The 59,363-nt window shown below is 40.8% G+C and overlaps 7 protein-coding genes, 1 long non-coding RNA gene and 1 other non-coding gene across 16 annotated transcripts in view; 3 read left to right on the forward strand and 6 right to left on the reverse strand.

Moving 5' to 3' along the window:
* Window positions 1–3,553: 3,553 nt before the first annotated feature.
* Window positions 3,554–5,662, forward strand: LOC135642958 (triacylglycerol lipase 2-like). The gene is made up of 9 exons (XM_065159439.1): window positions 3,554–3,733; window positions 3,819–3,929; window positions 4,033–4,173; window positions 4,240–4,350; window positions 4,485–4,628; window positions 4,759–4,799; window positions 4,884–4,963; window positions 5,133–5,228; window positions 5,337–5,662. Exons 1-9 carry the CDS (start codon window positions 3,554–3,556, stop codon window positions 5,660–5,662), a joined length of 1,230 nt encoding a protein of 409 aa, XP_065015511.1.
* A 1,640-nt stretch (window positions 5,663–7,302) lies between these two features.
* TRNAR-ACG (transfer RNA arginine (anticodon ACG)) lies at window positions 7,303–7,375 on the reverse strand. Its single transcript has one exon. It is a non-coding gene; the product is annotated as a tRNA-Arg (tRNA).
* A 3,359-nt stretch (window positions 7,376–10,734) lies between these two features.
* On the forward strand, window positions 10,735–12,940 carry LOC135642959 (triacylglycerol lipase 2-like). The gene is made up of 9 exons (XM_065159440.1): window positions 10,735–10,908; window positions 10,995–11,105; window positions 11,221–11,361; window positions 11,433–11,543; window positions 11,678–11,821; window positions 11,951–11,991; window positions 12,151–12,230; window positions 12,414–12,509; window positions 12,617–12,940. Exons 1-9 carry the CDS (start codon window positions 10,735–10,737, stop codon window positions 12,937–12,939), a joined length of 1,221 nt encoding a protein of 406 aa, XP_065015512.1. The 3' UTR covers window position 12,940.
* A 2,919-nt stretch (window positions 12,941–15,859) lies between these two features.
* On the reverse strand, window positions 15,860–21,415 carry LOC103992588 (uncharacterized). 7 transcript variants are annotated; one of them, XM_065160255.1, is made up of 4 exons: window positions 21,285–21,415; window positions 20,453–20,847; window positions 16,836–17,725; window positions 15,860–16,712 (listed from the first exon to the last, which is right to left on the reverse strand). In XM_065160255.1, the coding sequence occupies exons 2-3, from the start codon at window positions 20,823–20,825 to the stop codon at window positions 17,673–17,675; spliced, it is 426 nt and encodes a 141-aa protein (XP_065016327.1). In that variant the 5' UTR covers window positions 20,826–20,847; window positions 21,285–21,415; the 3' UTR covers window positions 15,860–16,712; window positions 16,836–17,672. The 7 variants fall into 7 exon arrangements, with proteins under 7 accessions (XP_065016327.1, XP_018684920.2, XP_065016325.1 ...); XM_018829375.2 differs by lacking the exon at window positions 21,285–21,415 and adding an exon at window positions 21,107–21,188; XM_065160253.1 differs by lacking the exon at window positions 21,285–21,415 and having other exon boundaries at window positions 16,836–16,883; window positions 17,371–17,725; window positions 20,453–21,089.
* Window positions 21,365–26,616, reverse strand: LOC103992589 (squamosa promoter-binding-like protein 16). The gene is made up of 3 exons (XM_009412364.3): window positions 25,092–26,616; window positions 23,107–23,213; window positions 21,365–22,464 (listed from the first exon to the last, which is right to left on the reverse strand). The coding sequence occupies exons 1-3, from the start codon at window positions 25,517–25,519 to the stop codon at window positions 21,797–21,799; spliced, it is 1,203 nt and encodes a 400-aa protein (XP_009410639.2). The 5' UTR covers window positions 25,520–26,616; the 3' UTR covers window positions 21,365–21,796.
* Window positions 26,617–29,111: 2,495 nt separating this feature from the next.
* Window positions 29,112–34,593, reverse strand: LOC135642706 (uncharacterized). The gene is made up of 6 exons (XR_010498039.1): window positions 34,307–34,593; window positions 33,689–33,860; window positions 33,269–33,393; window positions 33,078–33,173; window positions 29,888–30,027; window positions 29,112–29,800 (listed from the first exon to the last, which is right to left on the reverse strand). It is a non-coding gene; the product is annotated as an uncharacterized LOC135642706 (long non-coding RNA).
* A 5,556-nt stretch (window positions 34,594–40,149) lies between these two features.
* LOC135643714 (uncharacterized) lies at window positions 40,150–40,788 on the reverse strand. Its single transcript, XM_065161038.1, has one exon. It carries the CDS (start codon window positions 40,621–40,623, stop codon window positions 40,414–40,416), a length of 210 nt encoding a protein of 69 aa, XP_065017110.1. The 5' UTR covers window positions 40,624–40,788; the 3' UTR covers window positions 40,150–40,413.
* An 8,574-nt stretch (window positions 40,789–49,362) lies between these two features.
* Window positions 49,363–57,958, forward strand: LOC103992591 (CBS domain-containing protein CBSCBSPB1). 2 transcript variants are annotated; one of them, XM_009412366.3, is made up of 14 exons: window positions 49,363–49,658; window positions 51,534–51,702; window positions 51,797–51,929; window positions 52,013–52,183; window positions 52,376–52,454; window positions 52,593–52,706; window positions 52,793–52,859; window positions 55,440–55,545; window positions 55,615–55,673; window positions 56,762–56,871; window positions 56,960–57,093; window positions 57,173–57,258; window positions 57,367–57,456; window positions 57,598–57,958. In XM_009412366.3, the coding sequence occupies exons 1-14, from the start codon at window positions 49,531–49,533 to the stop codon at window positions 57,781–57,783; spliced, it is 1,632 nt and encodes a 543-aa protein (XP_009410641.2). In that variant the 5' UTR covers window positions 49,363–49,530; the 3' UTR covers window positions 57,784–57,958. The 2 variants fall into 2 exon arrangements, with proteins under 2 accessions (XP_009410641.2, XP_009410642.2); XM_009412367.3 differs by having other exon boundaries at window positions 52,013–52,168.
* A 1,306-nt stretch (window positions 57,959–59,264) lies between these two features.
* Window positions 59,265–59,363, reverse strand: part of LOC135643332 (non-specific lipid transfer protein GPI-anchored 1-like) — a 2,995-nt gene continuing 2,896 nt past the window's right edge. The window contains exon 3 of the mRNA XM_065160148.1: window positions 59,265–59,363. This exon is cut by the window's right edge and continues 244 nt beyond it. The gene's annotated coding sequence lies outside the window, so the exon portion shown is untranslated.

Raw genomic sequence — 59,363 nt, forward strand, 5'->3', positions numbered from 1 at the left:
AGTGAAGAATTTTGCACTGCTGCTGGAGCCAACTTCTTCCGGTCACAAACTTCTTCGTATAACTATTGTGAGAAGTCCACAATGCTGACTACCTACTTCCCAAATTTTACCTGCCTAAAAGTACCGATGTGTTGTCTAAAAACAATCTACATTTTCACGCACCCATGATGAGATATTTATTTTAATATATATAACTATAGTAACAAGGATAGGGTGATGCTTGAACGACTTATGTTGACCAGACATGTTCGCATGATTGAAATCGTTTTTCCGAACCAATAATGATAAAGATATATCATGGACACGATTCAAAAGACTTATACGAGAATATTTGGTTATTAGACTTGGGACATCAAGGATATCCTGTGCGAGTATTCCACTCTTAGATACCAAACTTATAGGTCTAGATGTTTTAAATATAGCACAACCAGTTATCGAGAGTGGTAGCCAATTTTATGAAGGCTATTGAATGTCAATAGAGGATCATCCACTCTCAGTGTTATAAAAGGAATATCTTATGTGTTCTTGCTCAGACAAATCCCTCACTATGGTCATTCGAATTGTGAGAGAAAGAGTTTTTCAGGAGAATCTGATTAGAGCGAGACTCGAGTAGAAACTGTTTGGGCCGGATAGTACCATGTCTAGTATACAGTCTTTGATATATTAGATGGATGAGGGACTATAGGTATAGGATAACTGATGATAGACAGGTCCAATGGATTGGATTCTCCTACATCGTCTGGGGACTATGACATAGTGGTCTAGTACGTCCGTAGTCGTTGAGTTAAGTAAATTATTATAGAGATAATAATTTACCAAGCAAGAAAGAGTTTTAACCGATATGATTCATGACTAGCTCGATATTGGACCTAAAGGGTCACACGCATATGGTAGGCATTACGACAAATAGAAGTTCATATATGAGATATCCGCTAGAGCCCCTATCTTATTGGATATCCAATAAACTCCTGAATTTTTGGATCCTATAAATGAGATCCGATAAGAGTAAATAATAGATTATTGGATAGAGATCCACTAATCTAAGATGCTTGGATAGTTGGATGGAGATCCAATACCCAATAGGGCAAGAGCCATTAGGGTTAAGTTGACAGGAGGCTCTATAAATAGGATTGAACCAAAGATTTATATGCTAGAGCTTCTCTTAGTTGTCACTTTCTATTCTCCTCTCCCCTTCTCCTCCTCGAATAGTAGGCCTGGAGATTTGAGGAGCATCGTGGCTGCCCTAAAGTGTGGATCACTACTAGAGAGGAGAATGCTTGACCTCCTTCACCCACTCCTACAGATCTGTAGGGATTCAGGGATATACGATCTCCCTATGTGACACAATCTTTCATATACGTAGTTTTCAATTTTGTGAATTTTGTATACCAATCTTCATACGATGACAAACATAATTTATGAAAAATTTGAGGATTTTTGTTTTCGGTTCTTCCGTTGCACATGTGATGTCGCCCCTAGATTTTCCTACACAAAAATCGTAGGAAACTTTAGCATGAGCAAAACCTTGGAGAACTTGTAATTATATGTTTATTAGCCCTAGATGTAGCAGGACTTGGCTCAATTCATATGAGGATGCATCCTTTGTAGCACTTCAAAACCAACTAAACGAAAATCGGGGTTGTATACTCCATTGCCCGTTCCATCATGATCATGGGAGAGCATATCTATGGACTTCTTAAGAGGTCTGCCTATGATGAAATGGGGACACGACTATCTATTTGTGGTGGTCGATAGGTTTTCAAAAATGGTGGGGCTCATGCCTTACAAGAAGACAATAATCAAAGGAATAGCCCGATTATTCTTCTAACACATGTGGACACATTTTGACCTTACAAGTTCAATCGTGTTAGATCATGACGGGCATGTCTCGAGCAGCTTTTGGAGTTCACTTTGAACCACTATAGATACTAAATCGAAGAGGAGCACAGCCTTCCATCCATAAGCTGATGGCCAAAACGAGGTAGTGAACTACACTATGGTTCAACGCCTTTGAGGATACAACTCTGACACCTAAAGAAATGAGATGAAAGCTTACCATACCATCAGTTTGCTTTCAATCGGGTAGTGCATAGTTCTACTAGCAAGTCACCATTAAGAGATATGTTTGGGTTATTTATGTCAAGGACTTTTTGTTTTGCTATTTACGATAGAATTAGAATCAACTACCTCCCATAAAAGCAATGCAATTCAACAAGCCCGAAATTTTTTAAAGAACATTCGCAAGGTGCATGAAGAGGTTGAGAAGCAACTTTAGCGAAGCCAATAGAAATATAAAGAATGACACGATCGACAATGTGTCAAAGGATGATTCTATGAAGGAGACCTTGCATGGCCATATATTAGGAATGAACGATTCAAAGGTGAAGCAAAGAAGTTAAAGCTCATCCAATATGGATCGTTCAAAGTCTTGAAGAGGATCGGAGACAATACATGCCAACTCAAGTTATCGCCCTCCATGGAGATATACTCAATTGTGAATATTGAGAACTTAATGTTGTTCAAGCCTTCAATGCTAGATGATGAGCCAAGCGAGATGCTACCATCCATCAAAGATTTGGTGATCGATTAAGAGAAGCCCCTCGAAGAGGACACTATCATCGAGGAAAAGTCTACTATCACTCGATGAGACATCAAAGTTGTCTTATAAGTTGGAAGCATAGGGCAAAAACCAAGTGCAGCAAGTTGTTTCTATAAAAGATAGGGAAATATAAAGGATCAAGTTCGTTTGAGAAGCTACCAAATGCTTGAGGTGGTTGCAAACTATAAAAAATGAAGGTCGAATGAGATTTTCGATATGATCCCTCCGATTGCTTAGTTAAATTCTCGAGGTGACATGAGTAATAGAGATGGAAAGCAATCAAACCTCGATAAATGTGTTCGAAGCTGACTTATATAGATTTGTTCTTATGGATAGGGAAATATTTATAATGCATAAAAAATATTTGGATTCGACCGACATGGCATATTTTCAGTGGCTTGGCATTGTCATTTTCTACTAACGTGGCTACCACGAGTAGGGCTGGATAGGAATATCACCCTATCATCAATAATAAATTGGAATAAAAGTAAACTAATGGTTCACTGAAAAATATGAAGAGTTTAAATTTACCTCAATTTCTTTTATTTCACACAACCGCAATCTAATTTTCAATATTTGTGGAGTTACATGTAGTTGTGAAAAAAGGTCACAACAACAAACCATTAACAACAACAACAAAAACAACAAAATTAGACCAACGGAATATGAAAATTATATGACTTTTTATGTCTTAAAGTGTTGATAGAATAAGATTTGGGTGGATTAAATGCCAGTTTTTGAGAGCTGTTAACACGTAGCGAGAATCACATATCACCACCCTTCAACTGCCTGCACAGATCATCCTCGCCATCTCCTTCCTCCTCCTCCTCCTCCGCCCTATAAGAAGGCCATGAACGAGGTCTCATCCTTCATCCACTTCCTCCTCATCCTTCTCCCCGTAAGAAGACCAATCCTTGGTGAAGGAGGTGATCTCACCTTTCGCTTACCTCCAACATGGGATTCCGTTGCTTTAACTGGCGTCTCGTCATCTTCTTCGTCCTCTCCACGGGCTTCCAGGGCGAGCTGGCTGGAGCTCACGGAAGACGGCAGCTGGTGCAAAGCCTCGAGGCGGCGGATGATGGGGTGTGCACCGCCGTGGTGAGCCCTCGGGGTTACGAGTGCCGAGAATATGAGGTAGCGGAGTGCAGATAAACGTGGATGGATTGATGATTTATGCGGGCATGGCATGAGTGGTTGAAGCTCGTTGCGTCTCTTGCAGGTGAAGACGCAAGACGGGTACATACTGACCATGCACAGGATCCCACAAGGAAGAGGAGGCGGCAGCGCGGGCAAGAGGCAGCCGGTGCTGCTCCAACATGGAGTCCTCTCGGTACGTTCCCATAAGCAATCTGAATGTGTTGCCATGCATGCAGGGTACGTTGTCTTCTTCGTCATTCTGATGATGATGATTGACGATCGATGAATGATGGCAGGACGGGTTGACATGGCTACTGAATCCACCTCAACAATCGCTGCCTTTCGTACTTGCAGACAACGGATTCGATGTATGGATTACACACGGCAGGGGCACCAGGTGGAGCCGTCGCCATGAGTCTCTCAAAACATCAGACACGGTTGGTCATCTTCTCTACGTTGCTGATTATGAAGTATTGAGCATCATCCTTTTGTTTGTCGGGTAGGCTTATTGGGCGTGGTCATGGGATGAGTTGGCCAGCTATGATTTGCCTGCTACTGTGGGTTTCGTATTCCGGAAAACTGGGCAGAAGCTGCACTATGTTGGTCACTCCATGGTAGGAGACTTTACGTACTTTAATGCCAAACATGTCATTCTTCCTTCCACTTTGAATTACTTCGTATGTATGTTCTGCTACTTACTGCCACCACTACAACTACAACAACTGACAGACGTTGGATGATGCTACAGGGAACTCTGACAGCTCTATCAGCATTCTCCGAGGGGAAGCTGGTGGATAAGATCAAGTCAGCTGCCCTTTTGACTCCGGTGGCCTATCTGACTTCCATGACAACTACGATCGGAAGAGCTGCAGCCAGCGCATTCGCAGGAGAAGTAAGAACGACGAGTTCACGACACTCGATTGATTTTTCTCATCAAGGGAGCTACATCATTCATTATCTTCCTCTTTAATTTTCCGACGTCCAGAGCTGTGTCATAGCTTTCTTGTTTTTTTTTCTTGCAGATGTTGGGAGCGCTTGGAGTGGCAGAATTTGATCCTAAAGGGTACATAAACTAACATATCCCTCTTGTTGTCAAAAGAAAATGTGCTCTTCTAATTCAAGTGTGTTCCCTAATATGGATAAGCAGGGCAGTCGGAACCAAGTTTTTGGAGTCGGTCTGCGCTATGCCGGGGGTGAACTGCTACGACCTTATGGCATCATTAACAGGTACGTACAAATTATTCCGGTGATAATATTCCGCCGGCAACATAAGTTTGGTTTGAATTTAATCATATATGTATTTATTATTGTAGTCTTCAATTAATTTACATATATGTGTATTGGCTTTTCCTTCCTTATTCTGCAACGCACACCCACACACTCACTTTGGATGTAGGGCCAAACTGCTGCCTCAATGACTCCACTGTTGACAAGTACTTGAAGTATGAACTCCAGCCTACATCCGTGAGGACACTCGTCCATTTTTCACAGAGTCAGTCAGTCTGATACAAATCTAAAATATTATGTATACCTTAGCTACTTAGATTTCTTCCTCACAAAGAGAGTGTATGTATACCTACCTGTCTTTGAGTACTCCCAGCATTCAGACGTGGAGTGATAACAAAATACGACCACGGGAGCAGTACGGCCAACATGGCTGCGTATGGGCAGAGCAGCCCACCCGAGTACCATTTGTCCAACATTCCACACCACCTGCCGCTGCTGCTCTGCTACGGCGGCGGGGACATGCTGTCGGACGTGAAGGACGTGCAGCTGCTGTTGAATGATCTCAGCAACCATGACGCCGCCGACAAGCTCGTGGCTCGGCTGGTGAAGGAGTACGCACATCTGGACTTCGTGATGGGGGTGAATGCCAAGCAGGTCGTCTACGACGGCCTCATCGCATTCTTCGACAAACACAGTTGATGGGCTTCTTCCCGCTGCAGTGCTTAATATTATAACTATACGCGATTGCTGCCGACTTGACATTCTTTGTGCACTCACTCCGCGGGAGATTCATGTACGAAGGGAGATGAAAGAGAAATAAATCATATATCTCCGTATAATAAATCATATGTTTAACCAATCGAATCGGCATCCATGCTATATCCCTTTTCCACCGTTTCAGCTTCTACTAAGTGGCATCACATCCGATGAGTCGTCGTCAATCGAAACAGTATCTATCATAACACAAGTAGATTGGTGATAAATTTGGGTTGATCTATAGTGCTACATGTCTTCTTTGGTGCGTGTGGAGGGTGAGGAATGAGTTTGTTTTCCAATAAAAATGCATGTTGGTGTATAGTATTTTTTTTATAAAGCTGTTGCCTCTACCTTGGCAAATAACATGGCCAAATTGCTTGATTGTTGTAGGCAAGGTTTAATTCGAAGATAAGTTTCTTATAATAAGAAACCAAATATGGGTAGCCACGAGGAAAGCTGGTTACCGTAGTCCCAAGCAAGAAACATTGCAAATAATACATTGCTAAGCGAAACATTGCAGCAAGGAGTCGACCCTTTCGTATTGTGTTTCACATCAACATACCCACCTGCGAAGGCTCGATCAGTGCTAATGTGTTAAACTAATTGATAGATTAATTTTGATACTTATTTTAATGTATTTGTTTTGTGTTCACTATATGATTATAGGCCATACACAGGAGAAATATTAGAAGGATCATCCTAAACTCTTTCTGAAGAATGGAAGGAGAACAATCAGAATCGATATAAGGCAACTGCTACCGTAGAAGAAGATCAAACCAAACTAGCACTCGTTTCACACTTGCAATCGAGTCTATCACTTATGGCTAGACCAAATGTTAGATATTTGAATCCAACCCTCGATCCAAAAGTTTGAGAAGAATTATTCACTCTCAAGATCCAAGTGAAACAAGATATCATCAATGCAATCATTAACATTGAAATCCAAAAGAATTTAATCTCGATAAGTTAATCGTAAAGTCTATATTGGTAGGATCGAGAAGTCATCTACTATCGTTGGGGTGGACATCCTTGTTAGGCAAAGGCAAAAGTGCTATCGATGGAGATCCTGTTAGGTCACTCATTCGAAGCGTCTACTGGAAAGTGCTCCATCCTTGTTAGGCAAAGGCAAAAGTGCTATCGATGGAGATCTGAGCATCCTTGTTAGGTCACTCATTCAAAGCGTCTATTGGATAGTGCTCCTGTGATACATCGATCCTCATTATAATGCCAAAACGATAGAAAAAAAAAAGTATCGATAAACAACTTCTAATGATTTGACTAGCATCGAATGGTTGGTTGGTAGCTGCTGTGTGTATACAAGAAGCTCAAGTGATGATGTCCATTATCTCTCATAATTTGCTGCATTGAGATCTTGCAAACCCTATGGCCTATGCTGCATTGAACAGCTGCGAAGTCCTCGAAAGGCCTGCTTGCACATCTCAAATCATGGTGCTGCCACACCATGAATCTATATGGCCAGGTAAGAAGCCAGCTTTTATTTAAATAAAAAAATATATTTAATTTAATCCAAAAATAGATGTATTTTCACTAAAAAAAATTAATAAAATAAAATTGATTTCACACGACTCTGCTGGGGATCGAACCCAGAATCTCTGGTTCCGTAGACCAGCGCCTTATCCATTGGGCAACAGAGTCGACAATATTCACGAGATTTAAACACTTTAGAATACCTTAGTAATTTTAATACGATAATGAAAATTTTAATTTTCTTTCGAAGATGTTAATAAAAAATACTAAACCAAGCAAATCTTTTGCTGTTTTTTGATATATTCTTTATTTATCGACCTTTAGTCTTCTACGATTCTTCCTTTCTCATAGTCAAATAATTCTTATCTTGTATCGATAATGTTTTTACGTGTGATTTAAAGGTTTGAAACCTCATTAAAAATCTAATGGAATAATATAACTTAACTTTGTGAAAAGTATTCTTATGATACTATAATAATATATGATTAAAATAAATAAATTGACATTTTTGTTCTCTGTTGTAAAAAAACAAAGTAGTTGTTTTATTAAAATTCACTTTCAAATATTTTTTTTATTCTTTACAAGAATACATGTATTTATAGGGAACTGACCGTAAGGAAATATGAGGGCGACATCATATATACAGCGGAAGAACAGAAAAATAAAATCCTCAAATTCCCAAATATGTGTTCGTCGTCGTGCGAAGATTGATACGCAAAAACCGAAAACTGCGTATACGAAAGATTATGTTACCTAGAGAGATCGTATATCCCTGAATCTCTATAGATCTTTAGGAAGGGTAAAGAAAGTCAAGCGACCTACTTTTTAGCGATGATCCACAAAGTAGGGCTACGACGATGCTCCTCAAAACTCCAGGCCTGCTCTGATGAGGAGAAGGGGAGGAGAATAGGAGAGGCAACCAAAAAAGCTCTAGCTCATGAACCACTAGTTCCCTCCTATTTATAGAGGTCCTCTGTCAACTTAACCCTAATGGATCATGTCCTATTAGGTAGTCGATCTCCATCCGACTACCCAAGCCTCTTAGATTATTAAATCTCTATTCAATAATCTCTCATAGGCTCTTATTGGATCTCATCTATAGAATCCAATAATTCATGGGCTTATTGGATATCCAATAAGATATGGGCTCCGGTGGATATCTCATATCCGAACCTCTACTCATTGCAACGCCTACCATATGTATGTGACCCTCTAGGCCCAATATCAAGTTGGTCGTGAATCATACATGTCAAAACTCCTTCTGGCTCAGTGAATTATTATCTCCATAATAATTCACTCAATTCATCGATTGTGGATGTACTATGCCACTACGTCGTAGTCCCCAGACGATATAGGGGAATCCAATCCATTGGACCAGTATATCCTCGGTTACCGTATACATATAGTCTATCATCTATCTAATATCCCAGAGATTGTATACCGGGCATGGTGCTATCAGACCCATACGGTTTCTACTCGAGTCTCGCTTTAATCGAATTCCCTCGGAGAACTCTTTCTCTTTCAATTCGAATTATCCTAACTAGAGATTTGTCTAAGCAAGAACATATGAGATATTCTTCTCATAATACCGACAGTGGATGATCCTCTATTAATAGTTAATTATCCTCATAAGGTTGGCTACCACTCCCGATGACCGATTGTGCTAGATCTAGAACCTCCAAACCTATAAGTCTAGTATAAAAGAATAAAATACTTATACAAGACATTCTTGGTGCCTCAAGTCTAAGGACCAGAAACACCACTAGGACTATGGAATCGATGTCAGACAATAAGATATCATCAACCATCTAGCATTCCGTAAGCATATCAATCAATGAACTCATTCTTAAATGAGCACTTGTAATGTATCCCTAGTGTCCCCACACGAGTAGCTATGAGACCAGTTGCATCCATCATATAGATGAGTATACAGCACACCGACCTATTCGATTATCTTGATGTCCGTCTCTAGCAACCTATGACCGGGATTATTTAGGATTTATGTTTAAAGGTGAATCGATCTCATTATCATGATCTCATCACGATCCGATTCCCATTATATAGATCCATGGACATTACAATATATTCAAGCTACAAACAATATAAAGTGATAAAATATCAAATAATAATATTAAGCAAAAAGACTGCGTGTCAAGTTATACGTGTCATCACTAACGTAATTGGCTTCTAGGACACCTATGACTAGCAATCTCGTACTTGACCTAAAGTCGATCACCTATGTGTCTGATCCCCATCAGACCCTTGTGACGCTTAAAGACAATATGTGATAACAGTTTTGTCAATAGACTTGCAATGTTATCTTCGGATGTAACTCTTTCCACTACTACATCTCCTCGGCTCACATTCGCTCTGATCAGGTGGAACCTCCTTAGAACGTGCTTAGACTTCTGATGAGATTTGGTTCCTTCGCTTGACCAATCGCCTCATTGTTGTCACAATATACGGGAATAGGCTCCTTGCTAGTTGGCACGACGCTCAGATCTGTTATAAATGTCTTCATCCAAACTCTCTCCTTTGTTGTCTTTGCCACAACAATGTATTCCGCATCTGTAGTCGAGTCAGCAATAGTATCTTGCTTGAAACTCTTCCAGCATATTACTTCTACATTTATGGTGTACATATACCCCAAATTCGACTTGCTATCAATGATATCGGACTAGAAACTCGAGTCCGTGTAGCCTTCAACCTTGAGGCTATTACCTTCATATACCAGTAAAAGATCCTTAGTTCTTCTCAAGTACTTAAGGATACACTTTACTGTTTTCCAGTGCTCCAAGCTTGGATCCGTCTGATACATGCTTGTGACACTCAGAGCATCTGCTTTATTAGGCCTCGTACATAGCAAGACATACATGATATATTTTATCATTGAGGCATAAGGTTTCCTATCCTATCATCGAGGCATACATGACAGACCATATCATGACACTCAAAGCATGCACTATACAAGTTCACTAGGTAGGAATATCATCACCCTATCACCAATAAAAAGTTTTGAATAAAAAGAAACAAATGGTTCACAGCTAAAATTAGAGTGTCATCATGATCCATTACCAATAGTATCTTTTATTTTCATTCCGAAGACACAATCTCTTGTGACATTTTCCGTGATCTCAATGTTCTTCTATCACGTTTGCATGAATTTGCCTAATAATATGTTATGCGGGCCTTTTTAAACGGCATGTCATTCACATTAGAGGTGAAGAGTTTAAATTTAGTTCGACTTCTTGTATTGCACACAACAACAATCTATTTTTCTACTTTTGTACAGTTACATGTAGTTGTGAAAGGCCATAACATTGTCAGTAACAAGTAGCGAAGATCACGCATCACCACCCTTCAACTGCCTGCACAGATCACCCTCTCCATCTCCTTCCTCCTCCTCCGCCCTATAAGAAGGCCATGAACGAGGTATCATCCTTCACCGACTTCCTCCTCACCCTCCTCACTATAACAAGGCCAATCCTTGGTGAAGTAGGTGATCTCATCCTTGGCTTACCTCCAACATGGGATTCCGTTGCTGGCTTCTCGTCATCACCTTCGTCCTCTCCATGGGCTTCCATTGCGAGCTGGCCGGAGCTCAGGGACGACGGCAGCTGCTGCAGAGCCTCGAGCCTCCGGATGACGGCGTGTGCACCGCCGTGGTGAGCCCTCAGGGTTACGAGTGCCAAGAATATGAGGTAGCCGAGTGCAGATAAATGTGGATGGATGATTGATGCGGGCATGGCATGAGTGGTTGAAGCTTGCTGCGTTGCGTCCCTTGCAGGTGAAGACGCAAGATGGGTACATACTGACAATGCACAGGATCCCACAAGGAAGAGGAGGCGGCAGCGCGGGGAAGAGGCAGCCTGTGCTGCTCCAACATGGAGTCCTCATGGTACGTTTCCTCGAGCAATCTGCATGTGTTGCCATGCATGCATGTACGTACAGTACGTTGTCGTCTTCGTCATTCTTCTTCTGATTATCGACGCATGATGGATGAATGATGGCAGGACGGGATGACATGGCTTCTGAATCCACCTCAACAATCACTGGCTTTCGTACTTGCAGACAACGGATTCGATGTCTGGATCACACACGGCAGGGGCACCAGGTGGAGCCGTCGCCATGAGTCTCTCGATACATCAAACCCGGTTGGTCATCTTCTCTACAATGCTGATTATGAAGTCTTGAGCAGGTTCATCATCCTGTTGTTGTCTCGCAGGCTTATTGGGCGTGGTCATGGGATGAGTTGGCCAGCTTTGATTTGCCTGCCACTGTGGGTTTTGTATTCCGGAAAACTGGGCGGAAGCTGCACTATGTTGGTCACTCCATGGTAGGAGACTTTTCGTACTTTAATGCCAAACATGTCATTCTTCCTTCCACTTTGAATTACTTTGCATGTATGTTCTGCTACTTACTGCCACCACTACAACTACAACAACTGACTGACGTTGGATGATGCTACAGGGAACTCTGACAGCTCTATCAGCATTCTCCGAGGGGAAGCTGGTGGATAAGATCAAGTCAGCTGCCCTTTTGACTCCGGTGGCCTATCTGACTTACATGACAACTCCAATCGGGAGAGCTGCAGGCAGCGCATTCTCAGGAGAAGTAAGAACGAGTTCACAACACTCTTTGAATTTTTCTGTCATCAAGGGAGGGAGGAAGCTACACACAGTATCTTCTTCTAATTTACCTACGTCCAGAGGTGTGTCATAGCTTTCTTGCTTTTTCTTGCAGATGTTGGGAGCACTTGGAGTGGGAGAATTTGATCCTAAAGGGTACGTAAACTAACACATCCCTCTTGTTGTTGTCAAAAGAAAATGTGCTGACAAAAGCATCAGAGGCCTTATCGACATGACCGACCGACCATACATTGAGTGATGTTATCGTTAAAGCTCTTCCTTCTAATTCAACTGTCTTCCCTAATGGATAAGCAGGGCAGTCGGAACCAATTATTTGGAGTTCGTCTGCGCTATGCCGGGCGTGAACTGCTACGACCTTATGGCATCATTCACAGGTACGCACAAATTATTCCGCTGATAATATTCCGCCCGCAACATATGTTTGATTTGACTTTAATCATATATGTATTTATTATTGTAGTCTTTCAATTAATTTACATATGTGTAATGGCTTTTCCTTCCTTATTCTGCACTCACACACACACACACACACACACACACACTCACTTTGGATGTAGGGCCAAACTGCTGCCTCAATTACTCCACTGTTGACATGTACTTGAAGTATGAACTCCAGCCGACATCCGTGAGGACACTCGTCCATTTTTTACAGAGTCAGTCAGTCAGTCTGATACAAATCCAAAATATCATTCATATATTTGAGCTACTTAGATTTCTTTCTCACAAAAGAGTATGTAAAACTTTCTTTGACCACTCACAGCGATCAGAAGTGGAGTGATAACAAAATACGACTACGGGAGCAGTATGGCCAACATGGTTGCGTATGGGCAGAGCAGCCCACCCGAGTACCACATGCCCAACATTCCACACCACCTGCCGCTGCTGCTCAGCTACGGCGGCGGTGACATGCTGTCGGACGTCAAGGACGTGCAGCTGCTGTTGAAAGATCTCCGCAACCATGACGCCGACAAGCTCGTGGCTCAGCTGGTGAAGGAGTACGCACATCTGGACTTCGTGATGGGGGTGAATGCCAAGCAGGTCGTCTACGACGGCCTCATCGCATTCTTCGGCAAACACAGTTGATGGGCTTCTTTCCGATGCAGTGCTTAATTTTATTTATCTTAATCTAATTTTTTTAATCTTTTATTTCATCTAATTCTAACTATTTGAATTAATTTTATCACACCCTCTTAATTCAAAATAGTTACAACTTAAAGTTATTTTTGAAAAAAATAATTTTTTTCGCTAATAGTTTTGTAAAGACATCGACAAGGTAATCTTCCAGTTGTAATAGTCTATATGAATTTCTCCTTTATCAATCAATTCACGAATAAAATGATATGGAACTTTGATGCGTTTAGTGCGCTTTGTGGAAAATAGGATTTATCAATAGATTTTAGTTAATTCATCTTATTTTTCTTTGAGATATGCTAGAATTCTTTAGAGTTAAATTATGTGACATATACTTGTAATCATAACATACTCTTCTTAGAGTTTGAGAGAGCAATACATTTTTGTTTTTTTGTTATATGTGAAATTACACCTAAGCCAAGGCCAAGCACAAAACTTGAAGTGTTTTTTCTATCATTTGCATCACCAGCTCAATCAATATCAATATAAAAATATAACTTAAAATCTTTTATTTGTTTATAATGAATATCATAGTTGAGAGTTCCCTTGATATATCTAAGAATTCTTTTAGCTACCTTTAGGACCTTATTGATTATTTGTTTCATTCATCATGATAAGTGTTTTCCTTCTTTTTTTTTCCTAAATCCTTGTCAGAACCCAACTTAACAAAGATAGCATCATTTTCTTTTTTTTTTATATAGTTGCTTCATAGACTGCAACTCCTTGTTAAATTTTGACCTTTCTCTCCTAAAACTTCATTGCATATAAGGTCTTTCATTTCTCTTTCTTAATCTTTTCATATTCTTCCAAAGTCATCTCCTTATCCTCTTTCTTTTCTTCTAAGTCATTAGTTGCACCTTTCTTGCTATCCTTGTCTCTTCAAATAATGCTAACTTTCTCTGTTCTTGGGAATTCTCAATTGCAACCTTGTTATCATCGGAGTTTAGGGCCTCATCTTTTTTTATGCATGTGTCTCATCAGTTGTAGTTCCCCAATTATCATGATCTATGCTATGGCATTTCATCTTATAATCGCTATGTAAGATAGTTTACATAGATCTATAAAAATTCAAAGGGTTAAGGTTTATTTTAACCCATGTGGTTTTTGACCATAAACCACTTAAACCCTTATGGTTTACTTATATTTAAAATAATCTCTATATTTTTTAAAATATAGCATATAAGCCACTTCCGTCAAGTTTGAGTTAATAAACGTTAGAGTTTACTTACATTACATACTAACTCATAATAAAATATTAATATAATAATAAGTATAATTTAAGTAAAAAAAGATATATTTTAGCCCATATAATTTTGGTCATGGACTACTTAATCTCTTATAATTTTTTATATATCTAAAATAACCCTTATACTTTTAAAAAATAGCATATAAGCCTCTCTCATTAAGTCTAAGTTGACAAACATATAGTCTGCTTACATGACATGCTTACTCATAATAAATTATTAATATAATAATATATAATTTAAATTTAAAAAAGGTCTATCTTATCGAAGAAGAGAAAGCGATGGAGACCATAATGACGAACGAAGGCAAAGAGGCGGAGATAGGAGAGGTCGGAGGTAGAGATAAGGGAGAATTAGACCACCACATCATAAGCACGATGAGTGGGGACACAGAAGAGGATAATAAATTTTAACTCGAAATCAAATAATTCAAATAAATCAAATAATTCGAGAAGGAGGATATCAACCTTTAACAACCATTTGAGTTATGTTTGGGAATACATCAATGTCAAAATAAGATGAGTTGACCCTCTGTATATTATAGGGCCCTCGCAATCTTATTACACCACTAAACAATATAATGTGTCTAACAAAAACGTCTACAGCTCTTCTTTGAATATGTCTATTATTTCAACTATTATTTTTATAATCTTATCCTCTATTAGGATTAAGCCTACTTGTTATGATTGCAAACATTTTTTTCCAATTCAATATTTCCTAATAATTTTGCATATCCATATCAACATCCTTGTCTTAATACCACTATTTTTTTTTTAGCATGTTTTTTATTTATCCATCAGTGTTTATCATGCCACAGTGTAACACTCGGTACGATAATACATATTGATTCAATAAGAGATTGACACGTGAACCATCTTGTATCAAGCGGTCTATGATAAATGACCTCATATTGTTAAATTCAGGTCATGTACTACGTGAAATAGTTAAAATCTAATTTTTATTGATCTATACCGATCAGTAACTATTAGATTTGGATCGATACCGATCAATAGCTAGGATTGATTTGGTTCGAATGATCCATTTGATCATTTGAACCATTTCAAAGGATTTTTAAACCCTTTATACCCCTCATTCACTCCCCTACTCTCTCTAAATTTTCTACTCTCTTAATCTCTTTTTAACAAGAACAAAGCATATCCATCAATCAATCCATTTCCTACTTCATTCATTTAAATCATAAATTTTAACTCGAAATCAAATAATTCAAATTATTTATTTTTAGATAATTTAACACCAACAAAACGACAGTTTAGAACATGTAATAAAGTTACTCCTTAAAGTTCGAAAAAAAGATGTATCACTATTTTATTTCCTAATTTAGAATATTTCTACTTAAATTGTACTAAATTTATAATTATTTTTAACTTAAAAATCTTAATCTAATTTTTTTTTTTATTTTTTAGTATATTTTTTAGGGTTTTCCTATGCCATCGACATTCACCATTGTGTCAACACTCAGCACATTGGTACGATGCGACATGTATAATACCAACAATCTATCGGCACATCGGTTCGAACTAATAAGACGAAACTTGGTTCACATCCATTAATTATATAATACTTAAGCCCATTTCAGTAAAAATAGAGGAAATTAAAGGAGAAAAAAATCAACACAGGAAATTGATCTCTTTATTATTATTATTTTTCCTATTCGCTTAATCTCTTATAAGCAAATAATATTAATTCATGATCATATCTTGCAATTCTAATCTTGCTCTCGAAAATATTCTTATATTCTTGCTAGCCTAACCCATGTTTAATATTCTGCCAACAAAATATGAAGCAAAAGATGGGGAGCAACTGACAAGCTAACCATCTGGATCAGCAATTCTAGACAATCGAAGTGCATCAGAATTTGCCAGATCTGCATTCGCTGGTGAAACTGCTAATATAATGCAAGTCTTACGTTTGATGTATGACGAAATCATCATTCTAATCCTGGCTTCAATGTCATTTGCTTGGTCACCAAGTGGCACCTTTGTTATTCCAGGCAAGTCAACGAGAGTGATGTGATCTCAAGAACACTGGGAAAACAGCCCTTCTGACTCTGCTCCATCTGTTTCGGCCTACAGTTACAAGAGCATCGGAACCCAATGCATCCACTGCGGAATTCGAAGAAGATTAGTGCTCGAGGCCTCGTCGCCCACCGCAAACCCAATGCGGATCGAAGCGAGGGTTTGTGGGTTACCGAGGGAAGAAAGCGAAAGCGGGGGAGGCGTAGCATGGTCACTTCGAGTCCCGCAAACAGACAGACGACTCCGTCTCCAAGTCGATTGCGTCATCCATTAACTTTCACGGTCGATTTTTTAGTCGTATATAAACGGTATGCGGACAACCAGAGCAAGCTAGGCGGGGGCCACCAGGACCGGGGACCCGCACGACGCTCGAAGAAGGCAACCGCTACTCCTTTCTTTCTCCATCTTGAATCGAACGGGTGAAAGCTAGCAAATCATGTAATATCTGAAGCACAGATTTAAATCCAATAAAATAGATGGATGAAATTGAAATCGAAAATTACTATTTTCACACAATAACTCGAAATTTTCCAACCAATTATATATTATTCACAAAAAAAAATATAACCTTTTTCGGAGCATTGGGTGCCAATCGATATTTACTCGTCCAAACGGCCTGTGTCACAACAAAACTCATTATAAGAAGAAATATGATAATTAAGCACTTGTCACACTTTGTTATCCATTTTTCAACATGAAAGCATTTTACAATAAAAAGAATGATATCTATGGTTTTTTTTTTTTTTTTGCCTTTTGACTCAAAAAACTCAGTAGTGTATGAAATCAATGCTACTGTACGTTTACAAGTATTAACTATGGGAACATATCAGCAAGCTTTTGAGTTTCATCAAAATATATCTAAGCAAAAATTAAAATTAGAAGAATGTATATGTGTGTGATTTTGTCTAAAACAAGTATAACATAATACATCACTTAAAGAAACAAATCCATCAGAAACTTTAGCTTACCGGTAACTAATATGATTGTGACAGAACTCATCAAAAACTAAATAATAGACCAATTGCATTGTTCATATAGCTCAGCCCAGTGATGGATGAATTAGTCTCAGTTCTAGTTACTGTGATAAACAACAGCAGGATTACCTCCATGGAAAGCCATGAATTGTGGTCTGATACCACAAAGTGTGTGAAGCCATAAATGGTGACTTCTATCTACCATGTACTTCTGTATCATATAAAGATTAAGCGATGGCTGCCCTTGTTGTAGCCTCTCATATAGAGACACCCAACCCACAGGAGCATCAGCCAATCCAAGATGCTTGTAACTAATTTTATGTGCAAACTCTGCAGCAACAAAGAGGTCCTCGAGCAGCCATGGAACACTAACAGGTACATGGTATGGGAAAAAGAATGAAAACAAGATTCAAGCACCCATCGAACTGACATCAAGGAAGAATCAAGGCGATCCTCGAAGGTTCATAGTTACCGTCTCCATGATCTGCAGTATCAACTATTGCATGTCTGAGCTCCACAATCAAATAATTGGAAGTTTAGAGAACAGTGGGCCTGCCGAAAACAACAAAAAAGGGGAAAAAAATTGATCGACAAGGAAAATTTGTCAATTGAAGGGAAGTGAGTTTTACTTAACAAAAATACTCCAGAAATTTTATGAATTGTATCTTCAAATCGGGCCCTTTCCATCACATTCTTCTCAGCACACAGAAGGACAGACATGTAAACAACACACATGAACACAATTGAACAAAACTCATACAGATCGGAAAAGCATATGGATTATCCAAAATGTTTACCTTTCATTCTCTCCCAAGAAACCAATTCTTCCCCTGGCTTCTACATAAGACCACTTAAAATTACAGCTTACCTAATATAACAGTGGTAATCAGAAACTACCTCCTAAATCGCATAACCTGCCCACTAGATATCTAAATTTCATTCTGGTCCCAGATTGTACTCCCATAAGCAATTGAACAATATGCATGCTTTGGGATCAATTGCTAGCATGACACTGCAAAAGCACTCTAGGAAAACAAATTAAAGCTATATTCTGAACAACTATATCTTAGTCTTCACTAAGCAGCTTACATCATCCAAAAGATAAGAAGAGTTCTCACGAAGAGAAACATTCATTTAAGGTCATATTTTTCCTGACATGCAAGTGAAAAAGAAAAGCACAAGACTCTTGCAATGACATCAATTTCTAAGTATTTGCAAATAGATTGAACATCTTTACTTTGTAGCTATCCAAAAATGTGCAAGCAAAAGCAAATTAAATTGTTAGTGAGACACAAAGACACAGAAGATGTGATTTAAAAAGCGCTAGGCGTCAAAAGGCACCAAGGTTCAAAAACGCCCGAGGTGCTAGGCGCTCGCCTGAGCGAAGTGAGGCGCTAAAATATAAAAATATATAATATAATTAATAAATATAATTATTTAAATTTTTAAATAAAAATATGCTATTAAATTAATCTAATAAATATAAATACTATTATTAGTATACAGTTAACAGTATACAGTATACTGTTAACTGTATACTGTTAACAGTATACTATCGAAAGAGGAGAAGAGTGTAAGGGAAGAGTCGGAAGACCGAGGGTGTTGACTGAGAAGAGCGGGAGCGACGACAGTGGCAACGGCAGCAGCAGCGACAGCGGGAGCGACAAGCGGCGACAGTGGCACCGACAGCAGCGAGCAGCGGGAGCAGGAGCAGGAGTAGAAGCGGTGAGTGGAGACAGTGGCAACAGTAGCAATGAGCAGCGGCAGCAGCAGCGGGAGCGAAAGCGGTGAGCAGAGCCAGTGGCAACGGTAGCAGCGATAGCGGGAGTGATAGCAGCGAGCTGCGACAATGGGAGCGACAGCGAGAGCGACGAGTGGCGACAGCAACAACAAGCAGCGGCGGCAGTAGCGTGAACATATCATCCCTAGTAGTTGCACCATAGTTTGAAATCTACCTATTTGAGGTATCTACAACACTCTATGAATTTGACAATAAGGCTATAAACAACTATGTACATTCGCAAGAGATTTTTTATCCTTGGTTGAAGTAAAAGAGCATAGGTAAACCTTTTTGCTTAAGAAAAATATTCTAAACTTCCTACAAGTTCTATTCAAAGTTTACATAGCTAGAACTTTGATTTAAATGTCAAAATAATGCATCTATATGCCAATTGTAGGCCTAGGAAATTTTCTAATATTAATTTCCTTTGTTAGAATCAGAAAATGATAGATAAAAAAATGTGTTTATGCATAACAAATATATCATATTAAAGTACCTGACTACACTATCTTCAGTAAGAAAATCAGTCGGATTAAAGTAATTACTTACACAGGTCATTAATATAGGCAATTGCTAAAAATTGATTCTCTTAGCATACCATCAAGCACTAATGATAATGCATAGAACTCTAAGTGCTTGTAACTCCAAGATTCATTCTTGTGTAAATTAAGTAAACTACAGCAGAAGCAAACTCCAAGATCCAGGTGAAGAATTCAGAAGACAAAGTCGTGATCGGATAATGCTGACAGCAAAAACATGTTGGCAAAAATATTATGTGTGCACATAACCTGATGGTGTATGTGCACCCACAGGTTGAGAGTTCAAACCATCACAATGACACTACTGTGCACCTGTCGTCTGTCCTCCTCTGTGAGGGTCTACCACCCCTAGATGGGGCCTGATGCGCCCAAGAAATGTCAAATGAAAAAAGAAAAAGAATCATAGTAGCAGTAATTGAACAACAGAATATACTTCTCTAACTATAGAACATTTTTTTAAAGAACCTACAACAATAAATAGTTGTCACAAAAAAAAAAGGCAGATAACTAAAAAAAACAGATCAATTACCAAAACAATTCAATACATAACATGGTCAAAAGATAATGAAAGCTTAGAGATGCAATTACAATTTATAAACTACACCAAACATTCTAACAAGACAAGAAAAACAAAATTCTATTCTGAAGTAGTAAATTGCAGAAACAACAAGTAAATATTATGCATGTAGAGATTTCTATATAATAAGAGAAAAGAACATTAATCATCAATTTTCAAATATAATTCAATACGTAACTGTAGAGATTTCCATATAATAAGAGAAAAGAACATTAATCATCTATTTTCAAATATATTTCAATACGTAACCTGTCGATTGGCAGAAATTTTTTGAGGGAAAAGGAAAAACGCAACGGGTTCATTCGAGACATTGACCTGGCATTTCCTTGGGGCTTGAGGGGCCACTACCGGGGCTAAGGATGGCCCTTCCCAACCCGGGCAGATTCGAGACGATCCCCACGAAGTAGAACAGGATCACGAGCCCAACCACCCAGGGCATCAGTATGAACCCGATCAGGAACGTGACGAACCCGCAGAGCATCAACGCCAGCGACGCCCCGAGGAGGAGAGAGGCGAACCGTGCCGGTGACATCCGTGTCGGCACCCGCCTCCTCGCCGTCGCAGCATCAACCGGTGGCCGCGAGCGTGCGTCGGCAGGCAGGGGCGCGAGGTGAGGGGTGCGGAGGACCTCGAGGAGGAGAGCGCAGAGCTCGTAGAGAAGCCGCGATGGCTGGTCGCCTCCCGTCATGTCCAGATTCTAAGAAGAAACCCTAAACAGAGCACTAAAACGCTGGTGGGAGAAGACGAAGAGGGGAGACGGACGGAATTGATTGATATGGTGGCATTTTGAAATGAAGTTGAACGCGATTCCGTCGTTTTGTTTACTTGTTTCTATAGTTTCTATTTAATTATTGTGATGACAAAAGAGTAAACAAAAGCTTTATTATTGCAAAAAAAAAAGGAAAAAGGAAAAAAGGTCGGTCAAATCGAGGATAAAAAAGAGGATAAGGTTGAGCGATATCGGCTCACTTTTAGGATTTATCTCGACACGTTCCCGGAAATATCTGCTTGGTTTCCGTCCGTTCTCCGTGAAGAGACTTCGTTGCCGATTAGCTTCCACGGAGGAAGGGATAGAAATAAACGAAAGAAAGTTTCGTAAAAATACTAGAAGATATTTAAATGTATTTGATATAAAGAAGAACGTTACCTTATGATTTGACTTTTCATGGCCAATCTGTGAGTGTTCGTTCTAAGAGAAGCTCTCAAGCATTATTTGATTCAATCTCATTTTACAAGCCTCATGATTGATATTTCTGAATAGTTGATCTGGCCATCCACCTTGCAATGACTGCAGGGCGATCAATTACAGGTACAAACCAAATCCAGGACACCAAGCTCGTCAGCTTCCGTGAAAGCCCAAGTCTGGATCAGTGAATCCTCCAAAACGAAACATTAAATATGTGTCTGAAACAAGAATTTCTTGGAGAATGATTTATACTGCAGATGAGTAGAAGCAGATAATACAAAATTCATAGCTCCAGCCACCGTGAGTTGCAGAATGTCAAAGGCCATGATATAGGCTCCTAGATGACTGATTCCAGAAATGGTCAGTAACTAAATGCAGAGAACTCCATCAAACAAGTAGCTTGAGAAATCCTGACAGAGGAAGGATGATGAGACTCTGCTCTGTTCGATGACAGCTCTCGGAGGATACCCTAACTACTGCCAAGAGAAGGGAAGAGCTTGAGAGGTCCCATTGGAGGGGCCTTCATCCCCGATATGAAATATACTCTGACAATGGATATCAGCATCGGTAGCATCATCGGAAGCCAAGACGGTGCTCACATGATTGTCGCCCATGACCGAACACGAGTATTCCACCGGTGAAACATTTCTTGGTGCGGAGTGAGAGTAACGTGTGACATTGCCATACTGCAAACTTGGAACAAGAGGCTCAGCCATGGGGATTTGATCAGATGATGGCATTCCATGGCTTAGTTTGATGCCCGATGTCTGTGTCGGCGATGACAGAAGAGAGAGAGCACAATCGGAGTGGAGTACTTGGGATAGCCCATTGGAGAACATCTTGTTGCTGCTGCTGCCGACTCCAGACATGGTGCTTGTCATAAAATGTGTTTGGCCTACTAAAGATCCAAGTGTGCTTATGCTGCTGAGGCTGGTCTCGCTCTCTTGCAAGAAAGGGAACTGCTTTCTTTCCTTGCTGTAGCGGTGAGAAGAGTCGGAAAGAAAAGGGTTCCTGTTGATGATGAGATCTGCAACTGTGCACTGTGTATATCCTGTGCTGTCCTCTGTTTTGACAATTCCAGCCCAGTTTGATTCTGTTGAGGTGGGTGGAAAGATTTGAGGGTATGCCAAGTATTTGGTTCCTGTACATGCAAGAAACAATTTATATGGACAATAGGAGGTCGATTGATTCTGTCAATGATTAGGAGTAGACTTCCCTAGAGACAAGCCACGAATGCAAAGTTCTGCAAACATCATTTACTACATATCTACTAAGGTGTCATTGGAGTCATTTGGCAACTGCAGCAACTACTGAATAACATCATGAACGATTGAGTCATAAATAGCTAGTGCTTGCAAAATTACTTTGTTGTCAGTTCAATTCAGCTTATTAAGAAGATTCAAGTATTACTGGTTGTTCAATGACAAATGCATGAACGATAATGAGCTTTGTCCATGCTGCATAAGAACATGACCAGCTCCATGGCATGGACAACAATGCACGAGGCACATTCCTTGCCAACCTTAGCTGGCAAGCCGTCATCGTGCCACATCACATATATTGGTCATCCTTATTATAAGGAAATTAATCATAGAGGCATTGACAGTAGAAAGATGCACATGCTTAAAATTGGCAGGTTTTTGAGCTGGGTGCTGGAGAAGATAATATTAAGCCACAAGGGTCTAATCATAAGCAACAAAATTTGAACTGCAGCGAGAGATTAAGAAAAAAAGCAGAAATTTTAAGAATGATGCCACAATCTAAGTGATCCTAAACTAGCTACCTGAATTTACAGAACACGGCTGGGGTTTCCTTCGACGTTTGTTGTGTCCATCAAGACGCTTCCTGCAGCTACGCTTTACCTCATCAAACTCTACAAGCAAATGAAATCTGCAGGAATAGATTATTCAGGATAAGGAAATTGATTCATCAGGAAATTGAAATCTACAAGCAAATGAATTCCGCAGGAATAAATTGAAGGAATAAATCCCCACTGAAATCGGTTTTCTAGAATGTGTTGAAGCAGATAGAAGTCACATTGGGACACCAAAAAGGATCTTAACTGGAGCATGAACAATTTCATAAGCCAAATAACAAGATGGAAATATACACACCAAAACTTCAAAAAAAAAAAATACTATCACACCAGTTTTCAGAGAACAATATCATTTTGCTGCAAAAAGAGAACAAATACACACAAAGGCAACTTCAAGTTATACCAGCAAGAATCCCCTCAAAAAAGTTATAAGAGGCTGAAGTGGAGAAAAATTGAACCTACAAGCAATAAGTAAACAACAGGTGCGGATAGGTACAAGCTTGCAAACATATCACAACAGATAACTGCAACAGAGACTGAAAACCCATACAGAATTCATCATCTTGATGGACAATATCCATTATGAATACATACTTGAATCAAAGATTTAAAGACAGAAAAGGACAAAATAAGTTATGAAACAAAAGTAAAAAAAAAAACACTAAAAAATACTTTCAAATCCATGTTAAATTGATATAGCCAACAATATGTTTGCATACACCAGTGATAAGCCAAAAGGTAACCTGATTATCATCCAACTTCAGACGAAGCTGTTCTTCAACATTCAAAACAAAATACTAAAGTGAGATTAAAGTAAGGTACCTAATAAATATTGTTAGATCCATTAAGAGACTTCTAAATAATTATGTCATAATTGTTAGATTAAATAATGCTTCAAATCAATCAAACTACAGAAATGTCAGATGAATTTATGATATCAAATATCACAAACAAGAACACGAGAAAGGTTATGCCAGGATAAACTTGTTATCCTTTATTAAGATACTCTTATATAATAGTGCCAGGATAGGTACAAAGTAACAAGTTGCAGTGTTATTCACTAAAATAATTGGATCCTTCATATCTAATTGATAGTGGCCTCAAGAATGCTGGAAAACAAGTTTTATGCATTTTATCTAAGTCTCATTCATCCAATTGCTTCAGCTGTGCAATCAGCTTTGGGTTTGCTATTCAAGGGTCTACCATTATCTTATGGTTCATGCAACCAGACGAACCATCTCAATCAGAATGTGTTGCTTGTTGGTCCTTCATGAACATTTAATGAGATCTGTACTGCAAACTTCCATCAGATTAATAATCCAGTGACACCTATTAACTAATATGAAGTTTGCATAAACATTCACATTATCATGCAATTTAAAAATCTCCCTCCAAGTAATTTCATATTATAGACAAAAGGAGGCCTTACTGCTTGTTAAAACCAGTGGCCGTGGCTCTTCAAGTGTTCCATTATTCTAAACATAATTTTAGATCTTAAAGTTACTGACTAGAGGTTTCCCATCCTTTTCTCAATACCCTTTGCAAGATTTCTTATTTTCCCGAAGCAAAACTCAACCTTAAGAACACTCAAAGAACCAAGGAAAACCAAAAAAGACGATTAAAAAAGTGAACAATATGATCCAGAACAGGCAGTAACTTTATACAGTTATGCAACAGATTATGAGTAATTGATGTGTGTAGATACTGCAGACTTTGCTACACATAACAAGCGTGTTATACCAGTTTCTATGAATTCAACAGGATGAATACAGATGAAGGGCATTCCCTTATGACATTGAGCAGTTCCAAGATCAGAAAACAACGAAATACTGCAAATAGAAAGCATCTACCTAGATCAAATAAGCATGAAGGGCCACCGTGATACTGCATAAAAGACCCAAGCAACCTGCCCTACGTGAACCAAAACGTCGGAGGAACTCCTGTTTCATTACCTGCTGCACTGCTGGCAGAAGCGTTGCTCTTGGCCGCCGACCAGAACCACAGGAGTCTTGGAGTGAGCCTCACAGACCTTGTGGCGGCGGTGGTATTCCCTGCACTTGCTAAGATCTGCTTTGCACCCATCAACCAAGCACGAGGCATTCTGGCTCGCATTGCTCGAAGCCCGTTGCCTCTTCGATGGACCAGAAGATGAAGATACCATCGTCGTAGACGATATCCTGGGGTGGTCCTTCCACCTGTATGATGACCCAGAATCACCCACTCCCCCAAGCTTCAGATCGATGGAGCAACCCGGACCGCCCAAGGGGCTTCGCGGGGCAGAACCGCCGGTTGGTCCGGCCACCAAGGAGCCGAGGCTTGGTACGGCGTCACGATCCAATTCGGCCAAATCCCATGGGGGCATCTTCAGATCCCAGTCCATGAAAGCAACACCTCAAAGCGCCCTACAGCTATGTTATGCACTGAGCTCTTATCTCTTTCACCCTATCGTGACCTTTTCCTTTCTTTCCCTTTCCTTCCTCTTGTCACTCTCTCCTCACACCAAACTACACTTCTCTGCCTCTCTCTGTCAAATCTTGCGTCCTTCCTCACCAATTCATGTCACAACACACTAGGGCTCCCCCTCTACAGATTCAAGCACGGCCTTAATCAAAGAGAACCGCGACCAGTGGAGATCCCAACAGAGACAAGTGGCAACCTGGATAAGAAGCGAAGAAAGAGGGGAGTGGGACTGCGTGAACCAGGAATAGGGTTGACAAGCCAAAAAACCAAGTTGGCCCCCTGCAGCCGGATCAAGAAACCCAGTCTTGGCAAACGGGTGGAAAGAAGCAAATCAAGAAGCAAGCCTAGGAATCAAAGAACAGGTAAACCAACTGCAGGGCCAAGACTAACAAACAAAATGGACTGATCTTGGCAAGAGATCTCATAGTGCAAGAAGCAAATCGAGAAGTAAAGATAAGAATCCAAGAACACGTAAGCCAGCAGCACGCCGGGAAGTAATCAGCGGCAGAATTGATTTGTAAGTCACAAATCCCCAAGGAACCTAGCAAAGATGAAACAGAGGAGGAGGAAGATTTGGAAGGTGGGGAGTGGGGGGGTTAAAGCAAAAGCACAAGCCCAAAAGGTTAATAGGCAGCAGTGGCAGTAAGTGGCGGAACTGGTTTTAAGCTCCCCAACCATTCAGTTCCTGAGATGGGGACATCAAAGAGGAACAATAAATGTGAAGGGAGAAGAGGAGGTAGGTGCCACTCTGATCACATTACCAGCACCCAATGAGACTGAGCACAGATACAGGCAGGCATGGAGATGGGTTGGGACTACAATTATTGGCAGGACGGTCAAGTAAAGATGGACACCGGTAAGTAGTATTAAATGAGAGTGGGGGTGGGTTGGGGGAGAGAAGCCAAGAGGGGCAGCAAGACGAGTCCCTTGGCTGACATACGAGCCTGTTTTGTTGTTCCTTTTAGGTTTTTACTGTGAGTCATTATATACGAAAGAAAACAGGAGCTGGGACTACAATAACAAGGTTGAGAGAGAGTGAGAGAGAGAGAGCGAGGAGGAGGAGGGGAGCAGACTAGGGGTGGGGTAGAGTGGAAAATTGGAGAGACAGGGTGTGGTTGCTTTCGACTTTTCAATGGGGGAGGGTGGGGGGGGGGATAGAGTACAAAAGAAGGGGGAGAAACGGTGGTGCGGAGGATATTAGCCTCATGTTTCTATTTTCCTCGTTTGTTATTCTTCATGACATGCATCCACTCCTCTCTCTCCTCTTCAATTAAATCACTTTCCATGTTCTTCGGTTCAATCAGCCACGTTTCCTTCTGGTGTCCATGTCTTGGGAGGATGTTGGTCAATTCCAAGAGGCCTGGCTTACAACTGCAACTGGCATGCACCCCACACCCTTCTTCTTCTTCTTCTTCTGCGCTCAGGTTTCAAAGTCTCATCACCAGATTACCAAGTGTTGGAAGGTTGGGAACTTGGGAGAAAGAGCTTGGGTCCAACCACCAACATGAAAGCTTGGCTCTTGCTAATTGCAGAGGCTCTTCTTCTTGTTCATAGCTGGAAAACTTCATGTGATGGATGTCACTCACCAATTCTGAATCAGGATGGTACAATGTCAATCAAAGCCTCCATTGAATGGAGAGGAGGACCCACCTGTGGCCAAATAAGCTTAGGGCAGGATCCACCTACCCACCTGCCCACAATACCAAGAGCAGTATCTGGTGGCAATGGTTTCATTCTTGGATGGATGGCACTGGAAGATGAAGATTCCATGACATTAGGGAATGCATTAATGGTTGCGAACGCAATGGCAGATGACTCCACAAGGTTATCTTCTAAGGTTGCTCCTAACCATAATCATGCAGTAAATGATTTAGTTGGGAAGAGAATGATACCCATTGGTTACAGGTCACTCGTCGCCAACCTCACAGTAATGTAGCTCAATCAACATACTGTTATGCCTTGATTCTTCTAATGGTGCCAAGCTAGGAAAAGGACTGAGGGGACCGACACAGTGACATAGTCCCATCTTGATCTCTAGAGACTAATGGAAAATATCTGGTAGGGCTCCATCTAATGTCAAACTTGTGATAGATGAAGAGAGGAGTCTCCTAACGTAGATGACGACTCCCATTTCTTTCGGTGAAGGTTCATGACACGTAATTAGCATGCCATTATTCCACTGTCAAGCTTGTGATAGAGAAGAAAGTCTATACGGTGGCAGCGCCAAATAAAGGCTATTTTCTGGATAGGGAACGGATGCTCTGGAATGATTGATGTGAAAAGCATTGTAATGACACAAGGAAGAAACTCAAATCTGAAGCTGAAAGGTGCTAAGTTTGAAAACAAGGCTATCTTCACAAATTATCATGTCATGATGCTCAATTTTTCTTCGAATAGCAAGTACTTCCTGACATTTCAATCTCCTGTCGTATGGTTCATAGATTTAGGTGAAACCACTAATCGTGGCTCAAGGAAGAAGGTCATCAGTTGCCTTACACAATGCCAATCATAGATGTAAACTGGTTGTGTGACACACGTGTGATGTTCTTCCCACGTGAATGTGCATTCGTCCAAAGAAGTCCAAATATCTTGAGGACTACTGAGATCATAAACCAAATTGGCACCATCTCCGTGCAAGAGCAGTAATGGTCCCGTTCATTGTCACAATTTTCAGACTTTTTCCTTTATTTTGTTTTGACTTTGGAAGAAAGGTTGCTATCTCTATTTTTCAACTCTCGCCGTTGTTTTTGTTTTTGGCAGACGACTATCCCAAGAGTCTCCTTCCTATGACCAGTGATAGTTCTTTCTGGTTTTTTGTTGTAGATTGAAGGAATCCAATGATAGATGCCAGATATCAAACATGAAGATCAAAGACTAAATGCTACATGCATGGAGTACCTAAAGTTCATGTGGGGGAAGAAATGTTTACAGTTTTAAGCGATCTGTTTCTTTCAAGCCTGCTAGAAATAGTGAAAATAGCTTGCCGTCAAGCCCTTCTCTGCTACCCTAATGCAGATGTAGATGAAAAAATCCTCAAAAACTTTCCAAATACTGACTGTTACATGCAAGGATCTGGCAGCAATAATCTTTAATGAACACCGAATACGTTCGACAGAAATAAAGAACGAAATGATTGGTACCTTTTGAGTTGGTGTCTTTAACTCAGCCCCTATTCCTTGCTGTTTCTGCATCTTAGGAACATGAAATCATTTTGCAATACAGAAATGATAGATGCCAACTTTAAGAATCTATTACATAAAAGAATTAGCTGACCCTTTTTATTCATTTTTAAACAAAAGAGCACAACAGATGACAGAAACGTTTGGAAAAGAAAAAGACAGGATCATGAGAAGAACTATATGATTATACACTTGAAATCTAATGATATATTGTTCTTTCACTTTAAGTTCATATAATGAAAGGCTCAAAAATGTAGTTTCGTCATGCAGATTGATATGCATACGCAAAAGCCTGCGCACTATCCATGCAGAATAAAAAGAATATCCGGAAAAGTAAGTTCCAAATACACAAACCTTCATTCTTCCCAGCTGATTTGGAGCTCATTCTATCTTGTGGACCCTGAGACCCCAGACACAGTTGAAACTAAACTCGAGACAGGATGAAGTAGGAGAGAAAAAGCACATCTAGAATCTTTGCCTGGAGTATTCCAAACTACAAGTCGTAGCAACTGGACCACTGTAAAATGTCTTGGTTCATCTAAAAAACAAAGATTTGGCAAGTGATAAACAATGAATATAAACCCTCAAACTGTGGTCCAACACCCAGATGTGTGTTAGACTAGTTTAGTTGCACCTCTGATGATGGTAATAGACAGCAAAACCCACGGGCATCCAGCTTTTACTAAACAAATCCTGCGCTGATCATGATAGGGTGGATTGTCAGTCCCAGACATAAGAGTGGAAACTTCGCACGACACTGAAGGCAATCGGATTATAAAAAGAGAAAGATCAATGATTTGGTAGGGTTGAAATGTACTTACAGGGTCCAGAGTACATTACACGATCTCTAATGATGAAGGAACAAGATTAGTGAAAGTTCTTGTGGTCCTCTGATGTTTGTCTTAAGCCATGGAATAATGAAGGTGTACTTCCTGAAGAAATTTTAAATTAAGAAAAGCAAGGGAGTTTTGATACCTGCGCATTCAGCAGTTCAACCCATGCAGTGAGTTACGTGAATGGTCCTGCGAAACATATTTCAAATCTCGTCAGTCCAGTTGTCTCCCAGCCTCAACCATATTAAATCTACTTGGGGCCACAAAGCAATGTACATTGAATAGTTGTGGACCTTCCCAACAATTATTGTAGTGTTGTGCTTCAAGGTAATTCACACGCAGGTTCATTTATGTAGATCTTGCATATCTTGCTTGGACTACCGACCATGGCGAAGCATCAAACAAAAGCTGCAATGCTATTCTTGACGTGACAATCCAATTAGTATGAAATCATGATAATATCTAGGACTAGGTTGGATGAACTATTAATAATTCAACGTTATATCCTGGAGGTATACAATTCAAGGTTCTACATGAAGTTTAGGTATCAAATAAATCGTAGTTTTCAGCAATCAAGGTATTTAAGTTACAGTCTTTTGCAAAGAAAAATTACATACAGCCTTGATCTTCTAAATCTGCATGAACTTTGCCTGATTATGATATCCTGATGATATTTGGCAAGCAAAATAAACACAAATAACTCTTGAGTGAAAGAAGCAATTTCTATATTACAATATTGTATATGATATTTGGGGTTTTGGAGCATACACCATCCAAAAGCATTCTACTTTCTTTTCTGTTCTCTCATTCTTTATTGAAGAAGAGTTTAGCTTTTCAAGAGCCTAACAGGAAAACTTAGCTATGACGGCTGATATTTTATTGTAAATTAAATGATGAGATAAATGTGTTATATGTGTTTAAAACTCAGCAATTGATGCAATCAATCATGGGCATCAAATCATACAGGAAAACAAAGATATCTAGTCCCAAAGGCCCCACGGGAAATCCTCTCAGCACTCATTGCATCTAGCTAGACTTGATCACTTCAATAATGGAGGTTCTACCAATCCATTAGCTTCAAAATTTCATAATCTCACTTATATTCTTTATACTTCTCAGACTGTGATGGATATTTGGATGAAAGCATTCATATGGATGACTTAATAAAGAAAGATTAAATGGAATCAATTTAGCCAACATATTCCCAATGCTTGACTAGCATCCGACCTTCTAAATCTTTTTTAGTTGCTGTAATGTGCGTGAACTTGTCTTCCGTAATGAAGTACTATGATCCCAAGGTGATCTGAATTAGGACTATGCCCTTTGAGAGTTTCTCTCTGTGAGAAGGAACAAGATATAAGTTTTAGGAGAGTGTATCTGTGATCTACAAGGATATAGAGCAGAGTAATGATCAGATCTCTATTTGGATGGAGAAGACTCTTCATGCTAAACAATGCATCCAGATGTAATCAACGAAAAAAACAAACAAAACGCCCAAGAACAGCTATTATGGTCAATAATCCTGGCGCTGGACAGCAGCAGGATTGCTGATACAAGGCTATGTTTGTGATCGATGTAGTTGATATTGCCATGTATCACACTATTTCGTTCCTGTCCCAAAGTTAATCTTCACCTATCCACCTGAGTATTCTCTCTCTTTCTCCAACAATCTCATGAATATTTTTCTAATATTCTTCCCCTATTCAAGTATGGTTTAATTGTCGCCCCCTTACTTGTAAAGATGGATGATACAATCAATTTTGTCTATAATCATAGTTATATAGATGATATGACTAGCTTTATCAACATCATAAGCTTGTCCATTTGATGTGGCCACACCACAAGCTTGATTTTGGTTATCCAGTTAATCTTAACTCGAATATTCTTTTGCACATTCTCTCCCTCTTTCAATTATTATAAATTTTTAATTTTTTGGATCTCTCTTTTTTTTTGCTTTTTCAAGCATTCTTATTTTTTTCACTCATTCATTTTGTTTGCCAACCTTGACTCTAATACTATGAATCTTACAATAATAAGTATGAGTCAAACTAATCAACGTTAATATATATTGAGTCAAACATCAATTTAACCTAAAAGCTTAAGTTGTCAGTTTGTAGGTTAGACTCAAATATATATCATTCGACTCTCTCGATATTTAACAATGTATATATATACATACATATATACATATATATATATATATAATAACAAAAATCTGTTTTCCCCTTGAATGGTCAAACACAGATTATATCAAATATAAACAGCTAATCTTAGCTCGCTACTACCAATAGCAACAAAAAGGGGACAACCACGAACATATATTAGCATCACCTTATTGCTGTCATGATCTCATATATTTGCGCCACCCCTTCCACTTGCTGAACCAAATGGACACGATGTGCAGCATGCAAGTCTTTGTATTGAAAGACTTCTCGGACTTGTACAAACGTGTGTTGCACGAAAACTCAGTTGAACCTGCCATGCCCTTTCGGCAACTCGGTGATAATAGTTGACCTTAGAAAATGTTACCAACAATTGTTGATTTTATATTAGTGTTATTCGTATTAAATTTGTATTACCACTATGAGATTTATTTGTTTGTGAGATTAATATTAAAAGCTGCCACAGAGTTCGTCAACTTATAAGATTAAATATATTATGGTATTGAACATTTTCAAAAGACTGTTCTATGGTCACATCAACTAAAATAAGTGAATAAAGTTTGAGTATTCAAGTATGTCAACTGATCTTTTAGAATTTTGGGCATGTTTGGCCCCCAATTTTAGAAGGTTGAGATCCTGTTAACAGTTGGATATAAAATCTTACCAAATTATCATTGCTAGCTCTTAATATCTAGGTGCAACACATAGTCAAACACTTGCTAATGAAAAAGAAGTTGATGACTATGAATATATTATTCCCACCAAAATTGCAGATCTACCAATGCCCGAACTAAAATTATGACGCCTAAAATTGGGGTGTTTTACATTGGTCAGCCAGTTTCTAGGGACATTTTTTGCCTGGTTAAATATTCACAACTGACTTTAGAAGGCTGACTTCCTAAGAGAAATGAGATACAAAATTTTTATCAAATCTTCCATAGAACTTTTTCTCTAATTGCAATGTGCAGTCAACCCCAGCTCCTAAAACCATAATTAGTATATTATTGTTACTATTTAGAAAATGAAGTTTAGAGAAGACAGATCACAATTGACAGTATTCAGCTTTCACGATGGACATGGTCAGTGATCCATGAGTTGGACAGAAAGGAAAAGAGAAACAAAAGTGACTGCTATAAACTATGTGAACCATTGCTTCATTTTAGAGCCACACTAGGCAAAAACTCGAACAATCAAGTGTGTGAGAAGATGCATAAACTATGTGCCAGGTGATATCCCTATCTCGGACAAATACTAGGGAAATATCAGTTTTCTAATATCGACTATGGGCTGAAGAAATTCCTCACCAGCTTACAGATGTGACTGCTCGAGTTAGAAGCGACGGACGGATCCGCAGCCGGACATAGGATCCCGAAATTGCAAGATGATTTCTATATCTTTTCCTTGGAAAACATCAGACAGGCAGAGCATTATGTTAGAAACATCTTATCTATTATGTGCTTAACAACCCTAATTTATTGTCGCATGTCTTGCTAACCTCGTCTTCGAGTAGTCCCATATGTGCCACTGGAGTCCGTGCCACCTCTCTGAAACAAGAATTGCCGCTTCACGTGGAAGTAGTGTCCTCATGAAGCCTCAATATTGCATCTTGGATGATGTAACCTGTCATAAGCAGGTTTATCCTATCATCGCACGGTTGTATTTGTATCAAAGTTCAATAATATTGACCTCCCATGCATCATAATTATCAATTTAAAACAGAATTAACAATAATGATTTCAAAAATTATAAAGAAAAACTATAAAAATCCTGACCATTCGATAATTAATGCACGGTGAGCCATGCAAAGTTGCAGATGTTCCTTACCGACCAAGTCATACTTTTTGTGATCATGATTGAGGGCAGACCAGATGCAAAAAAAAACTAGTTCCAGATTCTAGTCTGAATGCTAGCGTACCGTGACATCATCATGGTAAAGGAGCTTCATCAAAATGGTGCGCCGAAACATAGAAACCAGCCACTTCAGCTTTTTATTTTGAAGTAAAACAAACGAGTAACCGCCATCACGCTTACCCTCCTCAGGCGTTTGATCCAAAGGTCTCATCAGAATCATCTTGCCAGCAGAGCTCCTGAAACATACAACTAACTGTTTAAATGCATACCTATCAATGCCCACCAGATGACAAAATATTTTCACTTGGACGGCTATGATGGGATAAAGAGGAACATGAACCCCTTCATATTTAGGCATAACTTGACAGACTCCATCAATTTTATCTGATTGGATCAGAGGTTACATCAATCATGTTAGATTTTAGACGCACCGTTCTTTTTGTTTCCGGTCCGACTAATTTTCATGCAAACCTCATAATTTTTCGAACAAGTATAGCTGAAGGAAACTGCAGCTATGTGTATTGACATGCTTTAGTTCATGTAAATCACAAAGACAGACAAAGAGAAACAAGAGAGTTCAATCGACAACTGAAGTCTTGGATATATTTGTGGCTCCGGAGTGTACGTCCTATAAATGAAAACTAAGTCGAATCAATCGATAGTCAAGAAAGTTGGTCCTTACGAGTATACTGGTCGATCATCGGACCTGACGTCTCCTCACAAATACAGAACATAAGCGTCTTCAGGTACTTCTTCTGCAACGCATCATAGGCACCTAAGTGAAAATTAAAACCAAATTGCTCAGACAAAACCACATATCTCCTTCAAAATACAAGAAGCAGAACTTTTCTGATCTACAATAAAACTATGACTATAATTATTATTATATTTTGGCATATTGATCTATAAGCCACCGAAAGCAATCCCCTTAAAACTTCACCAAGTTAATGAACTTAGACCACATTCTCGAAAAACTGCATTAACTAGAATCTCATTTAGCATCCTAACACTGTCCAAGTCTGGAAGACACGGAAGGCTACTATGCGTTCCTTTCAATTCAGGCACAGTCTGATCACTAGTAACAACTATAGTTGCACAATTAGTAAGAAATTACGAAGAAAATCCAATAGAACTAAATAATCGCTTCGTTTCCTTCCTATGAAACGGTGAATACTCCCGATTTAAAAGAAAGGGTCTCGATCTAGCATGATCAAGCAGCAGAAAACACCGATCTGAAGAAAAGAGATCCAGAAGGAAACGCTCATGCAATCCACTACACAAAGACAGACAGGAAAGTTAACTACAATCGGATCGAAGAAAGAAAGGGATAGATCCAAAGAAGAGTTCGTTGATCGGGTTACCAAGAGCAGCGAATCATTGTCTGTGATCTCGGTTTCCTTCACTAGCCGAGCAAAACAGAGAACCAAATCGGATCAGAAAGGCAAGACGAAACTGAGATAGAGAGGGAAGGAAAAGAGAGCAAGCCATTTCGAACGAGGCGATCGAGATAGCTCAACAGAGAATGAGGGATGGGGAAGAGTTCGAAACGTTGGCGGGATGGGGTGGGCTCTCTATAGGCGACGAGGCTAAATGTTTAGCTTTATGATTCGTTCGTGGGTTCTCGAATGTCGCCGAGGGCATTGCCGTCTGTAAATTTCAATCTCGAGTCTGGAATTTTGGGCGGTTAATTTTTGAAAAGCGTATTTAGAATAGCTGTTAAAATGCCCATTCAACCGTTACAATGATTGTAACGGTTCGTATATTTCATATTAGTATATCGGACGTCATAAGAAGCGGTAATTACAACGCGGACGGCAAATAGCGTGTCCTATTGGTTCAATCTCGACTATACCAATAAGAATCAAATTAATGCTCCAAAACAAGCCGATAGTAAGTCTAATCCAAGCCGATCGCAATCTTCGTTTGGAGTTGTTGGGGAACCTTATGTCATGGCCAATGGATCGGCATGGCTTAGTCCAATCTTGAGTGCACAGAGTTGCCCATGTGGATACTCGAACGGAGGTGGTCAATATTAGGTTCGGTCTGGGCTTCGTATCCAGAATTGATTCGAGATAGAGCAAGGAGTTGCTCGTCCTCCCCCGCCAAGTTCCTGCACACAGGCTGAAGTCAAGAGAGAGATTTACTGACTCGATCCATCCGAAACATAAGTTAGTGTTGAGTAGGATTAAGTGGAGTTGAAGTGTTCGAGGTCCTCCCCCCTGACGCTGATTAGGGGGTTGACTTTTATACCTACGAACAAGGGTCGATAGTACGTGATCTATTAATAGTGGTTGATTCCTCGGGTGGCCATCTTGTATCTCTTATGCGAGCATCGATCGACCTGCATGGATCTACGTCACGTAGTGCCATTTTGAGCTTTCCAGAGCGACTTTATGCTATGCGATGTCGTCTCGTATGGCTTCGGATAGCGGGGGAACATGTGATCGTCACGTTGATGCAATGCAACATATCAGCCATGAGGCTCCGCGTTAGTGTTGACATGGCTACTGACTATTGCCACGGGGGTGGTACTAGAATAGATCGGGCATTGGACTGGTCAAGACATGACTCAGACATTGGACTAGCTATGAGGCATGGCTTGTGCATTGGACTGATTGAGATACAACTCAGACATTAGACTGGTTACGAGGTGTAGCTCGGGCATTGGACTGGTTGAGACGTGACACGAACATTATTTGGCTGAGGTGCACAACTCAGGCACTGTTTGGCCGAGGTGCACCACTCGGACACTGTTTGGTCGAGGTGCACAACTCAGGCACTATTTGGCCGAGATGCACCACTTAGACATTGTTTGGCCAAAGTGCATGACTCAAGCACTGTTTGGTCGAGTTGCATGACTTGGGTATTGTTTGGCCGAGGTGCACAACTTGAGCACTATTTAATCGAGGTGCATGACTCTGGCACTATTTGGCTGAATGCACCACTCGAGCACTATTTGGCTAAGGTGCACCACTTAGGCACTGTTTGGTCGAGGTGCATAACTCGAGCACTGTTTGGCCAAGGTGCACAACTTGGGCAATGTTTGGCTGAGGTGCACCACTCAGACACTATTTGGCCAAGGTGCATAACTTGGGTACTATTTCGGTACTATTTGGTCAAGATGCATAACTTGGACACTATTTGGCTGAGGTGCATGACTCAGGCACTGTTTAGCTAAGGTGCATAACTTGGATATTGTTTAGTTAAGGTGCATAACTCGGGCACTGTTTGATCGAGATGCACAACTCGGACACCGTTTGGCCAAGGTGTACGACTTAGGCACTGTTTGGCCGAGGTGCACAACTCAGGCACTTGCTCCACTGTAGCAAGGCCTTTTTTTTTTTTTTTCTTTTTTGATCTACACACCTTGGGCTCATCTACTTCCGGCCTCGATAAAGGATGCCTTCTTCTTTCTCAGATCTGCTCACATGGGTAGCTCCTAGTGGGGCCTCTTGTGCGACTCCTTGCACTTTCTTACCACTAGTACCTCTGCAGTAACATACTAGTTGGCCTATTAGAGCATCTTGGGAATGGTCGCTGGTGGTCTCTCGACTAGTGACCAAAAGAACCTTGAATGTTGTAGGCCCGTCAAGAATGCTTGCATAACCAAAGAGGGGTGAGCATTCGGAACCCCTTGGATCTCAGTAGTGAAGCGAGCGATGAAGAGGGAGAGGGATTCATCCTTCTTCTGCCTTAGCCTGAGGAGCATGGCCATGAATAGTTCAGGTCACGTGCTGGCTAAGAAGTGAAGCTTGAGTTCCCTTGTAACCTAATCAAAATACGAGACCAAGGATGACCTTAATTGGTTATACCACATCCAAGTCGGGCCTCGGAGGGTGGTAGAAAATGCCCGACACATCAGGACATCGGAAGTGTCATATAGGGCCATCTGGGCCTGAAAGGTAGCAAAGTGGTCCGCTGGATCGGAGCCACCATCATAAGACTCCAACATCGAGGAGCAAAAGTTGAGGGGGATAGGCTTGTCCTAGATTTCTTGGGCAAAGGGTGACCCAACTGAGGTACTTTCCTTGAGCTTCTCCTTAGATTTATGGAATTCCTTTTGAACCTCGTCTAGGCGTCGATTCACCAATCGCAACTGGGCCTAGAACAAGTCGATCGCCGAGTCAGACGATAGGGTGTTGGCTTCGGGGAAGGTCGAGGCAATGTGTTTAGGCACAGGGACGTTGTGCTCTGTCATTGGCCTCGAGTGTCCTGATTGCTCCCTGGTTAGGGGATAGGCATCTAGAGCTAGATGTGGCTGGTTGATCGGGGTGGCATTGTGATATGTAGGGATGAGCATAGGTTGGATCAACAACGACGGTCGTGGGGGGAGAACCATGTACTGAGCTAGCTAGGGTATGACGGGTACGATGGTCTACATCATCCCAGTTAACGCTTGCACTTGGTGGTTGAGGTTGAGGAATGCTGGGAAATAGCGGGTCGACTTCTCATGCATAGTGGAAAATAAAAATAAAATCAGAATTTTTAAAGTTAACTACTTGGTCATTGTGCCACGATTGTTATGCGAGAAAACCACAAAACCGAAGAATTGAACGTATCATGTTGGTAATGTTACCTAGAGAGATTGTATATCCTTGAAATTTCTAGATCCAATGGAGTGGATGAAGGAGAACTTACATACTCCTCTCTAGCAGTAATCTACATAGCACACGCAGCGATGACGCTCCTCAGATCATTGCGTGATCTCCCCCTTCGTGTGCATCATAAGGCTAGAGACCATATATTGGGCATGGTAATGTCAGACACATACGAAGTCCTATCTGAGTCTCGCTCTAATTAGATTCCCCCGAAGAACTCCTCTCTCGATCCGAACGACCCTAACTAGGGATTTTGTCTGAGTGAGCACACACAAGATATTTCTCTCCTGATGTCGAGAGTGGATGATCCTCTATTGACACTTAATTGTCTTCATAAGATTGGTTGTCATTCCCAAGAACTAGTTGTACCAGATCTGGAACTTCTAAACCTGTAAGTCCGACGTCAAAGAATGGAGTACTCATACAAGGCATCTTTGGTATCTAAAGTCTAAGGACCAGACACACAACTAGGACTATAGAATCATTATCTAACGTCAGGTATCATTAACCATCCAGCATTCCATAAGTAGATCAATCAATGAACTTATTCTCTAATGAGCACATGTACTGTACCTCAAGTGTCCCTACATGAGCGACTATGAGACTAGCCACCTCCATCATATGGACCAATATACAGCGCTCCGGCAGTTATCTCAATGTCCTTCACAAGTGATGATTTAGGATTTGTGTTTAAAAGTGAATCAGTCTCATTATCGTGATCTCATCACGATTCGATTCCCATTGCACAAATCCAAGAATATCACAATATACATCCAGATAATATATGATAAAATGCCAGTAATAATAAGTAAAGAGATTGTCGTAGCGTGTTACATGTGTCATCACTCACATGATTGGCTTGTAAGGCATATATAACTAACAAGGAATGCCTCGATGGAGACGACCAGCTACCTCGCACCAGCCCCGGAAGGCAAGAGCCCGTGATCGTTGAATAAATGCTAATAGTGCCCTAGAGTCTTAAGCCGAGGCACTTCTATCCATATGCGGGAGAGTGGGGAGTTGCCCTCCGAGGTCAAAGGTGGAGATGGTGGCGGGTGCCTTCTCGCCAGGGTGTTTGCTTGGGTTATTTAGTGGTGGACGCTATTGTGACATCGGGCCCTTCTTTAGTGCCAAAACTATTAAGGAACCTTTTGCCATGGCTAATAGATCAGCACGACTTAGTCCAATCTCGAGTGTGCATTGTCGCCCACATGGATGCTCAAACGAAGGTGGTCGACTTTAAGTTCAGTCCGGGTTTTGTCTCCTGAATTGATCCGAGGTAGAGCAAGGAGTTGCTCTTCCTCCCCTACCAAGTTTCTACACACAGATCGAAGTCGAGAGGGGGATTTCCCAACTCAACCTCTCCGAAGTATAAGTTAGTGTTGAGTGGGGTTAAGTGGAGTTGAAGTGTTCGAGGTCCTCCCCTTGACGCTGATTAGGGGATTGGCCTTTATACCTATGAACGAGGGTCGGTCATACATGATCTATTAATGGTGATCGGCTCCTTGGGTAGCCGGCTTGTACCTTATGTGCGAGCTCTAATCGACCTACACGGATTCGCGCCGAGCGACGCCGTTCCAAACTTTCCGGAGCGGCTTTGTGCTATGCAGCGTCATCTCGTACAGCCTCGGATAGTGTCGGAATAGGTGACCATCGAGTCCGAGGTATCACGTCGATGTAATGCACCATATCAATCCTAAGGCTCAGCGTTGGCACTAACGTGGCTACTGAATGCTACCGTGGGGATGGTACCAGAATATACCCTATCAGGAGTTACTTAGGGAACTCTCTAATCATCTAACATAGTAATTAAAATAAATAACTACTTCACCGTATAAATATTTAAATTTTTTTTTTATTTTTTCCTTTTCTTCTCATCCACTTTGTTATTTTGAGCTAGGGAGCTAATTACCATCTGATGCAGTAATTAAAATCGAGAACAACTTCAATAGATCCACAGAATGATTATTAATCAACATAGACGAAGACCTTTCTTACACTTGAGACTAATGAAGTTCCATCAAGGGTGGGAGCCTCTTCCATGATAAGAATCGCCAGGGAACAACACAAGAGCGGAGACAATTAGCCACGCAACCAAGTGGGAGAATGAGAGAGAGAGAGAGTGTATGCAGTGGCTTTGGGTGCTTAGATAGATGAGCAGGGGTGGGTGGGTGTTAGAGGAGGATGCAGGCTAGCCAGTGTAGACGTGGACGCCGACGGCGAGGATGAAGATGGCGGTGAGGGCGAAGAAGATGATGGAGTGGACGAAGATGGCGATGCCGCTGGTCTGGAGGGTGCCGAACTCGACCAGCCGCCCCTTGCCTGGGATCTGGAACAGCAAGCCCGGGGAGAGCAGCACGAAGAGCACCACCGCCACGAACACCGGACCCCAGTCCGCCATCTCTCTCTCTCTCTCTCTCTCTCTCTCTCTCTCTCTCTCTAGATCTCTCTTTCCTTGTCCTGCTACTGATGGTAATCTCTATCTTGCAGTCTTTGCAACAGGGAGGGGAGGAAGACAAGAGGTTGAGGGAGGGATAAGGAGAAGGGAAAGGAATGAAAAGGTTTTGTGTGCGAACCGACACATGCAAAAGGCAACACCACTACCATCTCAACCACCGGGGGTCTCCTCAACGTCGTCTATTGTCAAGTCGCTGCCCATGGCCGAGGAAACGGACAGGAGAAGGGAAGACGACGAGACACGTCGAAGCTTTCTCCACGCGGGTCCACGTCAGCGAGGAATGGAATTCCCCAACCACGGTTGTCGGTGGCCATTGTGCAAGCACGCACTTTGATGATGCCTTTTATTTTCTTTTATTTTATTTTAATACTATTATTGAAAATTCTGATCGTCCAACTCGTTCGATCGCGAAGCCAATCTCTCCGTCATAGCTATAAGATTGTGGGCTGAGCATACTCGATCGAAGATCTTACAAAATTATATCCGATGCATACAATTAGGTTAATAAAATTAAAAAATAATAAAATATTTGAACGATTCAAAAATCTTTTGATGAATTATTGTACATGTCATCTTCTTATAAAGAGTTTAAGTAATTGTTATGATAAATGATAAGTTAATACATAGAAACGATTATCCACAGTATGTTTTTACTTAGCTTACGTGTCAGATTAATGGGGCATCTAAACGAATATTAAGTTGATGCTTACTTATCAATTATTATTATATTATTTTTATTTTATTAAATATCATTGATTAATATTGATTTGTCTGTAAAAACACTATATGCTTTTACTTATGGTGCCCCACTGCGATGACTTTATTATCTTTTTGAATTTATTATATAATATAAAGAAATCAATTTATTTTATCACCCTCTTCGTTTTTCACAATGCTGCATCTTCCTCTCTTTCCATATTATCATCCTTTTTTATTTTTATCATATTTATTTTCTCTCCTTATTACCATTGCTAAGGACCCCACATACAACATTCGTTATTCCTCGGTCGCCTCTCATTGTCCTCTTTGCATTCTATCATACTCATCATCTCTAACTCCTCACTGTTTTTGCCTTATCTTCTTTCGATTCACCTATCTATCTATAAATTTTACTATAAATTATATATTTCTTAAAAAAGAAAGACTATTAATTATTGATAAATTATTTACAAAGACGTGTGCCAAACAATCTCACGAGATGAATTTTCATCGTGATAAAAGTTCCCACGAGGCGAGATGGTCGGTGTCACCATTAGTTGTTGTACGACTACCCACACTGACCTCCACAAACCAAGTCCAAAATGACGTAAAACAAGAATTTGAGGTACTAACTTATTTAGATTAATGATAAAATTGAGAATCCGAAAGATATATAATTTACTGATGTTCTAAATTGTTGGTGAATCTTTACACCATGGTCGAGGAGTCAGCACAGCTGAGTCCAATCCTGAATGTGTAAGGTCGCCCACGCGAAGACTCGGGCAGCGGAAGTGCGCATCGAGTTGGGTTGAGTTATGAGTCTTGCGACCTGCTTCTTTGTCGCCAAACCCTGCACATAAGTTGAGGTCAAGAGAGCGATTTCCCAACTCTATCCCTCTGAAGCTCAAGTTAGCATTGAGTGGAATAAGAGTAAGTTGAATGTGCGAAAAGACGTCCCTTAGTGCGAGCCAAGTGGTGGGTTTTTATACCTGTATATGGGGGTTGATCGTACCTAGTTCATTAATGACCACCAACCCCTTAAGCGGCTAGCCTATATCTTCCGTGTGGAGGCCGGTTGGCAGAGTTTTCTTTATAAACCCCCACCCATTCCGCTGGTTCTTACTCATTCATTCCTATGCTCCGACTCCCTTCATTGTTTTCCTTGGATGGTTAGCGGTTCAGGTCGGTCAGGATGTCTTCTTCCTCTTCCTTTTCTTCATATAGTTAATTGGGGTCTGAGGTTGCAGCGTCAAACTCAAGTAGCTCGACCTCTACCCACTTCATGAAGTAATCTACCCCAACAATGAAGAACCTTCGTTGTCCTGAGGTTAGGGGGAAGGGGCTGAGGAGATCCATGCCCCACTACACAAAGGGTCATGCATAGTCAACCATGGTTAATGGGACCATGGGTTGATGTTGTGCCCGAGCATGCTTTTGTCATTATGGGTATCATTGTACATAAGTCGTGGCATCCCGACATATGGTTGGCTAGTAATAGCCTTGTCAAAGGATTTTGAAGGTTAGCGTTCAGCTGCCAATATGCTCTCCGCATATTCTCTCATGGACCTCAACTAAAATTGCTTGGGCCTCATCGGGGGCCATGCACCTCGGTAGTGGCTAGGCGGATGACCTTCAATGTAGTCATCCGTTCATCTTGCAATACCAAGCTTATGTTCGTCGAAGCCGTTGGGAGGCGGCCTTGTCGGTCGGTAGCGTTCCATCCTTCTTGTAGCAGAGGATTTCCTCTATCGAATTTGGAATCACATCGATTTCAGCAACATCCTTGGCTGCGATGGTTCGGGAAGGGAGTTGCTTGACCTTCGAATGAGGTGGTTCGGAGCTTAGACCCGAGGCAAGCTTTGCCGGTGCATCTGCTTACATGTTTTGCGCCCAAGGAACCCTTGTCATCGTAAAGTATTGGAAGCGACCGACGAGTTGTCTTGCCTACGATAAGTATTTTGACATAGTTGTCTCGAGCCTCATAGTCCTCATTGATGCGACCGACCACCAATTGTGAGTCAGTGAAAACCTCGATGCTTCTTACTTAGAGCTCCAGGGCTATTCTAAGCCTAAACAAAGCACTTCGTACTTAGTTTCGTTGTTAGTAGCTTTGAATCCGATGTGAAGTGTGTGTCTATACTGTTAGCCATCGGGTCCCTTTAGAACGAGTCTGGCTCCCCCTCTTTTAGCGTTTGCTGAGCCATCCACATGTAGAGTCCATCGTTGCTCGGCGTGCATGCCGTTATTATCTTCGGGAGGGGTTAACGTCAAGATGAAGTTAGCGATGGCTTGAGCTTTGATGGTCGTCCTTGGGATGTATTGTAAATCAAATTCTCCGAGCTCTACCAACCATTTGAGCATCCGCCCTGGTATGTCAAATTTTGATAGAATCTGCCTTAGCAGTTGGTCAGTGACTACTTGGATCAAGTGGGCTTGGAAATACGAGTGCAACTTTCGGGCAGTCTATACAAGCGCCCAAGCTACCTTCTCGATCGGTTGATATCGTGCCTCGGGTCTTTTAGGATGTGGCTCGTGTAATAGATTAGTTGTTGTGCCCCAGAATCCTCCTAGGTTAGGATAGAACTGACTGCATGTTCAGATGCCGTGAGGTAGAGGCTGAGCGATTCATTCGAAGCGACCAAGGCGAGTCGGGGTAGTTAGGCGAGATATTCCTCTTCACATTTCGAGGTCCCCCTGAAGTCCTTTGGGCTCTTTAGAGCTTCGAAAAAGGGCTGGCAGTTGTTCGCTGATCAGGACAAGAATTAGGTGAGAGCAGTAAGTCTCTCAATCAAGCGTTGTAACTTCTTTACTGAGTGGGGGGATTACATGTTGATGATGGCTCAAACCTTCTCGGGGTTGGCATCTATCCCCCTTTGGTGGATGATAAATTCGAGAAATTTTCTCACACAGACATTGAAGGCACACTTGGCAGGGTTGAGGCGCATGTTGAACTTCCTAATCATCTTGAACGCCTCGGTCAAATCCGCTAGGTGAGTTCGAGTGAACTTGCTTTTCACGATCATGTTGTCGACATAAACCTCCATGTTTCTCCTGATCTGGTGAGCGAACATATTATTCACTATTCTTTGGTATGTCACCCTGACATTCTTTAACCTGAATGACATGACCTTGTAGTAGTAGACTTAGTGTGTGATGAAGACAATATGTTCCTGGTCCTCGGGGGCCATTTTGATTTGATTGTTTCCCGAGAAGGCATCCATGAATGAAAGAAGCCCATGCCTCGAGGTTGCATTGACCAGTTGGTCGATCCTTGGGAGCGGATAACAATCCTTTGGGCATGCTTGGTTAAGGTTGGTGTAGTCAACGCATATTAGCCAGCTTCCATTAGGTTTTTTAACGAGGACTATATTTGATAACCAATGAGGGTATTTCACCTCGGCTATGAATCCCGCCGCCAGCAACTGCTCTACTTCATCGCTTACTATCTTTTGTCAGTCGGGAGCCAACTTCTGTGACTTCTACTTCACCAGTCGTGCTTGGGGATAGATGTTTAGGTAATGTTATGCCACTCTTCGATCAATTCAGGGCATGTCTTTTGGGGACCAAGCAAAGACGTCAACATTTTTAGTCAGAAAGTTGATGAGTTGTACTCGTTCTTCCTCTGAGAGTTTCGACTCGATTTTCATGATCTTATCGGGTCAATTCCTATCTAGTGGAACCTCTAGGGTATGTTCGGTTGGTTCGGGATGCAATGATGGTTTTGCGATGTCCCTAGGGTTGGTGATGGGCTTCTTGTGCTTTCGTTTCTTAGGTAGTGTGACGGTCGCCATGTAACATTGTCTTGATTCCCGAGGGTCGCTCCACACATCCCTGATCCCGGCTCGAGTTGGGAACTTCATCGCCCGATGGTAGGTAGAGATGACAGCTTTGAATTTGTTGAGGGTCGGGTGGCCCAGGATAGCGTTATACATCGAGGGGAGCTCCACAACCATAAAAGTCACCATGACAATCTTGGATCTTGGCTCTTCCCCCAAGGTAACTCACAAAATGACAGTGTTGAGGGGCGAGATGGAGTCTCCCATGAATCTAGTGAGCATCGATGGCATCGGAGTAAGGTCTTCTTTGGCTAGGCCAAGCTTCTGGAAGGCATCGAAGTACAGGATGTCGGCGGAACTCCCAGTGTCCACCATGATCCTTTTGACCCGAGCATTAGCAATCCTAACTGAGATCACTAATTCATCGTCATGGTGGGGTTGCTCAGTTTCTCCCATCGGGAAGGTGATCTCGAGCTCCTACTATTGTATAGGGCACTTTTCTATAGCTACTCAGGCATAGGCCTTCCGTCCCGATGTGCTATCTCCTCCCAAGGCTAGCTCGCCTATGATTATGTCGATCTGCTTCTCAACGGGAACCAAGGGGTGCAGAGAGGATTCTCATGGCCTTCTGATGTAGTGTCCAAGGTGTCCTCGATGGATGAGCTCCTCGATTTGGTTTTTCAAGTCATGGCATTCCTCGATATCATGACCATAGTCGCAATGAAATTGATAGTATTTTGAGTGACTTTTTAGTTCCCAGAGGGGTCTTCATCGGGTTGGGCACTCTTAAGAGTCCTCACTCTCTGATCTGGAGGAATATTTCTATTCTGGATGAATTCAATGGTGGGAGAGAGGGTTTCGGGAATGATTGGTTGGCTCAATCAAGCCCTCTTCTTGGCGGGCCTTGAACCTACCCTCGGGATGACTCTCCGCAGGGCCTCTTGTGCTCTTTGCACCTTCCCACCACCAACGCCTCAGTAACTATGTACTAATTTGTGCACTGAAGTATCTCGGGGACGGACATCGCTGGCCATTCAACCAGTGACCAAAAGAATCTAGATGATCACAGACCCATAAAAAATGCTTGCATTAACAGAGAAGGGTGAGCATTAGGGACTCCTCGGGTCACAGTAGCAAAATGAGCGATGAAATGGGAGAGAAGCTTATCATCTTTCTGGTTGAGGCCAAGAAGCATGGCTGTAGATGGCTTTGGCCATGTGCTGGCAAGGAAGTTAAGCTTAAACTCTTTGACCAACTGGTCGAAGGATGCAACCGAGGCTGGCCTTAGTTGGTTGTACCACATCCGAGCTGGGCCTCAAAGAGTAGTAGAAAATGCTCGACACATTAGGGCATCCGAAATGCCATACATGGTCATATGGACTCAAAATGCAATAGCATGTTCCGTTGGGTCGGAGCTGCCATCATAGGCTTTGAGCACGGGAAGACGAAAACTTTGCGGGACGGGCTTGTACTAGACCTCCTATACAAAAGGTGACCACCCCCCAGGGGAGCCTCGCTGAGCTCTTTCTTGGACTTGTGAAACTCCCTTTGGACTTCATCAAGATGTTAATTGACCGAGTGTAGTTGAGCCTAGAGGGAGTCCGCCAAGTTGGATGACAACATGTTAAGGTCGAGAGCACTATGCTTGGGTATCAGCCTTGGATTTTTTGATAGCTCCTTGGGCGATGGGGTAATGTTCACTGCAATGGGCTATGGAGGGGCCGACGGTGACACAGGGACAAGAGCTGGCAGTTGCTGTTACGGAAGTTGAGCTAATGTTGACTGTTGGGCGAGTTGAGGAACTAAAGGGATGATGATATGCATCATCTTTGCCAAAGCTTGAACTTGGTGAGTGAGGCTAAGGAACGCCTCAGTCGAGATGGCAGGCTACCCCATGTTGGTCTCGGGAGGTGACAGCCCGGGGTCATTGAACAGTCGCCATTAGCGACTTGGGGTCGCGGTTGAGTTGTTTCCTTCTAGGCTTGGAGGAAGCGGGGGCTGTCCTCTGAACCCAAAGGTCGGGTGTGGCTCTTCTTCGGGACACTCTCCCGGGTTGTTCGGTTAGGGGCGCTCTTGCGACATCAAGCCCTCCTTCTAGCGCTAAAAATATTAGTGAATCTTTATGTCATGGTCGAGGAGTCAACACGGCTCGATCCGATCCCGGATGTACAAGGTCCCCCACACAGAGACTCAAGCAACAAAAGTATGCATCAGGTCGGGTTGAGCTATGAGTCTTATAGCTTGGTTCTTTGTCACCAGCCCTTGCACATAGGTTGAGATCAGGAGGGAGATTTCCCAACTTGACCCCTCCGAAGCTCAAGTTAGCCTTGAGTTGAATGTGCGAAAAGTCCTCCCTTAGCGCTGGCTAGGTGGTGGGTTTTTATACCTGAACATAAGGGTCGGTCATACCTAGTTCGTTAATAACTGTCGACCCCTTAAACTGCTAGCCCATATCTTTCGTGCGGACACCGGTTGGCCTACTCGGATCGACACCGAGTGAGCTATGAGTCTTGCAGCCTGGTTCTTCATCACCAGCCCCTGCACATAGGTTGAGGTCAGGAGGTTGATTTCTCGACTTAACCCCTCCGAAGCTCAAGTTAGCCTTGAGTTGAATGTGCGAAAAGTCCTCCCTTGGCGCTGGCTAGGTAGCGGGTTTTTATACCTGCACATAGGGGTCGGTCGTACCTAGTTCATTAATAACTGCCGACCCCTTAAGCGGTCAGCCCATATCTTCCATGCGGACATCGGTTGGCCTACCCGGATCGGTACCAAGCGACGCCGTCCGGAGCTTTCCGGGGCAGCTTCATACCCGATAACACCATCCCGAACTTTCCGAGAGCAACTCTATACTATGCGGTGCACCTTGCATGGCCTTGTATGGTGTGAGAGGATGGTTGTGTCGTCTAAGTATGTGGTGTCGTGCCGATGTGGTATGCCACATCGGCTTTGAAGCTCCACGTTGGTGCTATCGTGGCAGCTGCCAAAGGATGCCCTATCATAAACCATTGACTCTTTGAAGTCCTCCTGACAATTCAGGCTTGTTGCAAAACATAGGGAACAACCAACAATTGTTTCCTTCAGTTTCAATCCTTTAGGATGAATCCATATCATGCATGTTCGGAGTTGAGCAAAATACGTTCCAAAATTTAAATAAATCATAAATTCATACTTTACATATTCTTTTATTTCTACTGTGAAAATTGAAAGTAATATATATATATATGTATATATATATATATATATATATATATATATACCGTAATTAATTCTACTGTTCTGTCGTATATTAAACGTGAGACGTCTTAAGCCATCGCTCCTACTCGCCCTGCGATTGGGGACAAGAGGGCCCGACGCGGGACCCACTATGCAGGTGAATACGCCACAGGAAAAAAGGAAAAACATTTATTATTTATTATGGGGTTCGGCTGATCTGCCTCGGCTTAGACACCACCCAGGGAAGCAGCGCCGTTTCATCAACTGCCAATCGCACGTGCCAACCATAGCCGAACTGGCCACGTAGGAGCGCCCTTTCAACCCAACGGGAAGAAGCTGTTCCCTGCTTTGTGGCTGTTGTACACCTGTAGCCATAGCCGGGTGGGCCAGGAAGGCCGCACGCAAACCATTTCCTCCTTTGTCCGTATAAATGTTCTGTGCGCACTTTGCATCTCTTCGTCTGACTCAACTCTTTATGGCAATTGCACCGTATATTTTTGTTGCATAGAATTATTCTATGCAAACATTTGTATAGAGTAAATGATTAGGACAAAAGTTTGTAGGAAAAGACATTTTTTCGGGGTGTCTCAAGACAACGCATAAAGAGCTGACAAAAATAAAAATCACGGAACGGAGCCCAGAATCAATCACCCACAACAGAGTTCTTTCTCCATTCACTTTCTTTTAGCAGTGGGTCCCGTTTCACTGTAGTGACGTGTCGAAATATGAAAGATCTAGTCGTGTTGGGTAACCAGTTTCGAGTCGGTGTAGGAAAAGGTTATATGCCGTTTACTCGAGCAATACATTTTGTACCGTGATATCCGTGTACCCGTGTGGCGATTGGCGATCGCGTGGGCCAACGTGAACCAGTTAGCTGGGACCGTGTTGGGGTAGCGGAGTGGCGGGTAAATTTCGAATTTTTTTTGGGGGTTTGTTTATTCGTAATAAATGGAGAAAATAATTGTGCGGTATAAAGAAGCTGCGCTCCGTCCCGTCAAAATGGGAGGCGGAGAGAGGAAGCGCCCGGGAGACTTATCGAATCGTGGAGTCTCCCTTGTCTGTATCTCATCTGGGTTCGAGCCGGCGATTGGGTTTGAATCGGGGTGAGGACAGCGGTGATCGTCAGCGGGTGTGGCAGAGGCGGTGATCATCGGATTGGGAGATGGACGGGCTGGGCGGCGGCGGTTCCTTGCGGAAGAGCATATCCGGGAGCAGCGTCTCCGGAAGGAAGAAGGCACCGGAGAACGGGAGCGCGGAAGTTGGCCGGCGGACTTCCATAACTCGCCCACCGTGCGTATCTTGTTCCTTGTTTCTAATGAAAATTCCTCTTGGTCGATTCGATTTCTTCCGTCGATTTGGAATCTTCAGTAGATATTGAACCCCGGTTTGGGTTTGTCATCGGGATTTAGATGACTCTTGACCTAGGAAACGATTTCTCTGTTGCTGTGTTTCTTTTGTTATGCTTTCTTCTTTCAGGAATTAAAATATTGTTGTTACTTGAATGCTCAAAGAACGAAATCAATGTGCTTTTCTTGTAAATTAAAGCCTTTATTCTTTCTGCCTATTGTAGCTTGAAATTACTAGTAAGGGTGACTTCAGATCTATTTTTCCGTGGTTCATTGCATCTATTATGCGTATAACTCATTGTTCTTATTATGCAAAATACATGGTTATTGCTGCTGTCAGAATCAGCTTGGAGGAGGGCGTTAAAGATATGCAAGGGGTGTCCCTGACCTGCAGATATGTTTGTTTATTGGATGAGGATAGGAGTCCATGGAGAGTTCATCTGATGATTGATGGGGAATTCTAATTCCCTTCTTATCTACAAAAATTTTGTAACCAAAGTCCTATTTGAAAATTTGCACCAGTTTTTCAATTCCACTCAAGATCATCAAATTTGAAATCAGACCACTTCATGATTAAATTCAGCTAATTAACAAATTCTGACATTGTTAATGACCACATGCTAAATTTTTTATTTTAGTGGTGCCAAATAAATAGAACTTTTCCTTGGTATCAAACTACAGTGTGGTTGATTTTTTTCTTCATATTATATTTGTAATCTTAAGTTCAGGTAATTTGTCAAGATTCTAAAGAATACTTTCCCTAAATAGAAGTATTAAGCCATAGGTCAATCATATTTTAAGTTGAGTAGCAGTTCCCTACTTCTAAAATTCTTAACTTTTGGATGCTAGTTGGTGGCTGTTCTAGGGAAACAAATGAGGCTTTCTAAAATTCACTATCAATGGAGATTTTTCATCCAAAATTATTGATTTGTGCTTGTTCAGACAATTGATTAAACCATTTTGATGTTGCCCTTGATAGACATTTAGACACCTGATTTTTGTGACTTGGGGATTTCCCTACCTGTCTTCCTAACCAGGAGCATTGGATTTGGCAACATAAATACGTAGGGGTCAACGTTTTACTTATACTACATATCAACTTTGGGAGTCCTAACCAGGAGCATACACTACGTATCAACTTTGGGGTTCCTAACCACGAGCATAGCTTTTGGTAACAGAAGTAGGTTAGGTGCAATTCTTTACTTATACTGCATATCAACTTTGGGAGTTCTAATTATCAGAAGTAAATAATTTTTTTAGATTAACTTCTTTTACATTTTACATTTTTTTTTCTCGATCACCTTGTTAGTAACTCATTTATGATAGAAATTAAATCTATTTCGTAATTTTTATTGTTGGCTTTTAAATACTTATATTTCTTTCTAACAACATTTTATACTAAATGAGTATGCACAAAAATGTAGGAAAATGCAGTGTGGAAATTTCCTTGCACGAGCAAAGAGCATAAAACCACACTCTTCATTTTTCATGTCATAATCCTTGATCACTTAGTGCCCTTTTTACTCTAGTATGAAGGCGAAACCATAGTGCAGGTGATTAACAAAAGATATTCTAATGTTGAATTTTCATACCCAACATGTTGGTAGGCCTTTCTGAATTTCTATGATGCACTTCCTCTAGCTTAACAGTGCAAAAATGTATTGGAGAATATTAATCAAATTACATGTGCTGTTACTGTCATTGATCTATTGAATGGACTGTTTCTGTTTGTTGCTAACTACTTCTAGATATTGTCTCTACATTCTATTTCTACATGCTGCAGTCATGGTACTGTCTTAACTTTGATCCCTGGTTGCAGCACTACAAGTGGAGAGAGAACTGTAAAAAGATTACGATTGTCTAAGGCCTTAACAATTCCTGAAAGTACAACTGTCTATGAAGCTTGCCGTCGGATGGCTGCACGACGGGTTGATGCTGTGTTGTTGACGGACTCGAATGCATTACTTTGTGGAATTCTAACAGACAAGGTTCTTCTACAGTATGCTTGATTTCTTTTTATGACCAAGTCAAGGTGTTGGAACTCATATTGTTGGTGTTTTTGCTAAAATTGTTTAACTGCAGGATATAACGACAAGAGTCATTGCTCGAGAGCTAAAGCTGGAAGAAACTCCAGTGTCAAAAGTGATGACTCGAAATCCTTTATTCGTCCTTTCAGACACACTGGCAGTGGAAGCATTGCAGAAGATGGTACAAGGTATGTAATTTTGGAAACTTATGGGCATCTCCATCTCTCTATATTGTAAGTTATTATTACAACTTCAACCTTGGGACTTGTAGGGAAGTTCAGACATCTTCCGGTTGTGGAAAATGGTGAAGTCATTGCTTTGCTTGACATAGCAAAATGTCTATATGATGCAATAGCAAGAATGGAAAGGGCAGCTGAAAAGGGAAAGGCCATTGCAGCTGCTGTTGAAGGGGTGGAAAAACATTGGGGTACATCTATTTCTGGTGTGTGGTTTCATTACATCATAGTAATTGGATATTTTTCTCATGACTCTCAGAAAAAACACTTATTGTTCTACTATGATTATTATATCTTTATCTCTTTCCCTAAAGAAACTATAGTTTTATTTGTTTCTAAACTCTTCATTTTTTCTTTATAAGCAGTTGGCCTAATAACTTTTAAGATCTTTTCTGTAGGTCCTAATACATTTATAGAAACTCTCCGAGAGCGGATGTTTAGACCATCTTTATCAACCATCATTCAAGAGAATTCAAAGTAGGTAATATTCTCTTTTGGAATTTACATTCTTATGCATGACAAGATATGACTCTGGCTTGTTAGTATCCCAGTGATATTTAGGATTGGAGCAAATAAATATGTTTACAGTTGGTTGATGGTGGAATCTTTTCCTAGGGTTGTGACGATATCACCAACTGATTCAGTGTTAACTGCAACAAAGAAGATGCTTGAGCTGAAAATAAGTTCAGCAGTTATAACAGTTGAAAAAAAGCCTCAGGGGATTCTGACGTATGTTGCAACTAATTTTAAAAATCTTATCTCATTTTGCCTCTTCTGCTAAACTTTTTCCTTTTCCCTTCATTTATTTTTATCAGTTCAAGAGACATTTTAATGCGTCTAGTTACTCAGAATCTTTCTCCAGAGTCCACCCCAGTGGAAAAGGTATCTCGTTGGCCACATATTTCTTTTTATTGTTGCTTAAATTTCTACCGCAGTTGCTTTCTTGTTTAGTTGATTTTGTAGCAAGTTCATACATCTCAAGGTATCCCCTAGTTGCATGGAAAAAAGATGGAAGTGGATTTTCTACCCAAAAAAGCCTTTTCCATCAAAAAATAAACAAATTGTTCGGGTTATAGGTTAGGAATATTGATTTCTTTTTTCCCTTTCGTGTTTGGAATACTGGGCAAGAATACACGAGGTTTTTCTTCTTTGCAAATGATATGTTGAGAAGCCCTAGGAAGAAGTATGTGGAGTATTATTTTGGTTTATGGACATACATCTTGAAAATGAAATCATGACTTTTCCTAGAAATATGGAAATCAGTTTATCCCTTTTTCAGTTTTTATTAAACAAACACAAAAAGAACAGTCTTGAAGAAAAACTGTTTGAAGTTTCCTTGCAATTATACACGTAGTAGAAAAAGGAAATAACCTAAGAAAGGTTGTAGCACAAAAATAGTTGTGTGGACTCAGTTTATCTTTTTATTGTGATCTTCAGCCATTTTAAAGTTTACCAATGAAGTAGATCCTTTGTTCTATCAATTTACACTTGTTTTACTTGAACATATTAGACATACACAGCTTAAGTATATCATTCTTATGTAGCTGCTAAGTGGGCTGGTTCCATGTCACATACTGTGGATCCAGATTCTGTTGAAGCCTTTTTTGCACTCTAGCATTGCAAATTGAAAATAATTTCTTCTTCAGCTTCAGTTCTGATTCAGTTAATATACATGTTGGTGAAGGATATGAAAATAATGAGATACAAAACATAGCCAGTGGTTTGCAGGATGATCTCGAAACCCCCTAAATTCAGGAAATCAACTGAAACTCCTTGGAAACCCTTCTATCTAAATGAATATCAGCCAATCCAAATAAATCCTGTACAACTTTGATTGATTCTGCCAGTAAGTTATGGCCACAGAAGTCCATCTGACCCATATGATTCATTTCAAAAGTTAACCAATCTTCCCTTTTATAGGTTGATCTCAACTGCCCTTTCATGGTTGATCTCTTCTGAGCTTGGGCTGAGATCCATTCTGGTCAATACTGATTATCCAACTGCTATTGTTGATCCTGAACAATAACAATTAGAGCAGATAGCAGACTTTAGCATGGCATAAACTTAAGAGGATGATGATAAACAACATTATATATTCGAGAATTTTAAGATTATTCAGGTAATAAAATTGGTGAGAGTGAGCAGTATATAGTGTCAATAGACCTTGGTTATGTCTAGAAGAATATGGAACTAAAACAACAGAGTTTATTACATTGTTATGCCAGTTCTATAAAATGAAACAACACAAGGGAAATTAAATAACTGAAGCATTTTTATCTAATATTTTTTAAATTTCAAATATGAAAAGTGTGTTGCCTAATGCATGAGGCTCCAAGAAGTTTATTATCTGGTGAAAGTTAATTTGTTTAGCCTTATCCCTTCAAGAAGAGAGGCCTTATTTGTTTCTCAATCCCATTGATATAGGTTGCAAAGGGGCAACCTTAACCTTGTCCAGAGCCAAGGCTGTTTATTTGTGAACATTTTATTTTTTTTAACATATTTATAGAGAACACATTATTAAGTCAGGTTGATATAGTATGCTGGTGACTGGGCCACCATATGTAATGTATACAACAATTTGTGGTTCTCTATTTCCTGACATTTATAACATGTAATCTAATATAAATTACCAAATTTAAGTCCAGATATGTAGTATACAATCAGGTAAAACAGTGATAGAGTTTGAAAGTAAAAAAGGAAAACAATCATGCCTAAATGAACAGCGCAATCTATTTCTGGATTTTTATTGCATTTATGAGCTTATTGTACTCATAATTAAGAACTAGATAAGTATAATTCTAAGAGATACATGCTAGACTCCATAACATGTCTATTATGTGTGACAATAAGAAAAAGAGATAACAAATGAACAATGATCTGCATTTTTTGTCATCTGCACATGCTTGAGCTGCTGATCCTTGCATTATCCGTTTGTGGGTTGAGGCTTTGCGACCATGACATATATGCATAACCATGATGTCATGTGTATGGACAAGATGTTTAGTCATTTGGGCTTTCTTTTCTTTTCCTTTTCTCCAGAGATGTTGACACATAGCTTGATTTTTTCCCCAAAACTTGTTGTTCGAGATATTCAAATTGCATATTTGAGTTGTAGCATTTTTCAGATGATTATACATACATGATCAGATAATTATACATATACCTTAGCCCAAGAAATCTTTAAAGCTTGTTTCAATTATCTGGACAGTCTTTTCTCTTTAAAAGATGCAATTAAACAATTTGCAAAATATCTATAACATTTTCCCCTATCATATTCCTGTAGCAGTGCTAGTAATAGCATAAATTATGTAAACTTGATTGTCTTTTGTCTGTTTCACTGATTTTATATGTTTAGCGGTAAGTCTGATTTGCTATCGAAGTATTCGTACAATCATTTTTTTGTTACCTTATGTTTCTTGATGTGACTTCTCAAGACCATATGTACTAATTTTATACATTCAGGTCATGACTGCAAATCCTGAATGTGGGACAATTGACACGCCAATTCTTGATGCTCTACATACCATGCATGATGGGAAATTTTTGCACCTACCTGTTGTAGACAGAGGTATATTTACCCACAAGAAAATGCAAATTATTCTTCTTGACTGTTACTCATGATTTGTGCCTGCAACAGATGGGAACATTGTCACAGTTGTTGACGTTATACATATTGCTCATGCTGCAATAGCTACTGTAAGTCATTGATGTACCTTTTGAGCTATTCCATATCTAGATGCGCTTGACCTTTTTTTGTCTACTTTATCTCGCTTGCAAGTTTTATACTTATTACTGACTTGATGATGGAGAAGAATTTGCAGTTTGGTGTCTTAGTCTCATTATAATTGCCTGCTGTCTTAGAAGATGAATATATCATGCTCCAGGAAATTGGAAGCAATGGGCAGGTACAACCAAGGTTCGCCGTGCCACTGTGTACTGCCTAGTACGGACGGTATGTACCAGTCCGACAAAGGATTGGTACAAGCGGTACATACTAGTTTGTTGGTATGCCTCACTATTCCATGTGTTGAGACATCAGTACAGCTCGGTATGTACCATACTGAAAGCTAGTCAGTACACCGCTACGGACCGATAAGACGAATCATGGGTACAACTTCTATTATAAATATGAGTGACGCTGTCACAATATTCTATTTTTTAAAAAAATGGCACTTGATTTTGAGTATTCATGGATTTTTAATCCATATTTTTGTGTGTGTTGGAAGCGATTATACCTATTTAATGGAATGAGCTAGAGACAATTCATATGGGTAGATAATCTGCAGCATAGATTCTATTAACATTTTTTTTTCTAAAGCACAGCAGACATTAAGTTGGCTGATATCCAGTGTGTTACATGGTAATAGTTCCAGCTCAGTGAAAAATCGAAGGTCCTACTTCATTAGTTGGTTCGGTTGTAAGTCCTTCTCATTCATGTATCAGGGAAATCCCTCAATGTAAAAGTGTATGCAACTGTAGGGGTGCAACTATTAGGTATATTTACATTCCTGATACTTATTTAAAGATGTAGTCACAGATAACCAGACCTTCCCTGCCCCAGTTTATTCAGAAATCATCTGTAGTGGGTGTAACCACTAGAGATTTATTCCAGTTTCTTGGTAGTCGTCATACTGTGAAGCACTAAAACATGTCAGCAGATTGGGCTTTTGAACCATTTCCTTATAAGCACTAAAACATGCTTGGGTGCCAGCAGATCTGCTTAAGGATGTGTTTCATCAATTATTTATTGTTGCTTCTAAGTTGATTCTTGATCATACATGCAGGCAGGAAGCAGCAGTGGTGCAGGAAATGAAACAGCAAGTGCCATGATGCAGAAATTCTGGGATTCTGCTTTGTCCTTAGGACCCTTGGATGATGATGATGATTCTCGAAGGTTTGGATGCATCTATCTATCTGATTATTGTCATTCAGTCTTTATTCGTCATTAGCATCCATAGATCAGTGTGCTACTGGTATTTCAGTGAAGGGTCTATGAAAGTGGCATCAGAGGCCACAGATACAGTAAGATCTGCCTTCTATCCACCTTCAGGCTTATCTATGACCTTTGGTTTCAAGCTTGAGGACAAACAGGGCAGAATGCATAGATTTAACTGCGGTATGCACCCTGATCAAATTTCATTTTTATCAGTCTGCCTTCAAAAACTAATTACTAAATTCCATGTTGCACAATGCAGAAACACAGAGCTTGACGGACCTTATCACTTGCATACTCCAGAGGGTTGGTGATGATATCGATAGAAATCATCTTCCGCAGATACTTGTAAATAACTAACTGTTTGACTTCAAATTGGAATCCATGTACCTTTTAGCAAGCTATTTTTGGCATGTATACTTCTACCTAACATAATTTCTTGATGATGTTATGTAGTATGAAGACGAGGACCACGACAAAGTTATCCTTGCATCAGACAGTGACCTTGCAGCAGCAGTGGACCATGCTAGGCAAGCTGGTTGGAAGGTAATATCATATATGACTGTAACTTGCTTTGTGTTTGACACTGGTGAATGACTACTTATTAACTAGAACCCAAGTTTAGAATGACCAAAACTGGGAGTGCAACAGATCAGATGCTCATGGTGATTTCTTTCTGTTCTGCAGAGCTTAAGGTTGCATTTAGATTACTCGGGTTTGGGTCACAGGAAGAAGGGTAGTGGATCGGGATCGGCAGGCTTAGAGCATGCGCACAAAGATGCATGGGCAGCTGCATACAGCACGGTCGCCGCTGGAGCAGCACTAATTGCTGGTATTGGAGTTATGGCATACTTGAAAAGATCAGCATCATAGATAGATCAGTCCCCATTCCAAACATTCTATTGCAATAATACATTTCACCGACAATTTTATCGAAAGAGTGAGCTTGGCAGTGTATAAATAAGTCTTCCATGACCTGTAAGGCGCATACGTACTTGCCTATTTTTTATCCTCAGCACACATGAAATCTTTGAGAATGTGTCACAAATCTCATTCTTTTCTTTGCCTTTCTATCATAGTATTTTGTTATTGTATCGAACGTAGACGTTACGATGCTGATATGGGGCCGAAGTTTGCTTTAAGGTCGAGGCAATGATTAGTGGATGGTATTGCATGTGTCTTTGGGAAATAATGTAACCATCACATCACATCAAAAGGTCATATTTTTTGACCATATCGACGGCTCGCCAAATCATCATCGGTCTATCAAATCGAGTTGGATGTTCTTAGGGCGGGTTAGACCTGATCGATTACTAACCTAATGGTGATGGCGGGATTTGATCTCCTCGGGCGTCTTTAAAGGCCCCTGTTCCTCGTGGCCATCTGAGGGCCGCTTCCGTCCTCCCCGCTCCTCTTGATGTCTCCGCCGTCGATGGACTCGGCGAAGAAGCTCGGTGTCGAGATCCATGCCGATTGGCAACGCCCAGCCTGGTTCCATCACTGCTCGTCAGCACAGGGCCAAGTAAGGAAGTTCTCTTCTTGGAACCCTATTTGCGTTCTCATTTGTTGAATTATGGGATTGCTCAAAGTTCCGATCTTTTCTGTACTTGTTTGTTGGTTAATTTTTACGGAGAATCATGGCGGTGATGCTATGAACATTTTAGGAAGCATCTTTTGTTAGCAAATGAAAAAGAGAAAACACTTGTGATGTTTCACATTGTATTTGTTTAGCTTGTAAAGCTTCATTCACAAATTAAACAAGTTGATGGTGGTCGAAGACTGGTGTTGCGGATGTTAGGAGCCAAGAACTTACCATCATAAACTTGATATGTCTGTGTCTTTTAGGTAGGGAACCTAGAATTAATTATGTGTTGATTTGACCATGGCGGGTTTTGGCTGTGAATCACAAAGGTTAACTGTGACCAAGGTAGTATTGGTTCTTGAGAATGAGGGCTTAGGTAATAGTAATATCTTTCTTTTTTTAAGAAATAAACAAGAACTTGTTTAAGTAGTTCTCATAAAGGAATTCTTGTCACAACGACTGTTTTTGTAACATAATGGTTCCTCGGGTTGGCTTATCTATTGTATTTGTGGGTGATATTATTGGATGGCCTAGTTAGTGTGTCAGCAATAACATCAGCCTTATCATACACGTAATAATAGAGCAATAATATCTTTGCATTGCCAAGTTGGTCAACTAAATCTTCGTTACATCATAGGCTTCTGGAACAATAGAGTATAATGTATCATAGGATGGTTAAAGGTGTTAATCAATCATCTAGCATAAGATAATTCTAGTGACACTAAGATTGCTGGTGTTGACCAATAATGCACTCTAGAGGATATAGTTTCGTTAAGATATAAGAAATTTGTGATAATTCACAAGTTATTCAAAACGAAAGCTTAGCACTGCTCACACTGGAAATGTGTACCACATGATTTTGATGTCCCTA

Source organism: Musa acuminata, chromosome BXJ3-7 (assembly GCF_036884655.1).
Source record: "Musa acuminata AAA Group cultivar baxijiao chromosome BXJ3-7, Cavendish_Baxijiao_AAA, whole genome shotgun sequence".
In the NCBI taxonomy this organism is placed as follows: Eukaryota; Viridiplantae; Streptophyta; class Magnoliopsida; order Zingiberales; family Musaceae; genus Musa; species Musa acuminata.

Coding starts and splice junctions, on each gene's coding strand:
- LOC135642958 (XM_065159439.1), top strand. CDS start 3,554: ATGGGATTCCGTTGCTTTAACTGGCGTCTCGTCATCTTCTTCGTCCTC. Junction 3,734..3,818: donor ACGAGTGCCGAGAATATGAG/GTAGCGGAGTGC, acceptor CGTCTCTTGCAG/GTGAAGACGCAAGACGGGTA. Junction 5,229..5,336: donor ACTCGTCCATTTTTCACAGA/GTCAGTCAGTCT, acceptor GAGTACTCCCAG/CATTCAGACGTGGAGTGATA.
- LOC135642959 (XM_065159440.1), top strand. CDS start 10,735: ATGGGATTCCGTTGCTGGCTTCTCGTCATCACCTTCGTCCTCTCCATG. Junction 11,544..11,677: donor ACTATGTTGGTCACTCCATG/GTAGGAGACTTT, acceptor ATGATGCTACAG/GGAACTCTGACAGCTCTATC. Junction 11,992..12,150: donor GGAGAATTTGATCCTAAAGG/GTACGTAAACTA, acceptor ATGGATAAGCAG/GGCAGTCGGAACCAATTATT.
- LOC103992588 (XM_065160255.1), bottom strand. CDS start 20,825: ATGACGGGAGGCGACCAGCCATCGCGGCTTCTCTACGAGCTCTGCGCT. Junction 17,726..20,452: donor AAGCCCCAAGGAAATGCCAG/GTCAATGTCTCG, acceptor TTGATACTGCAG/ATCATGGAGACGGTAACTAT.
- LOC103992589 (XM_009412364.3), bottom strand. CDS start 25,519: ATGGACTGGGATCTGAAGATGCCCCCATGGGATTTGGCCGAATTGGAT. Junction 23,214..25,091: donor TTCTGCCAGCAGTGCAGCAG/GTAATGAAACAG, acceptor CTATTCCTGCAG/ATTTCATTTGCTTGTAGAGT. Junction 22,465..23,106: donor GCCGTGTTCTGTAAATTCAG/GTAGCTAGTTTA, acceptor TTGCATGTACAG/GAACCAAATACTTGGCATAC.
- LOC135643714 (XM_065161038.1), bottom strand. CDS start 40,623: ATGGCGGACTGGGGTCCGGTGTTCGTGGCGGTGGTGCTCTTCGTGCTG.
- LOC103992591 (XM_009412366.3), top strand. CDS start 49,531: ATGGACGGGCTGGGCGGCGGCGGTTCCTTGCGGAAGAGCATATCCGGG. Junction 51,930..52,012: donor ATTGCAGAAGATGGTACAAG/GTATGTAATTTT, acceptor TGGGACTTGTAG/GGAAGTTCAGACATCTTCCG. Junction 52,707..52,792: donor AAGCCTCAGGGGATTCTGAC/GTATGTTGCAAC, acceptor TATTTTTATCAG/TTCAAGAGACATTTTAATGC.